Raw genomic sequence first — 72089 nt, forward strand, 5'->3', positions numbered from 1 at the left:
AACCCACACATCAAGCTAAAGTTTGGCGGTATTGAGAGTAACACGTTGCATGCTCTGGTGGATCGCTGCATCTAGATTGAGAAAGATCATGCTAAAGCTAGAGAGGAGTATAGGGAGATGAAGCATAAGCCTGAGGAGTCCTTCCATGGTCATGATCGCAAAAGGTTCCGCAGAGATGCACCATCCAGGGAATGCTCTCGCCACAACAGGGATGACAACCCTAGATTGAGTAGGTGTAGTGGAGGCTACACCACCAAATACTCCTACCCTGCTCAGGATCGTTACACCCAAGACCATTACACTCAGGACCGGTTCAACCATTCCCGCTCTGTAAATGAACGCCCAGTACAGAATCGCTCTACACCTAGCACTGGAAACTGGAAGGCACGCGCGCCAACCCCTACAGGTGGTGCACCTTTCACCTGCTTTGCTTGTGGCCAACCAGGTCATAAAACCGCTGAGTGCCCTCAGAACTCAGCCGCTCAGAAGTCTTAATTCAAGGGATCTGCTACCCGTGGACATCTCAACCATCTGGATGATGAGGAAGCACAAGCTGCCCCTAACGTGGTGTACAGTATGTGTTTAGTTAATGGCAATACTGCATCAGTTCTATTCGACTCTAGAGCAACTTGTTCATACATATCATCCAAGTTTGCGTGAGAACATAACCTGCCTGTAACCCCACGTGAAAAGCCTATCATTACCAGTTCCCCTTTAGGAGACCTAAAGTGCACCCACATCTGTAAGGGAGTGAGTCTTACCATTGAGGGTCTTATCTTTAAAGCCAACCTAACCCTATTACCTTCCACGAACCTAGATGTCATCTTAGGCATGGATTGGCTAACCATTCACTGAGGTATTATATCATGTTCACCTAGATACGTCCAAGTGACCCACCCATCAGGCCAAGTTATTAGATGTGAACCCCAGTCTAGAAAGTCCACCTCTATCCTATGTGCCCTTAAAGCTAGTTCAGAATCACAAAAAGAGGAGAAGACAGTTCATGATGTGCCTGTGGTCAGAGACTATCCTGATGTATTCCCTAAAGAATTACCGGGTATGCCACTAGACCGTGATGTAGAGTTCATCATTGATCTTTTGCCGGGAACAGGACCCATTGCCAAGAGACCCTATCGCATGTCAGTTGATGAACTGGCTAAGCTCAAGAAATAGCTAGATGAACTCATCTCGAAGGGATATATCAGACCCAGTGCTTCACCCTGGGGATCCCCTGTTCTATTTGTTAAGAAGAAGGATGGCTCGATAAGAATGTGCATTGATTACCGGAACTTGAACGCAGTCACCATCAAGAACAAGTACCCGTGCCAAGGATTGATGATCTGCTTGATCAGCTTTGAGGTGCCAAGTATTTCTCCAAGATTGATCTTAGATCTGGCTATCATCAGATGAAGATTCGAGAGAGTGACATCCCGAAGACAGCTTTCGTGACCAGGTATGGGCAGTATGAGTTCACTATGGTGTCCTTTGGACTCACGAATGCTCCCGCATACTTCATGAACATGATGAATAAGGTTTTCATGGATGATCTAGATAAGTTTGTGGTAGTATTCATTGATGACATCCTTGTTTATTCACCTACCACTGAAGAACACGAACATTATCTGAGAACTATGCTTGAGAAACTAGCCCAACATCAGCTCTACGCAAAGTTCAGTAAATGCGAGTTTTGGATACAGAAAGTTGCCTTCCTAGGCCATGTACTATTAGCTGAAGGTGTCGTAGTTGTCCCAGCCAAGATTGAGGCTGTGAAAGAAAGGGATCAACCCCGTAATGTGATAGAAATTAGAAGTTTCTTGGGATTGGCCGGATATTATCGTCGATTCATCAAGAACTTCTCCAAGATAGCTCGTCCAATGACCAACCTTCTAAAGAAGACTAAGGAGTTTGAATGGACGCCCGAGTGCGAACAGAGCTTCTAGGAATTGAAACAGAAGCTTACCACAACTCCTGTGCTAGCATTGCCTGATATCAGTAAAGATTTCATGGTCTATTGTGATGCATCCCGTCAAGGACTTGGTTGTGTATTAATGCAAGAAGGAAGAGTGATAGCATATGCGTCTCGATAGTTGAAAGAACACGAGAACCGTTACCCTACTCAAGATCTTGAGTTAGCGGCAGTTGTGCATGCCTTGAAGATCTAGAGACACTACTTGATAGGCAACAAGTGTGACATCTACACCGATCACAAGAGTTTGAAGTACTTTTTCACTCAAGAAGATTTGAATATGAGGCAACACCGATGGCTAGAGTTGAACAAGGATTATGACCTAGAAATTCACTATCACCCGGGAAAGGCTAATGTAGTCACAGATGCTCTCAGTCGTAAGAGTTATTGTCACACTTTGATCACTGAATCCGTACCACATGAGCTCAAGGAAGAGATTAATGATTTCCAACTTGAGATACTACTGCATGGCTTATTAAATGAGCTCCGCATACAGTATGATCTCACAGATCGTATTCGTCAAGCTTAGAAAAATTATGGAGAGATTGAATATCTCCGTGGTCTGATGAAATGAGGCTACAAGACCAACCACCATGAAGATGAACAAGGAACCATATGGTTCAAGGACAGAATCTGTGTACCTTCTGGTCTAGCACTACAGGAGGAAATTCTATTAGAAGCTCATGATTCTAAGTACTGTATTCACCCTGGAGGTTCAAAGATGTATCAAGACTTGAAGAAACACTTTTGGTGGAAAGGCATAAAGACAGACATTGTGGGACATGTGGCACGATATGACACCTGTAATAGAGTCAAGGCTGAATATCAAAGGCCTGCAAGATTGCTAAAGCCTCTTGACGTTCCTGAGTGGAAATGGGAGAGCATATCCATGGATTTCATAGTTGGATTGCCCCATTCACAGAAAGGCAATGATTCCATCTGGGTGATTGTTGATCACTTGACCAAGATTGCTCACTTTGTACCAGTTAAGACCAAGACCGATGCCGAAAAGGTAGCAGATCTATATGTTGAGCATATCCTCAGACTGATGGAGCTCCCTCTAGTATTGTATCTGATCGTGGTCCTCAGTTTGTGTCCCGATTCTAGGAAGCCCTACACAAGTCCATTGGAACCAAACTTGATTTCAGTACCACTTATCACCCACAGACAGATAGACAGACAGAACAAGTAAATCAGATCTTAGAAGACATGCTTCATGCTAGTGTACTAAATTATGGCTCTGATTGGGAGAAATGCCTACCCTATGCAGAGTTCTCTAACAATAATAGCTACCAAGCCAGTATCAAGATGTCACCATTTGAAGCTTTGTATGGCAGACCTTGTAAGACACCTTTAATGTGGTCCCAACCGGGAGAAAGATCATTCTTTGACTCCGCCAAGATTCAAGATGCCGAAGAAGGAGTTGCTCAAGTGAAGGAGAACTTGAGAATTGCCCAAAGTCGATACAAGAGCTATGCTGACAAAAGAAGAAGAGAACTTGAGTTCAATGTGGGAGACTTTGTCTATCTCAAGGTATCCCCGCTACGTGGAACTGTCAGATTCCATGTAAAAGGAAAGCTTACCCCTAGATTTGTTGGGCCATACAAGATCCGCAAAAGGATTGGAAAGCTCGCTTACAAACTTGAGCTACCTGAGGAATTGGCGGGTGTACATCCCGTATTCCATGTCTCACAGCTACGCAAGTGTTTGAGAGTGCCCGATGAAGTAGTTTCAACTGATACACTTGACATTCAAGATACTCTTGAGTATAAAGAGCATCCTATCAGAATTCTGGATAGAAATACCAAAGAGACCTGAAGCAGAACTATTCCTATGTGCAAGATCCAATGGAGCAACCACACTAAGAGAGAAGCAACATGGGAAAAAGAGTCTGACCTCTGGCTACGATATCATTACCTCTTTGAAGAGTACGTTACACTTTAATCTCGAGGACAAGATTCTGTTAAGGGGGTAGGACTATAACAACCCAAAAATCCACACACCAAAAATCACAACTACAAAATTTTTGTTTTAACCCCATGTGATGATGAGTGACATTTGTAGGAGCTAACCCTAGTTTTGCATTAGGTGCAACCCAACTAGGTTATATCATAAGCAGAGCATGATGCATTGTCACGAGTGTAATTGAAACTCCCATGAAATAGAATCTTGCATGCATCATAATTCAATATGTGATTTGGATTTTATTGATTTATGTGATGAGTAAATAAACCCTAAATAAATTGGCAACAAACAAAAGAGAAAGGAAAGAAGAGGGAGCAGCAGCAGCCCAGGCCTGCTCGGCCTTGCGAGCTAGCCTGATCGGCCCAACTCACGCCTCGCCTGCCCTTCCACACGCGTAGCCACTGACAAACCGAACCTGCCCGTCAACCATCATGCACCGCACGCCGCCGCATCAGGACAAGCTGACAAACCAGACCCCACGCGTCAGCCACCCAGCAATAGGATCATCTTCCTCCCCATGCTAACCTCTTCCTCAACCGAGGGCCGACCAGTGTGGTAGGTGCGGGCCAGGGGGTCACGCAAGAAGCATGACCCTGTTTCCCCTTGCGCCGCGCCTACGCTACCGCATGTGAACCGTTGGATGTGTCGCACGCATCACCACCGCCCAATCACCGTCTGCCATTGGAGCCCTTGGAGCTCGGCTATAAAAGCCAACACCCACGAGCCCTAACCCTCAGCCCATTCACCGCCACCGCTGGTGGCATAGCACCACACCGCGTCAAGCCGAGAGAGAGGGAAGAGGAAGAAGCAAGGAGGAGGAAGGAAGCCGCTGCGGAACCGGGCCTCGCCGGAGCCAGGAGCACCGCCCTGATCTGCTATGGCGATGTAGCTGTTTGGCACAGCACTGCATCGCCTCATCATGGCCTCGCCTTGCCACTGCACCGCCATCCTACCGCCACGAGCCCTATGGTGAGCCACATCGTTCGCCACTTGCCGTACTCGCCATGAACGCCACTGCATCCCAGCGCCTGGGAAACGTAGAGGCGGAGCATTCCCGCTCCTGGACATGCTGCACATGCACCACACATGCACTAGCCCAAGGCCTGACCACACCGACCCCTAGCAGCTCGGGAACACCGGCACAACCACACCTAGCCTCTTGGATGCCATGAATGGACCACGTCGTAGCACGGGCTCTTCCTCCGGCTTAGCCAACCAGTAGCATAGAAGGACCACCACGACCCTCTTGTTGAACCAAACGGAAATGCAAAGCAAAGGGAAGAAAGGGGGCGATGCCAAGCCCTCTGCTCGGGGATGCCAGCGCCGAGCACTCTGCTTATGCCATGCAAACGCATCGCACGCACGCACACGCTCACCATAGCCAGAGCACAACCATGGTGAGACCACCATGTCTTCTACATCGCGGTAAAGGCGACATTGACACCCTGACTAGCTCTGCCAGGATGGGAGACACACCGCGCTCATCTTAGCCGAGGAAGAAGCCCACTGGAGCTCAGCGTTGCCGCACCGCACCTCGTCGGAGCGCCACCGCCTCCGCTTTGCCCCACCACCATGGCCGGAGCCACTAGGAGCACCAGGAGCTCCTTCAACACACCTACCATGGTCGTAGAAGCACTGTGGAGCTCACACGCTCCTCCAACTAGGCTCTCGCTACCACTGCAGCCCTGACCATGCACGCCGATGAACCCACGCCGCTGTTCACCGTGGCCAGCCAACTGGAGTCACCCGACCACCACGTTAACTTCACTGGGACACCCACTATGGCATGGCCAAGCTTTTGCCCACCTTAATTGCACACCCACACCGCTGGAGGGGCTCGTCGATGAGCTCACCACTGGCGAGGGCATGACTAGGAAGAATATTAGGATTTTCCCCTCGCCGGCCACACATCCGTGCACTTGGTGCACGTGAATCGAACACTGCGAAGTAGTAAGTGGACCAAGTCCTTCATAGACCAGCTCTGTGGTCTATGGACCAACATAGGCGGGTTCACCATGAACCGCGCCTCACCTGTCAGACACCGTTTGACCCCGGACCCACCTATCAGCCGTAGTTTAGCTTGGATGGCGCCATGCTGATGTCATGCCGATGATGAGACCATGCCAGCGTTGGGGACTTCGGCAATCTCACCGACCACGTCAGCAAAGCTCTCCGACCACCTCGGCCAGCCTTCCGACCATGACGGTAATCTCACCGACCACCTCGGTGACCACTCCGACCACCTCCGCGATCTCATCGACCACGTCGGCGAAGCTCTCCGACCACCTCAGCCAGCCTTCCGACCACGACGGTGATCTCACCGACCACCTCGGTGACATCTTCGACCACCTAGGCAACCTTTCTAACCACTTCGACGACCTCTCCGACCACCACACCAGTTGTATCCCTACATGCCATGTGAACCAGTCACAGTGTGACATGTGTCAGCCATGAATTAATCAGCCTTAATTTAATCTTCGGAAATACATAACTAATTCATACGACCTCAGAAAAATACAAGACTAGGACCAAAATTCATCTAAAATCAAGCTCTATGCAATGAACCCATGTTTGAGTGCATTTGGCTCTTTTGAATTTTCATTGCTTCCTTGTGCTAATCTATAGACGTTGCTAACGCAACTATAATGCGATCGTTTGTAGACTCGGAGGAGAACCAGACAGACGAGGACCGAGAGTACCATGAGGAGTATGGAGACGACTGCACTGAAGGTGCCACATCCCACCCAACCTCGTAGCACCTATTACGCATTGCTAATATAGAATTGCTATTGCTTTACTTTATTGTTATGATCTCACTGTGATAGGACTTGCATGGTAGTATGCTTTCTTGATGGCCTTTACCTTGACGCAACCTTACCCCTGCTCACCCTACTATTAGACTAGTCGCACGCATGCTGCTATATATCATTACTTCTGCTACGCTCGTACTACATTGATGCATGGTGGAAACTAGCGTTATCTAAACTATGTGGAGAGTGCTGCATGTGTGACTTGGGTGTGTGGAGGGCGAGGGTTGTGTCAACCAAGTTGGAGTATACGACGAGCCTAGGGCAAGTCTTGCCATGTGGTGCTACCTGGGCACTTGGATATGGAATACCTGTGGCGGGTAAATGGTAATTGGAAGTGGCCTTGGGTGTGAACCTCGGAGAGGTGGAGCCCAAGGTAGAGGTGATGTGGTGGCACGGTAAATGGAAACCCTAATGAAGACATTCTGGCTTGGTCATCCCTAAGGACTTACTAGTACTCAGACTCACCGGGAATCCTTTACATCCCATTCGCCCTATATGGTGTGGGATGGTCGGACTACTTAGTAGATGATGCCACTACTACTAGGTGAACGTGTGCAAGGAGGTACGGGGTGCGCGGTTTCCACCACACCCTTCTGAGACTTCAGGAGGCCTTGTGGACCCAGCTCTTGACATCCGGAGGGCCCCGGCTCTGTCTACGACTCATAGTATCATCCATCCTAGACTAGACTTGGGATGTTCTAGGGCTGAGAGATAGGGTGGCATCGTTCTAGGCTAGCAAGTGACCGAAATTCTGCCTAGGAGATACATAGCTCTAAGGATGGCTAATCTTGTGGTATGTAAAACCTCTACAGAGTGTTTGGTTGATTGATCGATACATATGCTGACTTGTCGGCTATGGACCTTTCCTGGGTTTCGCTTAAACTAGATAGTGAGATGAGTCCTTCTCTTCTTCCCCTGGGAGAGAGTGTCGGTCATAGCCAAGGGCTACGGGCCTTGAGACAGTGCCAAGAGGGAGTTGGCCTGTCGACTGAGCGATGGTATGAAGGTGGTATGGTGATGGTGTGGAGATGATGGTATACCGATCCCAGGATCGAAACCTGGCTCTAGAAAGGGAATGGGGTGGAATGTGTGTGGGAATGGTGTTAAAACTTGACCAACTATTATAATATACATGATATGCTAAAACATAGGAAACCCCAGCCTTATAGGTTCCTTTTGATTATATTCAACTTGCATCCAATTTCCACAAAGCAAAGCTCATAGGGTGGGAGTGGCCAGTACAAATCGTACTGATAAATTTTGGCACACAGGTTCTGCTGAGGAGTATAGCTCCGAGGAGTTTGACGGTTGAGGGATTCGTTCCTACGCTCGAGTTTGGCGATCTTATCTTCAAGCTGTTCTGAATGAATGCTACTTTTGATTCCGCCAATGCGGTGATGTAATAAATTATGTAATTCTGCACTATTTGTACTCTGATATTATCATTGTATGGATGTGGTATTTGACTGGAAATTTGGGTAATATGATCTACAACGGTCTTATTACACTTCGACTCTGTGGATTTCCCTTCACGGAAATCAGGTCGCTTCAATGGCGGCCACACCACAAACACGGTTGGTGTGATCTCACAAGACTACAAGCCCCCCCTTGATGTACAACAATTGTGCACACAAGCACCGAGTGGTAAGAGGTGTGCAAACCTCACTAAACACTAGGCCTAAACCTAGAGCAAGCGCATAAGCGGTGGTGTCAGTGCAGAAAGTGACCAACAAGTAAATATTTGTAGTTTTACCGTATGTTATGATCGGAGGTGGCCTAGCACTCAATGACACAGGGTTTATATTGGTTTAGGCAATGTGCCATATGTCTAGTTTGAGTCGGTCGGTGACTTTATTCCTGAGCCTAGGTGCTCAAAGTTTGTAGTGGGGTTACAAATGAGAAGGAGAAAGATGGGGGTACAAGAGGTCTGGGCGGACTCCGGTCAGAAGGGCCGAGAGTGATGGGAGCCTCGCTATGAGCTAAGTGTTCAAGCATATGCTATGGTTGTGAACTAGTGAACTTGATCATTCTGAATGAATCTGAATCAACTCAATGAACCTCTTTGTTGGGAGAGAGCGCATCCCCTTTTATAGATGAAGGGGACGCCCTTACAAGTGAGAGGGAGAGAGTATGTATGCTTCTAAGCCTTGTTGCCCACGCCGGTGGGTATAGGATGATGGTAGGCGCCCACAACACTGTTGGATGTTAGATGCACATGGGAGGTTATGTTGTCTTCTTTGGGTATGGCAGACATCGGTGCCTACCACACTGTTGATACCTGGAGGTTTGTGAGGGGTTTCACCATGTTCGCCTGGTACGGTAAATGTCAGCGCCCACAACACTGTCGGTGCCCAGAGGCATGTGGGGGTGCCTTAACGTATGGGAGTTAATGGCGCCCACAATACTGTAGGGGAAAATGTCGGTGCCTACAACACTCTTGGGCTCTATTGTGCTAGGGAGGTTACAGAGTACTATTTCTATAGGTGTACAGGGTACAGACCCCGGTATTGTGGTTTGACTTGTGCACCCTGCCTTGCTTTCTCCGTTCGTTCCCTAGTCCTTACCGAGCGGGCGTCCCTGGTCGATTGGTTCTAGTCGGCTCTGATTGCGCTAGTCGGAGAAGAGTAGTGTGTAGGGGTTTGGCGCACCCTCGGTCGAAGACGCGGGTTGGAATCGGAAGTAGTGCTTTGGCTAGGCCTTTCGGTCGAAGTGGCCATCTGGAAATGGGCTAGAGACCGAAGCAAATGCTCCGGCCAGAGAGGTGGGCCGGAGTGAGAAACAGGCACCGTTCCTCCTCAGCCAGGCCTTCCGGTCGGTGAATAGATCACCCTTCTAGCCTATCATTTAGGTACCTAGGTCGGCCCACGAGTTGCACGTTATCTGCTTGGGTCGAGCCTTTGTTGGGAAGCCAGTCCGCAAGGGACCCTAGGTTTATGAACCCGACAGGTGGTCTAACTAACCTAAGCACTTCACAAAGCACTTACGCTAATCACCAAATGTATCACTAAGCACTATTCAAGTGGATATCACTAAAATGGTGTATCAACACCCTTGGAATGTTTCCTTAGCTCTCCACATCTCAAATGGCTGGTAGGGGGGTCTATTTTTAAGCCCCATAGAGAAAGTAGCCGTTGGGGGTGAAACCTAGCTTTCTGCTACTGACCGGACGATGCTGTCATCCTGACCGGACACGTCCGATCGTCCCGACCGTTGGAGCGCTCATGTTGATCGGACTCTGGGCCGAGTCTGGTCTCACTCTATCAGACATGTTCGGTCGTGCTGGCGCCGCTCTAGAACCTTTATGGACATGAACGGACGCTAATTCTTGGTGCATCCAGGCATCCTATCGTCGTATTCGGTCAAGCTAAAAACATTGCCATGATGAAGAACAGTGTCATCTGTGTGTCCAGTCACTGCTTCGCACAGCGTCCAGTCACTGCTACTGATGCCTGTTGTTGCCGAGCAACTGATCGGACACATCTGGTCCTCATAGGGTCGTGTTCGGTCAACTCTGTGGAGCTCATTTCTTCACGATCTTGCGTCTGGCTTGGTTCCTATCTTTGTGCTTGGACTTTGCTTGATATCTTGGGTCTTCTCTTATGCTTCTAGGGTCTTACTTATGGTGTTGATCGTGGGATCATTATGTCCCCTTCATCCAAGTCACGTCTTGCACCCTATTGAACTACAAAACAATTACTTGCAAATTCATTAGTCCAATTTGGTTGTGTTGGTCATCAAACACCAAAATCCAAAGTAAATGGGCCTAGGGTCCATTTTCCTTACAATCTCCCCCTTTTTGGTGATTGATGACAACACGACCAAAGCAAGCAAATAATAAAAATTTTGGAATTAAAAAACTATTTACTTGCTTGGATGCAATGCAAAGGGCAAGGTTATATGATGCTAAAAGATACCACATGTAAACATCTTTGGAAACTTATCTTGCCCTTGCAAATGTCCCCATGTGGCATTATGGATTTAAGCCTCCCCCTAACTCCATAATCCACTATCCTCCCTTTCTCGGACCATTACCACTTGTAAATTATTATGATCAGGCTTGCTTTTGGTCCTACAAATTCTCCCCCTTTGGAATCAAACACCGAAAAGGAAGACATTAGTAGCACAAGGGAGGGTCAAACTTTGTGATCCTTTGTATGTGGAGTGGAATAGGTCACAAAATTTGACTCTCACATTACATAAACTAAGCTCCCCCTAAATATATGCATACATATGATGGAGAATGTAGTTTATGCATAATTGGCAAATTAATGCTCAAGGGAGTTTAATCTATATAATGCATGGAGAAAGCATATAAATACCAAAGTGAAATCAACATGATGATATCGGTTTAGAAATACCACATGTGGGAACCAATTTGATTTATATCACTTACAATAGGTGGTGGATATTTGAAGTATGATGCTTAACTCCGGGGACTCCATTTTCCTTACAATGAGACTACTACACACATGATAAGCTTGAAAAGGTGTTAGTCTCAAAGCATCCAACTTGTAGAGTAACCTCCCCCACACAAGTATGGAATACTTGGAGGAGACATGCACGTTGATTTTAGAATCAAAAAATACCACTTGAAAGATGACATCACATGAATGTGAGGATCATTTTTGAAAGTGATATTCGGAAGAAATTATCTACAATTTGGACTTTGGCACATATTAGATGAACAATTGTAAAACAAGCTATGTGCTATGCTCCTAAACAATTTAAACCATGTAGGTTTGCCCCAAGGGTTAAGAGTGAAACCGAGCAAGCGTACCATATGATTTACCTAGTGTATGCATGACAAGATTTAAGCATGCAAATGCAAACCTAGGCATGAAAAGGAACTAGATGCTAATTGAGATTGCAAGAAATTAAATCTATTTACCTAACATGGGGAGGGGAATTTGGGTCCATAGTATTCACTAACCTACTTGGCAATTATCTTTACCATCATGATGCACCCCATGAAATGCAGCAAAACTATGCCAAGTCTCCAAATTCCCCATAGTCCATTGGACTTCTCACTTCCCTTTTGGGATCCAAACCTTCTTGGTGCTCTTCATGTTGGAAATAATCTCCTTTGGCACCCAAATGTGTTTGACCCCGTTGTTGGCTTGCTTATTCACCTTGATGGCCACCACCTTATCATTTTTCTTCTTCTTTAAGAGATAAGGTGTGGAGGCCTTCTTGTTCACCTTGTTGGTGTAGGTGTTGGAGAGCTTGCTTGTTCGCTTTTTGTTTTTCTCTTTCTTCTTAGCTCTTCCCCCATTCTTCACCTTGCACTCATAGGACTTGTGACCTTCCTTGTGGCATATGTAGCAAACCACGGTTTGTCCTTCATCAAGCTTCTTCACTCCCTTAATAGTGTTATCTTGATGAAGTTGGGCTTGCTCTATTTTTCCATGCACTTGAGTCAAGTCCTTGGCGAGGTGAGCCACTTCTTGCTTGAGTTGCTCATTCTTCATTGCAACCTCTTGTGTGCATGTATCTACAACAACTTTCTTAACACAAACTTGGTTGCACAAGGGTGAGTCTAAACATAAATCATTGCAAGAAGTAGAGGCATCCTTTTTAGTCATGTCAACAATTGAATTTTTTCTTTTAGGTGCCTTGGTAGCGGCTGTACCGACGGCTTCAAGATTTGTAACTTTATTAGTTAGCTCATCTCAATGTTTGCACATAGTTTCCATTTTAGCAAGCAAACTTTTATAAGCATCTTGTGAGCTAGCTAACTTTTCTTTTAATTTTTCATTTTTCTTTACAAGTTGCTCATCATTGATTGTGCATGCATTTGTTATTGCACTAGCCTCAAGTTACTCAATTTTAGTAGATAGTTCAATATTGAGATTAGCAAATGTCTCATATTGTTCAAGCAAGCTTTTATATGCTTCTTGTGAACTATCTAGCTTTTCTTGTAACATTTTTAGCTTCTTTTGTTGGCTAGTGCAAGCCTTAGCATATTTAAGATTTTCTTGTACAAGTTCATTAGGAGAAGGCACTTCATCATCACTATCACTCTCACTAGAGGATAAGCTTTTGTTACCTCGTGCCATAAGGCACACATGAGAAGAGCTTGATGATGAGTGCTTGTGGCCTCGCCTCTTGTGATGGTCTTCTTCTTCACTTGAAGAATTATCCCATGACCTTATTGATGTGAGGGCTTTGTCCTTGCACGCCTTCTTATTTGTCGTGGGTGTGGGCTTGTTTGGACAAACTATCACAAAGTGCCCCAACTCACCGCATCCATAGCATCATTTCTTTCTTTGCTCATTTATTTGATTGGTGAAGACGAGATCTTGAATTTGGATGGGCACACCCTTGACATTGAGCCTTTGGATCATCTTCACCACCTTGTTGATAAGTTTGATTGATTCTTCATCAAGGTCAGAGGTGGAGGAGGAAGATTGATCATCATCACTTGAATCATCATCATCATCCTCATCTTCTTCTTCATCTTCACTTGAGGAGCTTGAGCTTGAGCTTGTCTCAACTTGCTTGCCCTTCATCTTCTTTTTCTCACTACATGCGAGAGCTTTACCTTTGCTTGATGACGAGGCTTCTTCTTGACTCATCTTCCGTGACATTTCAAATGCCACTATCTTACCAATGACTATGGCCGAGGTCATGGTGCTCAAGTCCTCCATGTTGTGATGATGCTTGCATATTTCTTTTGTGGTAGCATGGAGATGATCTTCCTCATGATGTCCGCATCATCTAACTTCGTTAATCCTATTGAATGGATCTCATTGATAATTAGATTCAAACGAGAATACATATCACGAACAAGCTCATCATCATTCATTTTAATGGAATCATAATTTTGTTTAGCTAGAAATGTTTTTGCTCATGGACATTAGTTGTGCCATCATGGAGCTCTTGGAGTTTTAACCAAATTTCATGTGCCGTATTTAAAGTGAACACTTCATTAAACACATCGATGCTAAAACATTCAAACAAGCAATTTTTAGCTCTAGCATTGAAATGAATTTCTTTTTCTTCACTCTTTATGGGTTTATCGGGATTCTTAATGGGTTTCATCCCATCATGAGTGACTCTCCAAACACCCAAATCTACCGCCTCAAAGTGACAAGCCATTCTTGCTTTATAGTAGAGGAAGTTAGTGCCATCAAAGTGCAAAGGCCTAGAGGTATCCATCCCAACCACTCTAAATAGCATCGGCTCAACGGCGGTGAAGCCAAAGGTCCAAATTGAGCCAACCTTGCTCTAATACCAATTGTAAGGGACCGTGACGCCTAAGAGAGGGGGTGAATTAGACAACTTAAAAATCTAACTCTAATCTATGGCCTCTTTTTCTATTCTTAGCAAAACCTATGCAAAAGATAAACTATCTAAATGTGCAACTACGGTTTTGCTAGTGTGTTGCTATCTCTACCACAAAAGGAGTACTATGTAAATAGTGTAAATGCGGAAGCTAAAAAGTAAGGTAGAGATATGCAAACTCTCATCGACGACTCTGGTATTTTTACCGAGATATCGAGAAGCGCGCAAGCTTCCCCCAAGTCCTCGTTGGAGCCCCTTGCAAGGAATCCCATGCAAGGGCTAAGTTCCCGGTCGGGTACCTCCGTGGATAACTTTGGGCCTTCCCCAAGCGCAAGCGGGTCTCCGGTTAAGCCACTCATGGCAAAGCCTCTCCCAGACCACTTCTCGCCGTCTTCACTATCAAGCTTCTGGCCAAAACATCGCGGGCCTTGTTCCCTTCGATACACGGTGGCGGCCACACCACAAACACGGTTGGTGTGATCTCACAAGACTACAAGCCCCTCCGATGCACAACAATGGTGCGCGCAAGCACTAAGTGGTAAGAGGTGTGCAAACCTCACTAAACACTAGGCCTAAACCTAGAGCAAGCGCATAAGCGGTGGTCTAACTAACCTAAGCACTTCACAAAGCACCTACGCTAATCACCAAATGTATCACTAAGCACTATGCAAGTGGAGATCACTAAAATGGTGTATCAACACCCTTGGTATGTTTTCTCAGCTCTCCACATCTCAAATGGCCGGTTGGGGGTCTATTTATAAGCCCCATAGAGAAAGTAACCGTTGGGGGTGAAACCTAGCTTTCTGCTACTGACCGAATGCTGCTGTCGTCTTGACCGGACGCATCCAGTCCTCCCAACCGTTGGAGCACTCATGTTGATCGGACTCTGGGCCGAGTCTGGTCTCACTCGATTACACACGTTTGGTCGTGCTGGTGCCGCTCTAGAACCTTTCTGGACATGATCGGATGCTACTTCTTGGTGCGTTCGGTCACGCTGAAAACATTGCCGTGATGAAGAACAGTGTCATCTGTGTGTCCGGTCACTGCTTCGCTCAGCGTCCAGTCACTGCTGCTGATGCCTATTGTTGCCGAGCAACTGATTGGATGTGTCCGGTCCTCATAGGGCCACGTTCGATCACCTCTTTAGTGCTCGTTTCTTTGCGATCTTGCATCTGGCTTGGTTCCTATCTTTGTGCTTGGACTTTGCTTGAGATCTTGGGTCTTCTCTTATGCTTCTAGGGTCTTGGTTATGGTGTTGATCGTGGGATCATCATGTCGCCTTCGTCCAAGTCACATCTTGCACCCTGTTGAACTACAAAACAATTACTTGCAAATTCATTTGTCCAATTTGGTTGTGTTGGTCATCAAACATCAAAATCCAAAGTAAATGGGCCTAGGGTCCTTTTTCCTTAAACCTCCATGGCATGTATTGCTCACACATATGTACTTGTGGACTAATCACCTATGTATCTCACTCAAACACATATTAGTCCACCTAAGGTTGTCACTCAATTACCAAAACCAAACAAGGACCTTTCAATCTCTCCCTTTTTGGTAATTGATGACAACTCTACAAAGATATGGAAAAAGCACTTTTGGATTCATGTTGCTTGCCCAAGAAATTTTACAGTGTGTAAATGATTTTGGACAAGTACCACAAACCCGAATTGGTAGTATTAGCTCCCCCTACATATGTGCTAGAGTGTTTGGTTTGAAGCTTGCACATATGCATAGATTGGAATTATGGGAGAGTAGTTACTACCAATGATGCTTAAGGTGCAAAGAATTAACCTTTGAAGCGTGATACCAATGGAAGTTGCAATTTTAACACCATCCTTAGCATCATGAGTAGCTAGACAACAAAAACACTAGAAACCCCGTGAGATTAACATTATAAGCAAGTTACTAATACTACGTGTAGAAATGCAAGTCTAGCTACTATCCTATGCATGCTAGTTATGATGTCATCATTCAAGTTCTACAACTAGCATACACCATACAAGAATGCATCTCAAATTTAAAACTTATGCAATGCAAGCAAGTACATGAATATACACATATCAAATGCAATCAATCAAAAGTTCATGAGCTTGCTCCCCATACTTATGTGCTTCTCTTGTCCAAGAATTTTGATCCTTCTTAATTCCTCAATGTTGCTCCCACTTTGTCCATATCCATGTCCAAACCCAACTTTTCCTCAATGTTGCTCCCTCTTTGTCCATATCCATGTCCAAACCTAACTTCTCATGATATCTTTGTACTAATCTCTCCCCATTTGTCATCAATTCCCACAAAAGGTGTGCATCTCTTGATACAAAGGGTTGCTCTAGGGATAGATGGTTGACACTTGAATCTTGTATTTTTTATGGACATCACTTGTATAGCTCTTTAGACACCATGTATAGGATCTTGTGACCTTGATACCAATTGTAGTGGGGCTCCTCCCCCTACGTCCAAGCATGGGTCATCCACTTAATAAACTTGAGCTCTTGTATGTGAGGGAACTTTCTTTTCTTGATGATCACTTAAGGTTGAGAATCACTTGTGGAACCACCGTCTTGCATCATTGACACCATGTGTAGAAATGTGATACCATGTGTATGATTGATTTGTCAATAAAAACCATTTCTTGAACATTTGATATCTTCATGAGTACCACTTATAAGATATCACTTATGAGTTGATCTAGACACCACTTGTGAATTCTTGATGAAATATTTGACTCTAGATACCATTTGAAACAATCAAACTAGATATCCATTTGCATTATTGTCTTGTGCTTGTACTCTTATCATTATCATGAGCTTCTAATATTGACTTGAACTAAATTGATTTGCCTAACCTTCCAAGTCCGGTTTGAACCCTCTCTAAGCTTCTTCACACACATTAAGCGGTTATCTTATCGAGGTTGTATTGTCACTTGTTTGCAATCCGAAATAGATCAAGTACTTGGGTTCACTAGCTCATGAACAAACTCATATACTACCACTAGATCAATTAATCATTCAAGCAATAGTGGAAGGCTATGAATTTTAAACTTTCATTTGTCATGCATGATCCTATAAAGCATATACTATATGCACTAACCACATACTAGTAAGGGATAAAATGATCATGAACATTACAATGATACCTTTGCTATGTTGGAGAAGAGGATAGTCACATGGATTCTAATACATTTCTCCAATAGCAATGTGAAGTCCAATTCAATAGCTTGGTGAAGACCAATATTAGCATTTGAATTCTATTCTTCACCCATATGATTTGAGAACCACTAATTGATGAAATCCTAACATATGGGTATATTAAGCCTCAGGTCCAATGGTTCCCGACCAAAGAAGACCCCCTGACCGACCCCTTTAGGATCACCCGGGGGCTCGGCGTCTATGCCCATTGGGCACTCTCACGCACACCCTCTGGCAAAGAGACCTGGCCAAGCCTGACTTGGCCACGACCTCCGCCTAGGGCTCGAGGGCTTGCTCAAGCCTTAGGCACCTGATCTACGGCATGTCCAGGCCTGGTCCTTGGCTCTTGCTTGGCTAACCACACCAGCCAAGGACTGGGTGCAAGAAGACAAGCCTTAGGCTACCGATGCTTGGGGGCTCCCTTGTGCCGCTCCCTAGGCACAGCCCTGCCAGTTGCTCCCTCAATAGGGTCATGTCTAGGACATGACACAAGAAGACCAAGCTTTCATTTGGCCTCTAGGGGCTTGGGGGCTTATGGGCTTGCACGTCAGCCCCTGGAGCCAACCTCCATCTCCACCGAGAAGACTCCAAAAGGTCTACTTGGGGGAGGCCAGTCCAAGCTGACATAACCTGACATGCAGAGTGTCAGAACAGAGCAGCTAGATGATGCCCAAGGCTTCATTGGCTCTAAGACACCGCCATGGTCCATGGCGCACCGCTGCAAGACCTTCCTGGACTCTAGCACACTTAGACCATAGACTAGATCCCCGAAACTGCCATGTACCTGACCTATCTCGTTATATAAGGGATAGGGTCAGACCTAGGAGGGGGGAGGATCCTAGAATGATCACTAGACACTATCCCATTCTATCCGCCTCCACTCCACATAGGGAGGAAGGCAACCTAGAGATGGGCACTGAGACCTCCTCCTCTGCATCCCGTCGTCTTCCTCCTCTCCGACGAGGGAGAAGGCTCCACCGGTGGTGAGGCAACCTAAGGATTAGCACCAAGCTAACCCCCTATCAAATCTCTCTTTCCACTATTATAACCCCCCAATTTTGGGTGCTCTAGAGTATAAGGATCATCAGCTACTGGATGTAGGGACCAAATTGGCCCAAACTAGGATAAACCGTCGTATCTTCTCTGTGTGATTCTTGTGTTCCTGAGTCCACCCGAGCCATCGGAGACTCATACTCTGACACCGACTTGAACAACTATGCTTGCTGTGGTTTTGACCCCACGATAGCTGGCATGCTAGGTAGGGGGCAACGTCAAGTGTGATTTTGGCTCTACGGTGGTCGGAGCCACCCACCTTGTCACCAGAGCAAGCGACACCACCCCAGACGGCATTGTCTACTTCCTCGGTGAGTTCTCCAACATGGCCAGCGCCTTCACTCTAGGCTAGGTCCTCAACTTTGGGAGCCTAGCCTACATCGCTGATTGCTACGGCGAGCTTCATCTACTCCACAGGGCCATGATGGCGGGCAATGAGCCCCGGCATCGTCCCCTCTGCCAGGGTCCTTGAGAGCAGATCTCAAGGTACTAGCTCGACAGATCCGGCATAGCTTGGGCCTAGACCCCACCGTGTTGGACAGCCACTAGATGTTCTACATGCTAGCCAACATTCACCACAGGACCACCACTGGCGAGGTGCTCCCACTGTTGGATCGCTTTTGGTACTACCTCTCGGACCTCCCCTTCGGGGTCCAAAATGCGGCGGTATCTTTCTAGATGGAGCTGGAGCACCTCATCATCCATGAGGTGCCATGGAGCCCCATCCTCTCTGGTGCAGTGGGAGCCGACACCCCCTCTTTGTGCACCTTCCTCGTGACCCTCGAGGAAGTTGGTCTAGGGGGTCACTCTGATGATATCGGGCATGATGCGACGCCTCTCGAGCATCATCACGTCGATGCCAAGGCTCCCACTAGGGGAGTGCCTGGACTCATAGTGCTAGACCAAAGTCCTTACTACCATGCAGACCACCCTAGGGAGGGAGTGGGCTAACTACAAGTGTGGCGAGTGGACCTAGAAGCCACCATGCCAGAGTGCAAGCTCAAAAAGTGGAAGCTTGTGCGGTGACACTATGCATGGCCCCCCATGGGCGATGGCAATGACCACACTGATGCCCCTGAGGGCTCACGATGATAGACGGGGAAGACAAAGCAGTGCCAGCACTAAGGCCATCTGGCTCCTGTGGCACGTTCGGTGCACTCGGCGGCAGCAGCAGCTTGGTAGGACCCTCCGCCTAGGTGCCTGGTCCCACAAGAGGAACTAGCCCGGCCGAGGGGAGCTCTAGCCCTTCCCAACCATGGAAGACCTTCTCCAAGCTGATCCCCTGGGGGGCAATGTCTGATCCAAACCAGGATGCCCCTGCCTCTACCCTCTGTCGAGAATTTAGGGGAAGAGCAGAAAGCTATGTAATTCTCCCTCCTTATTGTCTGCATTTCACTTTCTTAGGCTAAATATTGGGTTCGCTTCCTGTTCACCGCTAATCCCCCTCCTTCCGATAAGCGCAAAGTGCTACATGCGCACCACTCGTCAAGCCAACTCGACCTCCTCGTTCTGGACCATTTGCATTCCTTGGCTCCCCGACCTAGCGCCAACACCTGTGCACCATTGAAAGGGGTCATGCACCCTGGCCACCCACGACATGACCAAGGATCTCAAGGGGAATGAGACCCCAAATACCGATCGAAGGAAGGTCAAAAGCGCCCAGGAAGCAGAAACATAGGGGCGGTAAAGAAACGGTGAACAAATAAACTTAATATTTACAAAAGCATTAAATTGTTCTGAGGACAGAACACACGCTCATTGATCTCTCTTTTGTCGTAGGAATAGGGAAGGTGCTGCCCATGATCGTCACCCTTCGTAGTCTAGTGAAGGGCCATGGAGGACCGCCTCTAGTGGGGCGATTACCAGGATGGCATCGACGGCTCCCTCTAGGTGGGTCATCAGCAGCGCCATGTTAGAATCCCTGGTGCCCTAGGGGAGTCCCTCTGCCACTTCGCCGACATCCACTAGGTTGAAGAAGCGGGAGTGCACCACAGCCAATGCCAAGGCTACACCCCTGTCGAATGCCATGCTCCACGGCCACACAGAAGTGGGCCGGTGTAGCACAGAGATGCTTGTTCACCTCCGCCACATTGTCGTGCACCCCCATGGGAACAGTGCGTGGCAAGCCCCTAGAGCCACAACACGGAGCTCCCATGACTCCGTGCCTAGGACTCGAGGTGGGCCCATAGCCTGCCTGCCTCCTCCTAGGCCCCGCAAAGCTGCTCCGTTAAGCGGGGAACCCCCATCCTTGACTCTACATTGACAAGAACGAGGGGCATCAAGACCGGGCACCGGGAGCAGGGCCCACAGTCCGGCACCGGTGGTAAGCAAGAGGGAAAGGAATGACCCATACCTTCAAGCTCCATCCTTAGATGGGCTGCCTCTGTCAGCGCTGCATTATGGATGTTCTCTACCATCATCACCACCAATCGATCCCCTTCGACCTCCCTCTAGGCATCCTCGGTGGCCTCGAGGGCGTCCTCCCGCTCTTTTCGCAGCCCCTTGACTACCGCCGTGGGGAGTGTGATTGAGGCACCACACAAAAGCGCCCCTAGAGAAGGAGCGCGTTGCTCTAATCCAACCTCCTGATTACCGCCTCAGTGACCTCCGATAGCCCCTACTCCACCATGGGTGCGCGAAGGTAGGGCGATGGCGAGCAAGTGCACGAGAGCAGGAAGAAGCAAGGGTCATGGGAAGAGGAAAGATTTTGCCAGAAGCAAAAGGTAACTCCCCTCTCTCTACCTTTCCGTCTCCAGTTTTGTACTCCGTGAATCGCGGCTGCCGCGCTCCCACGATCCCACATGGGATTGTGTGATGCAGTAGCGGTTACCGGACCTGAGGCAAAGGTGAACCACAGCCTCCGTGTCGGCCCAACCCTGTTGAACCAAGCCACGCACGCCGCCCACTCCACACATGTCTCCTCATGGGACTTGGGGGATCTGGCTCCCCCTAGGGCCCATCGGCTATCATCGATGGCTTAGATCTGCATGCACCAAGTGCAGTGGCACCTCCTTCACTAGATCTGCTCCACGTGGCCCCAATGTCCCATCTTCCAAACGAGACAGGACAGCGTGGGGGTGCGCACCATAACTCCTCCACTAGGCACGATGGCCCAGACTCCATCAACCACCAGCGCAAGACGTCAGCGGATGGGACATGCCTAGAAGCCACCCTTTTCGCTGGCAAGGAGGCCCCATAATGGCCTCAGGGGCTATCTCGGCTCCCCAAAAGGAGCAGCCCGACCTTTCGATCGACAGGCGCTCGGGTGGCGCATCCCCAAAAAAACTAACCAGCTCCCTAGAGTTGGGTCAAGAGCCATTGAGCAATGGGCCCAATGAGGGTCCCTGTCCAAGGCTTGGCGCGCCCCTTGCTCCTCAATCTATGGCCGCTAGAGGTCAACCCTAGAAGGCTAGTTCAAGAGGATCGGGGCCTACTACCGCAGCCCTCAGAAGGGCATGGTGCTTTGGATGATCAGATGGCCCTAAGCTAGAGCCCAGCGCTCTTGATCACCCAACCCACGACATGCTCTGATTAGAAAGGGGGCGCCCCTAGGCCTAAGGTCGGTGACTCCTAGACGATTTCATCGTGCCCTCGCTCGAGTCAGAGACCCATGTGACATAGACTCATGAAGGGATCAGCTCCATCTTCGCTCAGCCCCGACAGCCGAGCAACACCCAACACATTAGAGAAGAAGGCCCCAAGCAAGGTGCAACACCCTTGTCAGTAGAAGACATCCCCGCTAAGGAGGATTTGGTCACCATAAGATCGAATTTAGCCCTTCGTCGCCATCATGCCAAGTGAGGCCATAAAGGGATCGGGGGCTCCTGATGAGATCCTAACATATCGGTATGTTAAGCCTCGGGGCTAATGGTTCCCGACTAAAGAAGATCCCCTGACAGCCCCCTTCAGGATTGCCCAGTGGCTTGGGGGCTATGCCCATCGGGCACGCTCATGCGTGCTCTCCAGCAAAGAGACCCGGCCAAGCCTGACTTGCCCACGACCTCCACCTGGGGCTTAGGGGCTTGCCTGAGCTTCAGGCATCCAATCTATAGGATGTCTAGGCCCGGCCCTTGGCTCTTGCATGGCTAACCATGCCAGCCAAGGCCCGAGCGCAACAAGACAAGCCTCAGGCTACTGATGCTTGGTGGCTCCCTAGCGCCACTCCCTAGGCATGGCCCGGCCAACTACTCCCCTGATAGGGTCACATCCGGAGTGTGACACAAGAAGGCAAAGCTTTCCTTTGGCCACTAGGGGCTCAAGGGCTTCTAGGCCCGTGTGTCAGCCCCTGAAGCCGACCTCCATCTCCATCGAAAAACTCTAGAAGGTCCACTTGGGGAAGGCCGGTCCAAGCCGACATAGCCTGACACATAGAGTGTCAAAACAGAGCAGCTAGATGATGCCCAAGGCTTCTTTGGCTCCAAGACACTGCCACAGTCCATGGTGCACCGCTGCAAGACCTTCCTAGACTCCAGCGCATGTAGACCATAGACTAGTTCCCCCAAACCGCCATGCACCCGACCTATCTCGTTATATAAGGGATAGGTTAGACCTAGGAGGGGGGAGGATCCCAGATCGATCACTAGACACTCCATCCCATTCCATCCGCCTCTGCACTGCATAGGGAGCAGGCAACCCAGAGAGGGGCACTGAGAGCTCCTCCTCCACATCCCGTCAACTTCCTCCTCTTTGACAAGGGAAAAGGCTCCATCGGCGGCAAGGCAACCTTGGGATTAGCAACGAGCTAACCCCCTACCAAATCTCTCTTTACACTCTATTGTAACTCCTCAATTTTGGGTGCTCTTGAGTATAAGGATCATCAGCTGCTGGATGTAGGGACCGAATTGGCCCGAACCAGGATAAACCATTGTGTCTTCTCTGTGTGATTCTTGTGTTTCGGAGTGCACCCGAGCCACTAGAGACCTGTACTCTGACACCGACTCGAACAACTATGCTTGTCGCAGTTTTGACCCCACAACACTAATGATCAAGTGTACTATCTTGATGTTGTGGTTGGCTTGCATCTTCATTTAACCATTGCTTGAATGAGAGCACCATATGTGAGAATACTACTTGAATTTCTATGACTTGCTCTCTTTTGGGTGTTGCTTGCTCTCTAGATCAACCCTTTTGATTACTTCAACTAAGCATCTCAAACGTCCCTTAGATCACCACTTTCATTTTAGCCTTCCAAGCACCATGCTTGGTTTACCTACAAAAGGTGGCAAGTCCCTATACTAGGAAGAAGTGACCTCTCTCCAAAGAACCATTCTTGACACTCACTTTAAATAGCTTTGTTTGATTGATCCATAGGATGGACTTAATTTGATATATAACCTTGAATCCTTCTTTAAGTCCTTTTGTTTCTACCAAAAGGTTTCCAATTATCACTAGAACTTAAACTCCATCTTCATCTTGAGCTTGGTCTTGATCTTCAATTTGAGCACCAAATGTGTGCCAAGTACACTCCACAATCAAATGGCCTTGTATTCTTTGCTTGTCTTGCTTCTAGCTAATTTCAAAACCAAACTTAGGTGCCTTAGTCACTTATAAACATGTTTCCAACTTGAGGACCTTTCAATCAAAGTGACTCTTGATTAATCTAATAATTATCACTTTTCTAGCAGATTCTGTACCCTTTAAACAGATATCTATATTTCTCAATGTACAGATCCCAATGCCACAAAATTTGGTAGAGATGTGCCTCACTAAGTCTTCTAGTAGATGTAAAAATTTGGGCTTTATTTGACTTCTCAATTGCTACCATATTTCACATCTTTTTGCACTGCTATATGCTAAAAACTGCTGCACTATAGCTGACAAGATCCACTCCAAATCCAAAGCAATTCTTATCCAATTGTGATGAAATTTCTATAGAAACTTATACCATAAGTTTAGAGCATGCATACCAAATTTCATGCCAATCCAAATATATTTGATCACTCAAATTCAGACTTGATCTCAGCTAGCTCAGATTTACAATAAATGACAGATTTCTATATATTAAGCTATTTTTCACCAAATTGAACCAAACTTGAAATCAACTTATTTGAATACTTTAACAAGATATATATTCATTCAATACACTTACTAAAAGTCATCTTATGAATTTATCCAACTCAAATCAATCCAAACTTGATTACTAATCATTTAATCCATTCAAACATCTCATAGCAAGCAACATATGTATATATATCCAATTCAACCAACTCATGTGCATCCAAATGAAATGATCAACAAGAGATATACCTTGGTTAGATCATAACCATCCAATTATCAAGATTTAACTCAAATAATTGCAAGCCATCAAATAATCCAATAAATCCCCAACAACTTGAATATTGCACTTGTATGTTGTAGCACATTTGGACTTCACTAACTTGTCATAGCATTGGGATAGTGATCATCACTTTGCAACACTTGGCTCACTTATATGGTCAACAATATGAATATCACTTGAACTAAGTCTCCAATACCGATGGTACCTACAATCAAACATCCACTTTTTGATGGTACCTAAACAAGTTTGGGTCCTCTCAAGTTAGGTGCAATATACTTAGGTATAGCCTTAGTATGAGTAGCGGGATGTTTTGTAATAGCTACCAATGAGGTACCATCACCATCCTTTCTAAGCATAATATTATCATCAATTGAAATTGGCTTAGAATTATTACCTATGGGACATGAATTAGCCAGGGGTCCCCTTTCCTGGCATGAGTAGCACTCTCTTTGTTTGAGCCTTCTCTTCCTTGCTCATGTGGTGCTTCCCATTGTCTTGTCTCTCATGAGTTGCTTGAGCCTTCTTCTCAAGCTTGGTAGGACACTTCGAGGCAAAGTTTTTCATATCTCCACACTTGAAGCACTTGATGTGAGCATACACCTTCTTCTCTTCTTGGTTCTTACTCATCATCTTGGCATCTTGAATAAGCATCGGATGCCTTGCCTTTCCACCCCTTCTTGTTTTCTTCATCTTTCTCTTCAAGTCACCACCATCTCCATGGTTGATCTTGATTTGCTCTTGGGGTGTCTTCTCTTACTCAACTTGTGGCTTTGGTTGAGGCTCTTCTTGTTGCTTCACCAATTGATTGGTTGGGCACATTGAGGTGAGATGTCCCCAAGTGTGGCACTTGAAGCATTTGACATGCTTTAGCCTCTCCTCTTCCTTCTTCAACTTGAGCTTCTCTTCATTGGGGCAACCATTTGCAAGATGACCCACTTCATGACATTTGATGCACATGAAATGAGATAGCCTCTTTTGTTCTTGCTTCTTCATCTTTCTTGCCCTTTCTCTTTCACCCTTGGTCATCTTCTTGATGAAGCCAACTCCACCCTTGTCACCATAGCTTCTTTGATTTGTCAACATATGCTAGAAGGTGACCTTTGAGTTGTAGCACCTCTCTAACTTATTGCTCAAGTTCTTCACTTTATTTTTGAGCTCATTGTTCTCCTTCAAAAGGTTAGTCTCACAAGACAAGGAAGTAGAACAAGCATCTAAATTTGAAGAACATGGCATTTCTAATAAATCATCACAAGAGGTGGATACATGCTTCTTCCCTACATCACAAGAGTTAGTCACATGTTGCAATTGATCACTTGACTCATGTGATGATCTCTCATTCTTTTAAGTTTCTTTGTAAATACTTTAATGAGAGAAGCATGTTGTTCTAATAATTCTTCATGAGATGCAAGTAGATTCTCATGAGTCAATTTTAGTTCACCATGTGAAGATTTAAGAACATCAAGTAAGTGCTTATGTTCTTCACATGAGTTCTTTAGAAATGAGTTTTTATTTTCCAATTTCAATGTTTTAGCATTCTCATTTTCTAAAGACATGGTCATGCTAGTAAGTCTACTAACAAGCTCATCATATGAATCAACATGATCAACCATATTAGCATTAGATACATTGGTGTCACATTGTGACATGAAGCAATGTGGTGTGGTGCATAGGCTTGTAATAGCATCACAATCATGGCCCGAGCATGAACCATCATCACCATCAAGTGTGCATGAGGTAGGATCATCATGCGCATTACTTGAGGCATCACCATCAATCTTGTCAAGTGAACTTGTAGTGGATCGATCAGCATCATCATCGCTTGACCATGAAGTGGAGCAATCTTCCACAATCACCAAATTGTGGTCATGCTCGACACACTCATGCACCTCCTCCTTGGGCTCCTCCTTCTTGAACATTCCATCATCCCATGTGGAGGAATCACCGAAGGTGTACTTGATTGATTCCCATATCTCACGAGCGGTTCCCACATAGTTTATCCTTTTCATCAAATCAAAGTTCAAAGCATATATTAGATAACAACAAGCATGTGCATCAAGTTCAAAGATAACTCTTTGAGCTTTGGTTAGATTTCTATGGTCCAAAACATGAGTGAGACCACTAGCGACAATCCACCAAAACTTAGGTCCATTTGCACAAAAATGATCAAGCATGTGATTTTTCCAATGTGCAAAGTTTGTGCCATCAAAAATGTGTGTGTCACAATCATCTAGCCCACTAGACGCCATCCTCTCAGGTTGGTGAAGACCACAAAAGAGAGACCTCGCTCTGATACCACATGTAAGGTCGAGATGGCGAACTAAAGGGGGATGAATAGTCCTTTCTAAAACTAAATGTGCCGACTAACCAAAACAAATGCGGAATTAAAACTATCGGTCTAGCCAAGACTACACCCCTCTATCTAAGTTCACAAGCACCTTATAAAGATCCTAATTAGACAACAAAGGTGTCAGGGTAGTTAGAGCTCACCTAATCAATTCTAGTAGCAAGGTCAGACAAACCTATGCAACTAGTACTGAAGCAACCAGGGGAGCTTCTACATAATCTAGTAAGAAAAAGCACAAAGCTCAATGCTCAATAACAAGGCTACACAAGATAAATTAGAGAGATTAAATTACTTAGCTACACAAACTAAGCAATATGACTAACAAGGTTACTCAAACCAAATTAGTCACGCAAGGGAGCTACTTCTATGCTACACAAGCTAGAAGGTAACTAGCAAACTATACAAGTCAACTAATCACAAGAGCAACTACACAAGCACAATATATATGAAAGTAAATACAAGCTTGTGTATGGGGAATGCAAACAAATGGGATGACAAGGTAGACACGGTGATTTTTATCTTGAGGTTCACGTGCTTGCTAACACGCTAGTCCCCGTAGAGACAAGCTCAAAGGTTGCTGTCGGTCCTCTTGGTAGTGGTGACCCGCAAGTCACACTCTCGCAAGTTGAGTGATTACCACAAGCTCTAGCACTTGACATGGTCGGACCACTTATCTCCCTTCACGTCTCGCTCTACTAGAGTTGCTCTTCGTGGCTCTCACGGGGTGAACACAATCCCCCACACAATCACTTCTCTGGAGCACCACACAATCTTCTTTGCATGCTTCGATGGAGACCACCACCAAGCCATCTAGGTGGTGGCAACCTCCAAGAGTAACAAGCACCACCGACTTGTAACACGATCACCTAGTACCACTCGATGCAACCTCATGATGCAATCGCACTAGAATCGCTCACTCACTCGATCGAATGATCACTATCAAGCACAAGTGAGTTGGAGGGCTCCCAAGCACTCCCCAAGCATGGACACTTAGTCCCAAGGGTGCTCAACTAGCCAAATGCCTGAGTTCCACCTCTATTTATAGCCCCCAAGCCAAATAGAGCATTTGGAGCAAAGCTGCTGGTTTCTGTGAGGGCACCGGACACGGCGGTGCCAGGCACCAGATAGGGTGCGGTGCCCCAACGGTCAGATTCCAACGGCTATTTCAACAAGTCGTTGTAGACCTAGCACCAGACAGGCAGGGGCGGTGCACCGCCTAGGGGTGGCGGTGCCCCCGACGGTGCCTGTGCCTGTTTACCTCCCTCTCTAGATTAATAGGGCAGTGCACCGAACATAGGGCAGCGGTGCCCATGGCGGTGACCCCCTTAGCTCAACACCAAAAATGCTAGCCTAGGGAAAAACATGGCGGTGGCACCGGATAGCACCCGATGGTGCACCGTCATGCACAGGGCGGTGCACACCGCCACTGACGGTGCCAGCGCCCAACACCCCCTTCTCGGCCACTGCCAAAAGGTCACTGAACACAAGAGGGCTGTGCCACCGCCAAGGCTAGATGGTGCCACTCTAACTCCTCCTTCTCGGCCTTGTCCAGCTGGGCACCGCCATAGGGGTGGCGGTGCCCCCAGGGCAGCACCCCGAGCCTGGTTTTGCCTCCTTTTCTTCACCTTTGCAAATATGCTAACACCACCAAGTGAACAACACCTTGTGCATGTGTGTTAGCTTTTCACAAATATTTTTCCAAAGGATTAGCACTCTTTTCACCACGCCACTCGATCCTAACATGTATGCAAAGTGGGATCGCTCAAGTGGCACTAGATGACCGCTATGCAAACAAATTTGCCCCTCTTAATTGTACGACCATCTATCCTAAACCCGGTCATAAACTTCTTTACACACCTATAACTGGTGAAATAAAATGCCCTACAAATATACCTTTGCCTTGTGCATTCCATTCCATCTCCATCAATGTTGATGCAACACATGCACCAACCATATCACAAATGATATGATTCACTTTATGTCATCATGTGACCTTGTTGGTTCATCGATCTTGACCTCACTTGCTTTTCACCGTTGCCTTCGTCCTTCGGTGCCAAGTCTTACTCAAGCTTCACTACCACATGGTCCATCGCTCCAAAGCCTCCAACTTGCCCTTCACGCTTGCAACCGGTCTATCAAGCCAAGTCTTGTCTTGATCTTCTCCACCTTGATCACATGACTCCATGTCATGTCTCATATGCAATGAGCTCCTTCATCACCACATGTGTAAGCTTTGCAACAAGTCCAAGCCATTTCACCTCCATGGCAAGTATTGCTCACACACATGTACTTTTGAACTAATCACCTGTGTATCTCACTCAAACACATATTAGTCTACATAAGGTTGTCACCCAATTACCAAAACCAAATAAGGACCTTTCAACCCAAGCATCCGGACGACTCGCCTTGCACGCATAGTCTACCCTATCTGCCTCGATTCGACCCACCCCCATCCGCCTGATAGTTCGCCCCGCCCCACATGCGCACCCTGACCGTCGGCCCCTGACTCGCCATGCCCTATTCCTTGGCGCCCGTGTCGTGCCACTATCACCCCGTGCACCCCCTGACTCTCCTAACAACATGAAACACGTGAATGCAACATATGCCCAAAATAGATAAAACATCTATAACATACACTTGCAACATATGTGTGAAACATATGCAACATCCAGGTAAAACACTTGCAACTTGCAACATGAAAACACTTGCTGCAACATAAAGACTGAAACATATGAAACATTTGAAACATACTATTGTAACATATGTGTGAAACATATGCAGTATTTAGATCAAAACGCTTGCAACATACGTCTGAAATAGATTAAACATTTTGAACAAACACTTGCATCATGCCTCTGAACACTTATAACATGTGCAACATCTTCGATCTACTTTTTTGCAATATCCTTATGGAACAATTGCAACATGCCTCTGAAACATTTGAAACATACATTTGCAATATAAGGGAGGGGAGGCCTGGGCCGATCGATTTCGGTCGTCGGGGTGTGAGCTGGCAGCAAGCGGCGGCACGTGAGCACCATTGGCATCCAGCCGCGCTCGTGGGTAAGGATGAAAACGGTCGAACTCGGTCGAAAAACTCCTCAACCGTTTTCTACTTTTACATTTGAAATACGAAAGTGAAAGCGAAAGCGGACAAGCCAGACACGAAAACGAACACGAACTTACGGAATATCTAGAATTTCGAAAACGAACCAATTCGAGCGGAATTATGTCGAACACGGTCGGTATGCGAAAATTCAATACGAAATACCGACCCACAGTGCATAGCATTAAACAAGTGCACGACCAAATACATAACAAGTTCACAACTAACAAGTGCATGATCTAGTTCAAGTGCATAGCATTAAACAAGTGCACGACCAAATACATAATAAGAGAGATGAGGCTGGGCGCCGTCTATAAGAGAGGGCAGCTAGCCACCGGTAGAAAGAACACGACTGCGTGGTGAGCAGCCTGTAATTGGGCTGTATGACCTATGCAGTTGGCCAAATTTGGTTTAAACTGAATTTTGAATTCGGAATATTTCAAATTAAAAGTAGAAAAGTAGAAAACGGTCGAAAAATGTGTAAACCGTTTTCTACTTTTACATTCGAAATACGAAACATCTCAAATGCGAAAGCGAAAACGGTAAAGTCGGACAAGAAAATGCGGATTCGGTCGGATTAAATATAGAAAACGATGCGGTTCGGTTCGGGATATTTCCGTTCCGTTTTCATCCTTACTCGTGGGTGCTCTTGCCTCGGTCGAGTATGACCCGAGGCGACACGGCATGTGCGCCCGGCGGCCATCGGTAGGGACGACTGCGACGAGGCATCCCGACGGCATTGGGGGTTGGGGAAGAGGCTAGGGAGGCACTCTGTAGTCAGCGGACACGAGATAGAGAGCGAGAGATGGGGAGAGCAGAGGTAGCACGCAGGATAGGGTGCGGAGAGGGATGGCTACGGCGAGCGGGCCACGTGACACCGAGTCGAATCCTCGCGGGCCGACACATGACAGGTCGGACGAGCAACGACAAACGGGAGGGAGAAAGTGTCGCGAGCGAGGCACGCGTCGCAGGCCGGAGCGAGCGGCACGAGCGGAAGCGGCGAGGCGGAGTGTGCCGCGTGGCGTCCGGACGGATGGACGCCCATGTGGAAGCATTATCGTTTACCTATTAGCCCTCCTGTTTGGATGCACTAGAGCTAATTTTAACTAATTTTTAGCTAACTAGTGATTAGCCCTTATTATATCAAACAAGTCTTTAATCACGTTGGAAATATGAGAATGAGCTTCGATTCAACGTACGTGAATAAGGAAAATGTCTTCGTTCGCAATCCTAATCAAATAGATTTCTCCGGTTTCAATTCCTTGTGTCGGCAAACAACAATGCGGCTAGCTGTACATGGACCATGGATAGGTGATGGTGTTGGCGTCCGTTTCGGTTTTTGCCCTCCACGTACTTTCCTTTCTAAATACTTCTATGTTTGTATTTTTCCATAAACATAAATATCATAATAAATGATAAATATAATAATTACCATGGATAGGTGATGGTGTTGGCGTCCGTTTCGGTTTTTGCCCGCCACGTACATCACTTTCCTTTCTAAATACTTCTATGTTTGTATTTTTCCATAAACATAAATATCATAATAAATGATAAATATAATAATTACCATGGATAGGTGATGGTATTGGCGTCCGTTTCGATTTTTGCCCTCCACATACATCACTTTCCGTTTCTGAATACTTCTATTTTTTATTTTTTCATAATTATAATTTTAAATATCATAATAAATGATAAATATAATAATTATGGATCTTTGAGACCATGACTCGTTTCTTAAGAAGCAGAGGTTTTCACCGTCAAGTTTTTGCCGTAATTTTGATTAGAAATAAAATATGATTTATTATAACTTGGTTCAGTCCCACTAAACAATTTAAATTAAATGGAAGCTGACTTAAGCAATTTGTTGTGTTTAGTCTATTATCTATATCTATCGATACCTAACATTAAAGAGGCAAAATTTATGCCTAAATTTTTGTTTTGCCTACACATTCATCTCTAACCATCCGTAATCCGAAATCAACTGGATTTCCTCCGGCCCCCCAAATCTATACCAAGGATTTTCCAAATGGGCAAACAAGGTGCAAAGGACAAGCCGAGACTAAATCAAAACCACCGCATCAATCCAAATCCAAATCAAAATCAGACTCACTCCAACAACTTATAAAATCAAATCAATAAATTTGTTGTTTCTTCTGCCGACGACCACAACAATCACCAAAACTCAACAAAAAATCAATTCCTTCTTCATCCGCACACGAATCGACCCAAGAGGAAATCATAGAAAGAATTAAATCGAGAAAATCAGAGAAATAATCGAGAAGGACATTAGATGGGGTTGCGCCTCCAGGCCGCCGCCGCTGCCTCCGCGCTGCCGTCCAGGGTGCCCGCGTCGTCGACTCACTCCCCCCACGGCTAGGTGCGCCGTCCAGAGCACATGTCGTTTTCAATAAAAGTTTCATTATTTTCTCCCGTTGCAACGGGGCTTCTCGCAAACAGTGCCACCTCCCACCCAAACCTTCTCCCCCTTCCCTCGCCGCCGGCGGCGGCGGCGGCATGGCGAAGGGCGGCCTCTTCGGCGGCGGCGACTTCAACCTCCGCTCCCACCCCCGCCCCCAGGCGGCCGAGGGCGATGCAGCAGCGGCTGGAGATCGAGGGCTACCACGTGGAGGGCATCTCGGTCGCCGGGCACGAGACCTGCGTCATGTTCCCCTCCCTCAACCTCGCCTTCGACATCGGCCGGTGCCCGCCGTTCGCCGTGTCGCAGGACTTCCTCTTCGTCTCCCACGCGCACATGGACCACATCGGGGGCCTCCCAATGTACGTCGCCACGCGGGGCCGCAGGCGGATGCGCCCGCCCACCGTCTTCGTCCCCGCCTGCCTCGCGGACCTCGTGCGGAGGCTCTTCGACGTGCACCGCGCCATGGACCAGTCCGACCTCGACCACAAGCTCGTGCCGCTCGAGGTCGGGGAGGAGTACCAGCTCCCCAAGGACCTCAGGGTCAGGGCGTTCAGGACCTACCACGTCGTACCCAGCCAGGTGAGGGCCAATGGAATTTCAAACTCTGTCGATTCTGTGTGCCCTTGAATGAATTGTGGGAATTACTTCTTATGATGCTTTCATGGATTTTGAATCGTGTGATGTGTGTGTAGGGGTATGTGATATACAAGGTGAAGCAGAAGCTCAAGGAGGAGTATGCTGGCCTCCCTGGGAAAGAGCTCAGTAATCTCAAAAAGTCGGGGGTTGAGGTCTGTCTGCCCGGTTAGATGTTGAAATCAAACTTGAGTAGAATCCAGTATAGAATTATTGATGTGTTATGCACTTTTCAAACAATTCATGGTGCACAGATTACGAATGTAGAGTCAACACCTGAGATTGCTTTCTCTGGAGATACAATGTCGGATTTCATCCTTGATCCTGATAATGCAGATGTGTTGAAGGCAAAGATTCTTGTGGTCGAGGTATGCCTTCTTGTCGGTCATCACTTCCTATGTGTACTTTACAATGTGTCGCCTGTAAATTTCAGAGTACTTTTATTGATGACTCCAAATCAACTGAGGATGCAAGAGAAAGAGGGCACATTCACTTGTCTGAGGTTATTCCATACTCTGTTCATTTTCAGTTACTAAAATTCCACTTTGTATTTACCCTTAACTTTATGTTGACAATGTGTGCAGATAGCAAGTCTGTCTGACAAGCTTAAAAACAAAGCTATTCTACTGAATCACTTTTCAAATCGTTATACTGCTGAGGTGAGCTAATATATAAGGGTTCAGTTATCTCTACCGAAATGCTTGGCCAGTTGCATAATGTTTGCATGTCAATCAAGTCCACTTACTATTACACTAAACTTTGTTGTTACATCCGAGTCCATTTTGACTACTTTTAGTTGGCAACGCATAGTTATAATTCTTAGTTTCCACCCGTTTTAGTTTTTAATGGAAAAAGCTTTAGAACACAAGCATGTCTTTCCTACTCTGAAGTTACACTTATTATGAAGGACAATGTGTCAAGCTCTTTTCTACTCTGAAGTTATACCTACAATGAAGCACAATATGCCAGTTTGTTTGCTTCCTCTGAGAAAATTTCTTATATTTCTGCATTCTTTGCAGCTAAACCACCTTGATTCTTTGCACCGTTTACTTATGACTGCTCTGTTTGCAGGACATTGATGCAGCAATAAACAGATTGCCACCATCTTTCCGAAGCAGAGTCTATGCATTGAAGGAAGGCTTCTAATTCTAGAGAAAAACATGGAGCCAGAGTTCAGCAATGAAAACTTTTGGGCCAGGTGTTTTGGATAATTACACTATGAAAGTATGAATCCTTTTGGTCTGTGCTCTTACCGTTCATCTGGCAAATTTATGAGGGGTTTGTTTCGTCGGTGTCGGGTATTAGTATTAGGGATACCTAGAAGAAGGAAGCCGATGGCCGCGAACACTAACTCGCCCGGATGGTCAAGAGCGTAATTTGGTCTCGCTCGACCCCGAAGGTACGGGCTCCGTCCCGTCCGACTCCGAGGGTGCGGACTCCGTGTCGCCCAACCCTGAGGGCGCGGGCTCCGTCACGCCCGACCCCTTGGGCGCGGACTTCGCCTCGCCAGACCCCTCGAAGGGGGATTCCGCCTCACCCGATGGGGGTCCGTACCGCTTCCAACTACTACGGGTGTAAGAGTACGAACCAGAAGGGGAGTAGGCGTGTCTTAACGTGACCCATGGCCATGACAGACCATGCCTAAGGACTCACGTCACCAACAGTGTCGGGCATGCCGGTGCTATGCTACCTAATCCCCGTACGACTTCCGACGGGGTATCTGCTAACCATGTCGCCCGCTGGAACGGAATGGAGCGCCCTGATCGGCTGACGACGCCCACGTATAGCGCCAGTGATGAACAGGGTCACGACGTGGAGCCATCCCCATCTACAAGACCGGCGGGACCTGCGTAAAGGAGATGAAGGGTGCCGCGACCCCGGAGGCCTTCTTCCTCGCTTTTTTCTCTCTCTTTCTCTCGTGTAACCTGCGCCTTCCCCTTCAACTATAAAGAGGGAAGCAGGACGCCCCGCGAAAGGCAACGACTCAACGCTGATAGGAACTAAGTTCAACTAGACTCAACTCCATCAGAGATTTGGGACCTTCTCCCTCTCTTGTCTATTTGTAACCTCTACTACAAACAAGTGCCAGTAACATGAGCACCCTCAAACTAGACGTAGGGACACTCCGCCCAAATCAGTATAAACCTTTGTGTCCTCCGAGCATACCATCTGGGCCAAATGCGCAAACAAAAATTTATTAGTCGACGGTTCGAAACACCGACAGTTGGCGCGCTAGGTTGGGGCCTTTTGCGTGTCTCGTCGTCCACAACAGGCCATGGATGGCTAGCCACGGCATGAGTTAGGTCCCGGGCGCGCACGTGCTCTTCGGGAGCCTGGATTTCTTCATCACCGCGGAGGGAGAGCTGGCGCGGGCTCCCGCCCTGGTCAAACTTCTTCACTCTACCGGCCTCGACGGAACCGTCGAGGCCCTCGAGGAGCTGCGGCTACATGCCCTAGAGGCCCGTGCCCCCGGGAGCGACCAACTCCTCGGCCTCGATTACGAGAGGCTGGAGCGCCAGCTCAATGCCTTCCTAGGACACCGACCGTCCCTGGAGGACCTGTGCTGCCTCACCTTCTCGTTCGCCAACGTCATGACGCAACCTGCCGGAGGGGAACCGCTCCCCTCGAAATACCTCACTCGGAGTGCCCCGACAACGCTCCCGTTCGGTCTGCGCAACGCCGCAAGGACCATTGGTCACCTCACGGCGCAGCGCATGCACCCATCCCCCACGGACGACGAATTTGTGGGTATGACGGACTATGTCATGAAATCTTTCCACGACCTTCTCGCGAGAGATTTAGAGATGATCTTCGACTCTAACTCCAGTAGGGAAGCCATCACCCCTCGCGAGAATGCTTCATGGCAGGCACCCCCTAGGGGCGCATCGAAAGCGTCCATGAGGGAGGGGCTACTCCTACAAATGACCCCAACAACGATGTCGAGGGAGATGCAGGGGCCCCGCATCGCCTGCGGGTAGAGCAGCTGAGGGCACGGCACAAGGAGATCGAGGATGCACAACTCCAGTTGGAGTAGGAGCGTGTGGAGCTCGAGCGCCCGCGGAGACGGTGGTCATGCGCACGCCACCCCCTAGGAGCGCCGCGGAAGGATGGCGGCAAACGACGTCGTGTGCGGGGCCGAGCCTTCAACGTCGGGGACCTAGTGCTCCGCCTCGTCCAAAGCAAAAAGAACCGCCACAAGCTCTCTCCACCATGGGAGGGACCGTACATCGTCGTGGAGGTGCTCCGGCCGGGCACCTACAAGCTCAAGTCCATCGATGGCAAAGTCTTCACCAAATGCTTGGAACATCGAGCAGCTACGTCGCTTTAACCCCTAATCTATGCGCGTACGTATGAAAATTAAGAATGATATTTCTGAAACGCAAAAACGCTTTCTCTTATCGGTTTCGCTATCGTTTCCTCGATCTTTAGTGACAACTGACCCCAGCAACGGCAAGGGGGCGGTCCTCACTCGGGGGTTGATAAGAATATATCTACTCAGAAACATTCTTTGCGCTCGACCCCTCCTTACGTTAAGATCTAGAAGCAAGAGTCACGGAAACAAACGTTGAGTAAAACTGGTCGGACCGCAAGAAACCTACGTCCCAGCGGCTATGGCGTTTTTGCTCACCAGCATGATCAGAGTTTTTTTGCTCGCACCTTGAGCTTTACAACCTTAACATTAGAAGGGGTCGGATCGCATCAACCTTTTTATACATAAAAAAAGAGAAGGGTCAAAGTCCGTTCGGCCAAAACAAAAATTAAAAACTTGTCTATTTATTACAAATTCACCGCACGGCTCATCCAACTAACTAACCCCTCGGGGGGATGACTTCGTCCTCGATCTTTACAGCTAGATCCTGCGCTAGGGGGCCACTGTCTCCTCGATCTCCTCCAGCTCGGCCTCGGAGTAACTGAGTGTGAAGCCCTGACTCATTGTCACCAGATCGATGTTTTCGTAGTGAGAATTAGCGATTGCAAATGACTGATGAATGCCAAAGCGAAGCGCGTTCCTCACGGTCTTGTGCGCCTGATCCGTAATTTGGACGGCACGGACCGCGAGCGAGCTCGTCTCTTGCTCTGGGGCCAGCTTGAGGTCGTCGTAGACTAGCTGGATAGCGACACGCAGGGTATCATGCTCATCGCTCTCCTTCAGGAGGGAGGCCTTCACCTCGTCGAGCTCCTTCTCTAGGCCACGGCTCTTCATCACCTCTGCCCAAGCTTGTCGTCGAGACCTATCCAAGTCACATACCGATCGTGTCAAAAGGCCTACCACGGATTCTAGGGAGAAAGACAACAAGGGAAACCGGAGGCTTACCGTCCACGTCCGCCCGAAGCTTGCGCACCTCATCGCGCTACTAGGTCACCTCGGCCTCCAGGCACCGGACCTCTTCCTGGCGCTGACCGACCTCCATGGCGAGCCTAGCGGACACAACCTTGGCCGCAATCTTCAGGTCCCTCTCCCCTTCAAGCTCACCCTCAAGGAGGTTGATCCGCTGCTGGGCGTCAGCGCCCTCCGTGCGGAGCCCCTCTACGGCCTGGAGCAAATTGTCCTGCTTCTTCCGTAGCCGCTCAGACTCCACAGCGTCCGCGCGCGTCCTCTCGATCAGGGCCATGAGCTTCTCGGCCTCGCGAGCATCCTTCTCCCTGACTCGGAGGTCGGCCAACTCCCGGGCGGTGGCAAGCTTAGCCACCTCCTAACAGGCGACGGCAAGCTGTGCGGCCAGCCCATCACTCCGCCGCATCTCTTCGACGAGGTGGTCCCAAACGTCCTTCTCGCGATGAAGGAATTGGGACTTCTCTCGGCTGCGGACCATAAGGGACTACAAAGAGGACAAGTCTTAGAGGCATGAAAAGGGAAAATGAGAGTCGAAAACACGGCCACATCATACTTGGCCAACCGGGGCGACGACATCGCGCAACGAGCTCAGCACGATGGTCAGGGCACGAACTATGGTCCCAACATCCATGTGGACGCTCTCCCATTCCCTCTCCTCCGCGGCGTCATCAAGGGCAAAAAGCGTCGCCCTTAGGTCCCGCCGGTCTGCCCACCGGATCTGGGATCCTCCCCATGCGTGTGGGTCGCCGCCCACCCGGATCAAAGACCAGGATGTCTCCACGTCGATCCCAAACGGCGCCGACCCCTCTTGTGGTAGTAACTCCAGAGCGGTCCCTCTAGCGGTAGAGGGGGCAGGTGACGTAGACGCGAAGGCCTGCCCCGTCGCCACATCCGCTAAGGACGCCTCGGGTGCACCCTCTCCCGTCTACCCTACCGCAGACGCGGCCACCTGCACGGACAATGGCTTCGGTTGCGTCGTCTTCGCCTGTGACATCGTGGCCGCACCCGGCCGCGCCACGTACGGACGCCTCGGGTGCGTCCTCCTCCATCCGCCCCGCCGCAGAGGTGGCCACCTGCGTGGATGACGGCTCCGGCTGTGCCATTTCTGCCTGTGATGTCGCGGCCACCTACGCGGATGACGGCCCCGGCTGGGTCGTTTCCACCTATGACGTTGTGACCACACCCGGCCATGCCACATTCGCCATGGGCACCTTGGACACGCCCTCCTCCATCTGCTCCCTCGTGGACACAGCCACCGGCTACGCCCCTCTAGTCGACGCCACGGTCGCCCCGGCGCCACTCTCGCTCGCCTCCGGTGTAACGCCAGTCGGCTCCTAGCGCGTCAGCTGGAGGGCGAGGCTCTTCTTCGGCGTAAGCCTTAGGAGTCCCGCGTCCTCCAACGCTACGAAGGACATGACAATCAGTTTATGGCAAAAATTTGTTAGAGCGAAGGAGCGAAGAAATTCTTAACTCACCTCGACGCCACCAGACAGTGACGTTTTGGGGTCGGTCCACCCGACCTCGGCAGCACCTCATCGGCACATTGCCGTTTTGAACCTTCCCTCTGCTTGGAAGGCCCGAACGGAGCGGAGCGGCCGGATCCTGCCGACTACGGGGGTGCCCCGGAAGGCCCGGATGGAGCAGAGCGGCTTGATTCCGCCTGCTCCAAGGGCGCGCCCTCCTCCTCCTGCCCCCGAGGCATGCCACGGGAAGGGCCCTGCCTGCGGCAAAGACAAGTCCTCATCCCCACCTCCTAGCTCGTCGCGTTGGACGTGCGATCCGGAACCATTGCCTCCCTCTCCTTCTTCTTCCTCCTCCGAACCTTGCCGCCGCCTTCCTCGATCCAGCTTCGCTCGCTGCTTTGCCTTCTCCTCATCCTTCTTCTTCTTCTTCCTCTTCTCGTATGTGGCCCGGTTCACCACCCTCACGGCGCGTGCTCTGGCAACGGCACGACGGAGGCCCGAAAGCCCAACCCCACTGGCAGCTCGACGAAGCCCGCATCTGACTGCATCGCGGTATGTCCTGGGATCGGGAACACGGCGTCGGACTCCTCCATTGCCTCCTTGATGCGCTATGCCACCTCGTTGTCGTGGAGCAGCCCTTGGGCGAGCACCGTCCCGTCGAGCTGTGCGCCGAGCGTCATCCCGTACAACGAGAGGGTGCGCGCCATCAGCGGCGCCACCCTCCTCGCATGATACGCCCCAATGACACCGGCCCCGCGGAGGCCATGGTTCTTCAGGAGTGCGATGGCGTCTAGGAGGTCGCGGAGCCTCTTCTTTTCCTTCTCAGGAGGTCCCCACTCCCACACCAGCGGCACCTCTTCGATTAGGCGTCCGGTGAAGTCCGACAAGGGGGCGGCGGTGTCGTTCTTCACGTAGAACCAAAGTGTATGCCATCCCTTGTTGGACCTCGATAGCGGATAGGTCATGTACTCGGTGGACCGGTGGCCCCGGAGGTGGAAGACTGCGCATCCCATCGGCACCGACAGGTCCCCACTTCTCTCCCTTTTCTTGTGCAGTGAGATGGAGAAGAAGTACCTCCACAGCTCGAAGTGGGGCTCGATCCCCAGATACCATTCGCACAGCGCGATGAAGGCCACGATGTGTTGGATCCTATTGGGATTCAGGTGCTGCAACTTGATCTGGTAGTGTGCAGCAGTCCCCGGAGGAATGGGTGGGGACGAATCGCGAATCCACGCTCGTGGAAGGGCGCGAAGGACATGACGTAGCCGTCGGCCGGCGCCTCCTCACGACCATGCACGAGACACTCCAATGCCTCGGTTCTCCCATGAAGAAGACCGCGCTTGACGAGGCCCTCCATGCGCGCGTGGGTGACGTCGGAGCGATACCATGACTCCATGGGAAGCAAGGGCGGAGGAACGAGAACTTCGCTGGTGGTGGAAGAGCGAGAGCAAGAGATCCGAGCGCTTGCGGTGGACAAGCGGAGAGGATGAGGCTGCTGTTAGGCGTATCAAAGACGAAGACAAAAAACCCCTAGTTATAGGGGAAGGTGGAGCGATAGGCAAACCGTTCGCCTCGATCGACGTGCCTGCCGCGCCTCGTCACTTCGCCTCTCTGAAAGTTGTGCGCATGGCACCCCTGGCTGCCCCCTCGAAGGGCGCGCCGAGCGATGGTTCGCCCCTCAATGGGCCGAAAGCCACCACAGGTAAGGAGGGATACGGAGCTAAAAACGCTCCCATGGCCCATTAAGGCCTAGGAGTTCGAAGGTTGGCCCATCGACGGGTTCACAACCGCTCCGCGGCAACTTTAGAGCGAGGGGTGGTTAAGGATGGGCCCGCTAGCGGCCAGCACCTGGGCGCACGAGCGCACGGGCATCCCAACCCACGTTCGAGTCTTGGTCGGTGCACAGTCCATGGTTTTTCCTCGAAGAAAGGCAACGAGCCCTTGGGACTGGTTCAACGGACCCGAGAACTATATGGACTGGCTGTCAGGAAACTGGAGTTGGTCATAAGATGTCCCATGCCAGACCCCCGCGAACAAGAAGCCAGGGCCCCACTCGGACTAGCCCGTTAACAGCTCATCGAGCACCATGATTCATCCATCGAGAAAAATATCGCATGGCTCAACCCCTCCATTTTATCAAAAAACGCTTGAGGGAGCACGACCACAAGACGAGCTGACCCCTCGACCGGACCCTTCCTACGCACGGGGGCTCGAGGGAAGTTGCACTCACAAGGAGTCCGAATACGCGGTCGCATGACAATGGCGGATCGATCGGATCCTAGGGAGGGATCGGAATCAAGAGAGATCTTTTCCGACCCCCCCCCCCCCCCCGAATCCCGTAGTTGCATGCTCCCGAAGAGTCCGAACGCGACGGAAAGGAATCGTGACCCTACCAAGACATCCCGCGGCCTGCAAAGGGAGATCAAGACCCTCAGAATCCTTACGGCTAAAAAAGCCTTCGAAGGAGTATCCTACTCCTCCGCAGGCTCGGGGGCTACTCTCGGGTATCAGTATTAGAGATACCAGGAAGAAGGAAGCTGATGGCCGCGAACGCTAACTCGCCCGGATGGTCAAGAGCGTATTTTGGTCTCGCCCGACCCCGAAGGTACGGGCTCCGTCTTGTCCGACCCCGAGGGTGCGGGCTCCATGTCGCCCGACCCCGAGGGCGCGGGCTCCGTCACGCCCGACCCCGAGGGTGCGGGCTTCGTCTCGGCCGACCCTTCGAGCGTGGACTTCGCCTCGCCAGACCCCTCGAAGGGGGATTCCGCCTCGCCCGACGGGGGTCTGTACCGCCTCCAACCACTACGGGTCTAAAAGTACGAACCCAATGTCAAACTTCTGACACCAGAAGGGGAGTAGACGCATCTTGACGTGACCCACAGCCACGACGGGCCATACCTGAGGACTCACGTCATCGACAGTGTCGGGCGTGCCGGCGCTATGCTACCTAATCCCCGTACGACTTCCAACGGGGGTATCGGCTAACCATGCCGCCTGCCGGAACGGAATGGAGCACCACGACCGGCTGACGACGCCCACATATAGCGCCAGTGATGAACAGGGTCACGACGTGGAGCCGTCCTTGTCATCATCTACAGGACCAGCGGGACTCGAGTAAAGGAGATGAAGGGCGCCACGACCCCGGAGGCCTTCTTCCTCCTCGCTTTTCTCTCTCTCTTTCTCTCATGTAACATGCGCCTTCCCCTTCAACTATAAAAGGGGAAGCAGGACGCCCCGCGAAAGGCAACGGCTCAACGCTGAAAGGAACTGAGTTCAACTAGACTCAACTCCATTTGATCCTTCCATCATAGACTTGGGACCTTCTCCCTCTCTCGTCCGTTTGTAACCTCTACTACAAACAAGTGCCGGTAACACGAGCAGCCTCAATCTGGACGTAGGGATATTCCGCCCGAACCAGTATAAACCCTTGTGTCCTCCGAGCACACTATCCGGACCAGACGCGTAAACACAAATTTACTAGTCGCCGACAGTCTGGTACTCAAATCAATACTTCACTCATGAGATTGAATTTAAACGAATGAAATGTGAAAAAGACACCCTCAGAACTCTTGCAAAACAATACAACATATTAATATTATGTTATTTTCGACCAATCGCAAACAGAGGCGGTTCATGTTATACAACCTGTATATGTATACAGATATACACCTGTGGGATAAAAGCAATCCCTTCCTCTGGAAATGACCAAACTGTACTGTAACAATTCCACAAAACAAAACTTCAAGGCAAACGTAGATTAGCAAAACGACGACCTGGCTACCCTCCATCCTACGTGGATGTCCTTTGTTTTCTTCCATGAGGATACCCCCCTCGTTGCAAGAAACACAGAGCGACAAGCTTTCAGTACTCCATCGTTCTCCGGACATGGCCGGCCATGCTGGCGGCCTCAAGCTAGAAGAAGCCTGACGGGGCCAGCTATCAGCACGGCTTTCCTGAGCAGCAGGACAATGTGCCGGAGAAGCGGGTGAGCCTTGTGACGTAGGTGCCTGGCTTGGGCTTGACCCACTCGTTGCCGTTGATCTTCCTGGGCACCGCGCCGCCGGACGGCTCGAAGATGGCGCCGTTCATGAACAGGTCGTCCTCCGTGTGCCACACCCAGTTCTTCCACTCGCCCTCTTCCGCGTAGTGCTTGGTGATCTGCAATGCATCGGTGCTTGGTGTGTGCTCAAAGAAGAAACGAAAACAAACCAAACGAAACGAATTGCATTGTTACCCACGCACCACTTTGGCGGCGATGTTGGGTGGTGCAATGTATCGGTTGCCCTGGCTGATGATGGTGGGCGCTTTGCCGCCGCCAATGGCATACATGAGCCAGTGCGTGTAGTCGTTGTTGACGACGTGGAAGAACCCCCATCGGCACCTGGGCATCCGCTGCACGAGCCCCCTGCCGAAGTGGTTGAAGGCGACGGTGATCTGCATCATCTGGTCCTGCGGGTACGAGTCGCTGGCGCCGAACAGCATCACGTCGTTGTGGTTGGTGAAGTGGCAGTTGGAGATGGTGATCCCCGTGGAGCTCTGCACCACGTCGATGAGCCCGTCCTCGCAGTTGGACATGGAGATGTGGTCGATCCACACGTTGGTGGCCTGGAAGAGCGAGATGCCGTCGCCGTCGGCCTTGGTCCGGGACCCGACGTGCGTCGGGGAGTCGCGCATCAGCCCGCCCATGGAGTGCACCACGTCGTGCACGTGCAGGTTGTGGATGATCACGTTCCGAGACAGCTGCACCGTGATCCCGGCTCCGTTGGCGATGTGCACCTGCGCGCCGCGCCCGTCGATGGTCTTGTCGCTGCTCACCAGCAGCTCCTGCGAGAGCTGGATGATCATGGACCTGGCGAAGATGATCCACAGCGGGCCAGGCTGGATGACGCCCCACCGGAGCGTGCCGGGGCGCGGGTTCACCACGTCGCCGTCGCTGGGGTCGGTCACGATGTAGATCGGACCGCCGAGGCCGCCGGTGGTCGCGTGCCCGAACCCCCTGGCGCACCGTGCCAGACGGAATCGGTCCGTCGCCCAGTCGTTGCGGCAGCGCCAGCACTTGTCGATCGGGTTCGTCGCCCGGCACGGGCCCGTCGACTTCTTGTGCTTCCGAGGCATCTCCCGCATCGCACGCCGCGGGCTGCTAGCTCTGCAACCATGCATATGCATGCATGCGTGTACACATTGCATGAAATGACACGGCCGGACGAACAATAAGGGATGGATGCTAGGAAAGGATGAAGGCCGGGGTGCATGCATGCCTGTGCACGGCGACGTTGAAGCTGTTGGTGACGTTGTACGGGTCGGACCTGTACGTCTCCCTCACCGACGCCTCGGCCAGCTCCTTGCGCTTCTGCCAATGCCCGTCAAAGTCGCCAATGTTGGCGCTTGACACGGCGGCGGACGCCAGGAACGCCGCGGCGACGAGAAGGGAGCCGGGCCGGCTCCACCGGAGCTTCGTCTCCATTATTGTATGGGCTTTATTTCACCTTTATTATTGGTACAAATGCATCTGTGTTCTTGGAAGAGCTAGCAGGGTTCTTCTTTTGTGGTGAAATTGGTGCTTCGAGCGAGAAAGGAAGAACCCAATTTTTCGCGTGGATGGGAGAAGAGGGTATTATAAGGAGGGAGACAGGGTATTATTGGAAACAAGGTCAGGCGAGGCAAGAGGCGAGCCACACACCCAAGTAAGAAATGCTATAGTAGGGATTTCTGTGTGTTTGGCGTAAGGTTGATTATTCTGTGTGTTTGGCGTAAGGTTGATTAAGCCTGGGCACGAAAAACCGAGAACCGAGAACCGAACCGAATTAACCGGAAACGAAAACGAAGTAACCAAAACCGAAATATTCGGTCCCAGGTTCGGTTCCAGGTTCCCAGGAACCGAAATTATTACGGTTAATTCGGTTCCAGCACTCGGTTAACCGAATTGATCTGAAATAACCGAACTAAGCTATTGGACCTATTGTTTTTTTTTACTGCAGGCTTGAATATTGCTCTATGCTTGAATATTTGAGAGAACAATAACATATATGTGTTGTACTGTTGTTTTATGCTGCATTGTTGTTTAAATTGTCCCTTTTGACTGCATGAAAATCAGGCAAAATGCTGCCGAAATTTGCAATTGAATGTGTTGTTCCATCGGTTAGAACCGAAACCGAAATTCCTCGGTTCCGCATTTTCAAAGTAACCGATTGATCCCTTCTTCTCATGTAACCGAATTAGCTGAAGAGCCGAAAAAACGAACCGATCGGTTTCGGTTAACCGAACGCCCAGTTGATGATAGAGAGGAGTTTTCTCGCTTGTACACGTGTAGAACCGCCAAGAGAAGGCACGTACGCCACTATTTTCTATTCTGGTCATATCCAAAGAGAGGGGATGCATGTGACACTGCAGTAGTTTTGCTTGGAACTCGATCGAAAGCATGTAAACTAGCTAGCAACATGACCCAAGCAAATTGATTAGCAAGCTACAATCGATTTGCATTGAAAGTGTTAAATTCGCCTCAGTAAACTTGCATAGATATAACACATATCGATCCACCAATTTTTTTTGCGGTGTCCATTTCTCACAATGAAGGATAGAACAGGTGACCGTGAGGCACTAAAAATACGATTTTATGAGATAACCCATTTAATTTACAGATAAAATATCGTCTAAAAATGAGAACCACTTTTAGAGGTGGATCCATTTAGAGACCCACCTATATTAATTGAGGCAAGCTCGTCTCGACCCGCTACAGACCTCGGACAATATAAAAGAGGGTGAGAGAAACCCTACCCACCTCTCACTCCCTCTTCACCCCGTGAACCGCTGCATCTCTCTCTCTCTCTCTCTCTCTCTCTCTCTCTCTCTCTCTCTCTCTCTCCTCACCACTCCGTGAGCCACTATCGCCCGCGTCGTGAATGATGGCCTCAACTTCGCCACCCTAGCTCCCCCTCCCCTCAATCCCGGACGCCACCACCCAGGCTGATCTAGATGACCAGGATCTTGAGTGCTCCAATCCAAGCAAGACACCTACTATCGCCTCCCCCAACATCAAGCATCTCTCTGTCACCAAGATGGCTAGCCAACCAAAAGTGTCCCATGTTTCATAGAGAAGAGACCGGGTTATTCACACTTAATTTGATGGTTAAAGACAAATTGAAAGCCAAACGGTGGTAATTAAGACCGAGTGAAAATAGGGATGTCTCCTACGTTACCCCATAATATATGGAAGTATCGACATAATTTCATTCAATCTGAATGCTATATGAACAACATATAAGCCTTCTACGTTACCCATGTAGCCATTCGATCTGAATGTTATATGAACAACATAAGCCAAATGACAAAACATGAAGATCTAGGAGGTAGAAGATGATAACATGAGGGATTCGATGCAGACAACCACTACTACAGAAAAACTTATGCGAGGCGTTTGGGAATGGGCCTCGGAGGCGGGCGGGAATTTCAACCGCCTCGGTTAATGCCTGGGATTAACCGAGGCGAGCATTTTATTAACCGAGGCGGTCACAATCAACAGCCTCGCAAAATCGATTTACAGAGGCGGTTCCTAAAATCTATTAACTAAGGCGGGCCTTATAAGTGGTCCGCCTCCAAAAATACCCCCATTTTCGCCTTGGTTAATAGTGGCCGAGCCCACTAGCAAAGAGAGAAGCCCAACCAGCCCAAAATCATGCCTGACTATATATACAGTGACTTAGGGTTTCACCTCTCACTTCCCTCTTCCTCACCTCTCTGAATCGCGACTTCGCAAGTCTGATATCACGCACAGCGCCCGACTCCTCCCCCTCCCTTCACGGCGGCGCCCTCCCCTCCCCTTCCTCACCTACAGTGCCCCACCTCTCTCCCCTTCCCTCCCCTCCCCTCCCTGTGCTCCTCCCCTTCCCTCCCTTCTCCGTTAAGGGCGCTGCGGCCTGGGGGAGCTAAAACGAACTGAGATTTCCAAGATAGAAATCTCAATCCCTACACAGATGTGATAGTCCCAGGAATAAAAGTTATCACGTGCAATCTCTATTTCAGCTGATTTCATTTCCATACAAAGCATTGCAAATCATTTAATACAAATTCGAAGTATACTTAGATAATAACCTATTACAAACTACGAGATTGAATCCACATGGATCAATCCACAAGCAAGGAAAACAATGTCGATCTATCAGAGTGTAACAACGAAGCTTGGCGAAGTCCACATCTAGAGGCATCCTTGAGCACGGTCGTGACCTTATACCATTCCCAACAATCCTGCAAGTCCATCATTCTGCACGCCGTCAGATGCGTGCAGGCCATGGTCAGCACCTATGAGCTTTAAGTGGCCTATTTCAAAGGGATCTGGCGATCCTATTATTTTGGGTTGTGGGTTGCATCCTAAAATGCAATAAATAATAATAATAGTAGTAATGTCCACCAAAACATCTCCAAGCCCTTAGTCCACCAAGGAGTCAAGTTCCCACTCTCATTCTGATAGATTGAGTCCACCCGAGGAGTCAGATTCCTACTCTAGCACATCACCTCAAGTCATCTCACCCATCATCCCTCTTCTTCCACAGTCACACCTCCGCCTCGCTCTCTAGGCGACAAGGACAACTCCCTCTCGTCCTTGCCTCAACCACCTCAAGCCGGACCTTAGGTCAACCAAGGGTAGAGAAGAAATCTCACACTAATTGGGGTAACAGAACACAAGATATTGTCCATATCCGAGGACGTGGCTATACGTATAGATTATAAACTCTGCAGAGTGTGTACAACATGGAAATCCCACACGAAGTGCCCTTAGTACGGTAGCTAGTCGACTAAGGAGCACAACACCCAAACTCGAACCCACCGTAATGGCACCATCCTGCCTCTCTCAGGCCTGGGAAAAACACCGGGTCGCCATCGGGTACCTGAAGCTATGAATCCGAACCAACCAGGCCAATGGTGGCCGAGTCTCGGGATGGTGTGAGCCCCATGCTCACCCTCCCTAACACTATCCGCTAACTCCTACAGTAATGGTTCCATCCTAAGCAAAGTCACAAGCCTAGGACCCCTCCCATGGAGCGTGTGGTGTGCACGTAAAAGTCATGTGAAGCATGATCACACCAACATATCAGTCCTTATATGGCTAGAGCAACCATCTCCTCCAATGGGTCACAAAAGACACGTGCCCTCGATGGCACAATCACCACACCACCTCCGTATCTACAAGTTGTACCCGCCATAGGTACCTTTAGGGAGCCCCAAGTACTCCCCTAGCATGTCACATCAGTCACTCTAGCTGTGGGGGTACGACCCCGGATACCCACGACAGACTACATGGGCCACGCCCCTAGGGGTGGTCTAGCCCACAAGATGAAGCCTTGCGGAGCACGGTGCTGCTCGGCGCGCCCCGCAAGACACCGAGAAGATATCTTGAAGATACTACGAGATCTGTTAGGATACATTTGATCCCATGATTCCTGTAATCTATTATTACTTTCCGGTTATCTCCTAGATCTAACCGACTTGTAACCCTACCCCCAAGACTATATAAGGCGGGCAGGGACCCCCTCAAAACACAGGCAATATCATACAAAGCCAATACAATCCAATAGACCATAGGAGCAGGGTATTACGTCACACAAACGGCCCGAACCTGTCTAACTCTTGTGTCTCTATTGCCTTCTTGTTCTCGATTACACGCATCTCTACCGATCAATCCACCTTTGTGGGATACCCCTCGGAGGATTGTCGATGATACTCTATCGACAGTTGGAGCGTCAGGTAGGGGTGTGCGTGTTGTTTCCATGTCGAACAAGATGGTACGTTTTGTAGGCTCTTCGTCCTTCCCAAAGCCCAGCTAGATCTTCACGGTCGGATCGATCTCCTAGGTCATCAACGCTAACGGAGACAGAGAGCTCATCGAGCCAGTGCAGATCGATTCTACGCTGACCACCCCAACACCTGCGACTGCAGATCTAATCTCAGAACCGCCTCTGAGGTCATCTTCATCGACAATTCACTGCCCGCTCCCCCGCTACCCGAGTAAGCAGATCAACAATGATGATCTGATCGTATCCATCAATTAGGTTGGCCAGAAGCTCACCGATTGCCTCTCCATCACAGAATCGGCTCTGACCACTCTGGTTCAGCGCCGACCACCCTCCAATTCAGATCTATCGGAGGCTGATCAGGAGACTCCAGGGGTTATGGCCCTACCCTTTGGGCTCACCAGTGTCACTACCACCTATCAAGGTGCCCTAAGGGGCAAATTCGCTGACCAGGTGAGAGACATCTATCCTCTCACCGACCAGATCGTAAGGGAGGCCACGCCCACTCCAATGCAACCTTGACGACAAATTTGTCCATGTTGACAGCCCCAGCGTCTACAAGACCCCAAGCACCAACTTGGCCATGGCCGCCAATGAGCTCGCCGACTTGAACAAACGCCAGAGGTCGCCAAGGTCATCGCAATGCTCAAAGTTGCACACTGTCAGGTCAACGAGATCCACCAGGATTAGAGACCTTCCTACTCGACGAGCTCGATTCATCGATCCGTCACGCCAAGATCCAATCACCGCCCTAGCCAAAGTCATTTTGTTGACCAGCACCACGATGATGGACAACCCCTCCAGTGGGGAGCTAGGGGGAATCGCATAGACTACCCTCGCCAACACGACCAAGAAGTCGACCAAGACATCCGAGTGCACATCAACAATCTCCGAGACGTGCGACATCATATTGACAGGCACCGTTTCTCATGACATGAAGAAGTACGCCGGTGTCAAGAATACGAGCAAGAGTTCGGTAATCCAGACTCAGCCCTCCAGCCACTCAACATTGGCAATGCCACAGATCACGATGGTGATGATCCCGAAGGGCCCCGAGCATTCACAACGGCACTCCGAACACTCTAGTGGCCCCATGGTTTCAAAATCATCGGGGTCAAGCCCTATGAGGGATGGATGAACCCCACACAGTGGCTACAAGCTTATGCCACTACTATGCGCGCCATTGGGGGAGATACCAGTGTCATGGCGAACTATCTTCTAGTCATGCTCACGCTAACTGCGATGAATTGGTTCACAAGCCTCGCCCTAGACTCCATCGGATCCTAGGAAGAGCTGAAGAAAGTCTTCACCGACAACTACATGGCTACGTGTACTCGATCGGGCACCAAGCATGATCTGAATCGCATCTACCAGAAACCGTCCGAGCTCCTCCGTAGCTATATCAGACATTTTTCCGAGATGAAGAATTCTATTCCCAACATCATGGAAGCAGAAGTCATCACCGCCTTTGTCAGAGGACTCCATCACCGTGACCTCCGCTCTAAATTCAATCGCAAGCCGCCAAAGGGGATTGACGAGATGACCATGACCGCCGACCAGTATGTTGATGCCAAAGAGGTAGAAGTATGCTTCAATAAGGATGCAGGCACTCACCGCCCAACTCGTCGCAGCGACGAGCGCCCCGACGACCAATGCCACAGTGACCACCGCTACGATGACTGCGGCCACCGTTAGGATAACGCCCGTGATTGGCCAAAAGGGTCCAGATCTGGTCAACATCGCCGCCGCCGTTGACGAACCTCGTGCCAAGCGCAACTACAACAAGCAGTACAAGAAGATCCTCAAGGGCCTGTGCCCTCTCCACAAGAACAGCAAGCACAAGATGAAGGACTGCCTCGGCTTGGCTAAGGAGTTCTAGGCTAAAAAGTCGGATGACGACAATAACAATGGAGCAAGAGGCCACCGACCACCTAAGGACAACAACAATGCCTTCTAGGATCATGACAAAGTGGTTGCCACCATTTTCGAGGGCCTTGCCGCCACTGAAAGTAGAAGAGATTAGAAGCTCACCGCCCGCGGGTGCTCACCGTCAACGTAGAAGACGCCATCGCCAACCCTAGCTACCATCCCTGGTCCAAGGTTCCCATCACCTTCAGCATGGCCGACCAGTAGGCGGACATCCCTTACATAGGGCATTTCCCCCTTGTTCTTGATGCAACCGTCAGGAAAGTGCTTTTCAGGAAAGTACTTGTCGACGACAGAAGTGCTCTGAACCTCCTCTTCGATGGAGCCCTAAAGGAGCTGGGCCTTAGTATAGGAGACCTCACACCCTCTGATTCCTCCTTCTAGGGTGTGGTACCTAGTAGGGCATCCAAGCTGCTTGGAGAGATCACCCTCCTAGTACAGTTCAGCACGGCTAGCAACTACCACGTCAAGCACATCAACTTCTACGTCGCCGACTTCAACACCGCCTACCATGCCATACTTGGTCGGCCGGCTCTGGCCAAGTTCATGGCCATACCGCACTACGCCTATCTACTGTTGAAGATGCCTTCGCTTGAAGAGTGCTGGCCCTGCGGGCCAACCTCTCCATCGCCTACACCTACAAGACAGAGAGTCTCGCCCTCACTGAAGCCACCGACCTCTCCATCCAGATGGCTAGCATGGTCACTAATGCCAAGATGGTGCCCATCGACAACCTGGAGATCCCAGCACTAGAGCCCCTCATGCCTCTACCAAGTCCAAGGAAACAAAGGAGGTCGGCCTCGGCCTCGATGACCCCTCCAAGACCATCAAGATTGGGGCTCACCTTGACCCCAAATAGGAAAGCACGCTCGTCTCCTTCCTACGTGCCAACGCTGATGTGTTTGCTTGGAAACCTGCAGATATGCTAGGGGTATCACAGGAGAAGATCGAGCACTCCTTGAATGTCTCGCCAACCGCCAAACCGATCAAGCAAAAACTCCGATGATTCGTGCCAGACAAGAAGGAGGCTATTAGGGTAGAAATAAAATGGCTCCTAGTTGTCGGATTTATTAAAGAAGTGTATCATCCTGAGTGGTTAGCAAACCCTATTCTTGTTCAAAAAAGAATAAAGAATGGAGAATATGTGTTGATTACACTGATCTCAACAAATACTGCCCTAAAGACCCCTTAGGTCTGCCTTGGATAGATGAGGTTGTAGACTCCACCCCCGGCTATGAACTACTCTCCTTCCTCGACTGTTACTCTAGCTATCACCAGATATCCCTCAAGGAGGAGGACCAGATCAAGACGTCGTTCATCACGCCTTTTGATGCATATTGCTATACCACCATGTCCTTTGGACTCAAGAACGCCGGGGCAACCTACCAAAGAGCCATCTAGATGTGCCTAGATCAACAAATAGGCCACAATGTCGAAGCATACATTGACGATGTGGTCATCAAGTCCAAAACCATCGATAATCTTATCGCCGACCTCGAAGAAACGTTCGCCAACCTGAAAAGATATAGATGGAAGTTGAACCCTTCAAAGTGCATCTTTGGAGTTCCATCTGACATACTCCTAGGCTACATCATCAGCGCCCGTGGCATCGAACCCAACCCCAACAAGGTCTCCGCCATCACCAACATGAAATGGTCAACCTGCGTAAAGGATATACAGAAGCTTACAGGGTGCATGGCTGCTCTCAGTGGCTTTATATCGCACCTCGACAAAAAGGGTCTACCATTTTACAAACTCATCAAGGCCTTCGAGTGCTTCTCCTGGTCGGAGGAGGCAGATACAGCTTTTGAGCAGCTCAAGTTATTTCTAACGAAGCCTTCGATCATGACGGCACCTTGACCAGATGAAACCCTACTGATCTACATCACTACCACTTCTTGCATCATTAGCACAGCTATCGTCATCGAGCGTGAGGAAGCCAAACATGCCTATAAGGTGCAATGTCTGGTCTACTTCATCAGCGAGGTTCTTAATGAGTCCAAAACTCATTACCCTCAGGTTCAGAAACTGCTATACGCCATTCTGATCACGTCGCTCAAGCTCCACCATTACTTCGAGTACTACAAGATCGTCGTGTTCACCGAGTTCCCCCTAGGGGACATCCTCCATAACAAAGAGGCCAATGGCCACATCATCAAGTGGGCTATCGAGCTTGGCACTTACTCCATCGAATTCAGAAGTAGGCCTACCATCAAGTCACAGGCGCTCGCTGACTTCATTGTTGAGTGGACTGAGATCCAAGAGCCCATCCCCGCTACTCGCCCCGAGCACTGGGTAATGTACTTCGATGGTGCCCTCAACATCAATGGTGCTGGTGCTAGCATTTTATTCATAATGTCGACCAAGGACAAGCTCCGATACGTTCTCCGAATTCATTTTCCAGCATCTAACAACGCCGCTGAATATGAAGCATATCTCCATGGACTCCATATAGCCATTGAGCTTGGCGTCAAATGCCTCATGGTATATGGAGACTCCGCGCTGGTCATCAACCAGCCCAACAAAGATTGGTCCTATTTCAGTGAGAAGACAGACGCATATTGCGCCAAAATCAGGAAACTCGAGGGGAAGTTCTACGGTATCGAGTACCACCACGTGGTACAAGATGAAAATCAGCTCGCCGACCACCTATCTAAGATAGGCTCTTCTTGCACCGTGATTCTACCTGGGGTCTTCATTCAAGACCTCTTTACGCCATCTATTAAGGAAAAGAAAGAAGTTCAAGAAATCCTCCTCGCCGAGCAGCTGGTACTTACAGTACCTTCACCGGCCGCTGATTGGAGGGAGCAGTTCATCAAGTACCTCACCAGCACCGATGTATCTGTCGACAAGACTGAAACTGAATGCCTAATCCATCATAGCAAGCATTACGTGCTGGTAGATAGAAACTTGATGAGGAAAAGTGTCAAGGAAGGGATACTGCTGAAATGCATCACCCAAGAAGAGGGAGTGAAACTACTTCTTGAAATTCACTCTGGTTCCTATGGCAATCACACGGCCTCAAGAAACCTAGTCAGCAAAGCTTTTCGAGCTAGTTTTTATTGGCCCACGGCCATCACCAATGCAGAAGACCTCGTTCAACATTATGAAGGATGTCAATTTTTTGCCAAACAAATACACGTGCCAACGTAGGAATTGCAGACCATCCTAGCTTCTTGGACTTTCGCATGCTAGGGACTGGACATGATCGGGCCTTTCAAGCCAGCGCCAGGTGGTTTTCAGTACGTGTACGTCACCATTGACAACTTCTCTAAGTGGATTGAATACAAACCGCTTGTTTCGGCTACTGCAAAGAAGGCAGTCGAGCTCTTCGAAGATATCATCCACAGATTCCGTCTCGTGAATAGCAATATCACTGACCTCGGAACTACATTCACTGGTCATCATTTTTGGGACTTCTATGAAGACCGATGCATCTCCATCAAATACGTCTCTGTTGCCCATCCTAGAGCCAATGGCTAGGTCGAACGGGCGAACGGCATGATCCTCGATGCCCTCAAAAAGAGGCTATGTCAGAAAGAGGAAAAGCACCCAGGCAAATAGCTCAAAGAGCTCCCAGTTGTGGTCTAGGGACTACGCACTCAAGCTAGTCATAGCACCAGTGTGTCTCCATACTTTTTGGTCTTTGGCTCAGAAGCCATACTTCTAGCGGACATTGCCTTCCAAGCACCTAGGGTGGAAAATTATAACGAAGAGCAAGCCGCAACTGTTTGGACAGAGGATGTCGATAGGGCCGAAGAAGAACGCCTGATCACTTGCATCCGCACAGCCAAATACCTAGAAGGCTTGCAAAGATACTACAATCATAACATCAACGGTCGTTCATTTACTATCGGCGACCTCATTCTCCGCAGAAAATAGAAAATAGAAGGGATGCACAAGCTCTCCTCCCCTTGGGAAGGGCCTTACATGGTCAAAGAGGTTACCCGACCAGGGTCTTACTTGCTATGCGGCCTGGATGGAATCGATATCCCCAATTCATGGCACATCGAGCATCTTATATGTTTCTATCCTTGAAACACTACAGATATGTACTCTTCACTCCATAATGAATGAAGTTTTTGTCGCCATAATTTGTCTCTATTTTTTCTCCACTATGGTTTAATCTCCATTTGCGGTCGCCAGCTCTTAGCTACTCCTTAACAAACTTCGACAATTATACATGATCTCCATAAATACTCTGCCACGTTTCTCCATATTAAAATATCTCTAAGATATTTCACCAACCATCGAGCAGAACATGTTTCGCTCTGTGTTCTTTGGAGAAAACCCAGTCTCTGATCTTTCCCTACATGTGCTACGGGCTCCGCGCTCTTCGTTATGGGTGGTCGACTATGGTTCCTCAGTCACGTCTGTCCCTCCTACATGTGCACGGGCACCGCGCTCGATGTTATGGAATACGGGCTAGCCAAGGCCAAGAGCCCAATAACGAACTAACTGCTCAAACGCTACTTATACCATGTATAATTGTGTTAGGGTTAACACTACATCTATTTTTCACCGAAATACTGGCAAACTACATAAACATGCACACCTCACTTTACAACATTTATACACATACATAAATGTTTGTCTACGCCCTCGCGCATTTAACTATCATCTCCAGCTGTTACATACAAGTCCTCTCCACTCAGGTTACTGGGTTTGGTTGTCACCATCTGTCTCGCCGAACAGGTCGACGTCCCCATCTAGCTTCTTTGCCACGTCCTCCACCTCGTCCTTTAGCTGCTCCTGTCTCGTCGCACTTGTCCCTCTGGTGAATCTGGCCCCTATCGCTTGGAGGTTGATCATAGGGTAGTGGGACCAAACCACTGCTAGGCTATGCATCACGATGGAGACAGTGGCATCGCGGTTGAAGCTTTTAAAGTTCTCCCACACCGCCTTACACTTGTTGATGATGGTGTCCGGATGAGGTGGGTTGTTGTTGGACTGAGGAGCTACCTCCATGCTGATGCAGTCAAGCACCGGTCTGACTCCGGCCACCATGGCATCGAGCTTTCTCCTTTGGGTTTGCACCTCCAACTCTAGCACATCGAACTACGCCCTGGTCCTTTAGCAGTATTCTATAGGGACCAAAAGGATCCATCAAACAAAGAAATCACTTCAGCAATAACTCCGACCACAAACTACTAACCTTTTAGCTCCTCGGCCAGTTTCTCCACTTGCCCACATGCCTTCCCCTTCTCTTCCTGGAGCTAACTAATGACCGGATGCAACTGGCCGAGCTCTGCATCTTGCTCTACAAAAGTGACGACCATCAGCAAAATTAAAGTTGTTCGGCAATATAGAACAAGTTCACCGATCCACGGTACCTTTCTTCTGCTCAGAGATGCTTTCTTAGCTGCTCGAAGCTATGCTCTAGCTGCTCGGAGTTGCGCCTCAACTGCTCAGACACAGTGGCCAGCTGCTCGGATAAAGCCAACTTCTGGTACTCCAGGTCCCTCGCGTTTGATTCGGCAAGATCTCATTCGCTCTGGGCCCTCTGGATGTTTTTCTCCATGAGCTTCATAACCTCCTTTAGCTTCGCGTTCTCCTCAGCAAGGGGCTCCAAGCTCTTGATCAGATGTCGCCGTTGTTCAGTGATTCATGCTATGCCCTGCAACAGCATCAAGATTATAAAGAACCCTATTCTCCAACGCCAAAGATGGACATTGCTAATGCAATACAAACCTTGATCTGCTTCATGGTTGTGGAAAGGGTCGACTCTAGCTTCCTCACCTCCCTGGTGGTGTCCTCCTCTTCCACGACCACCACTTCATCCCCCCGCTTATGGAGGATCTGGACGGCTTGAGGTCGTGATTCCTCATGCTTAATATCCTCCACATCATCCTCTTCCTCCGCAGCTGGTGGTGCCACCTGGGGGCTCGGTGGCCGCACAGCGCGTCCGACCACACCCTCCGACGTCTTAGGGAGTGCTGCCTACTCCTCTAACACCACCGGCCTCTCTACCCCAGACTCTGGCATGATGACAATAGCTCAAGCCTCTGCCTCCGAAGACCTAGTGGCTCTCGTCGTTGCTCCTGGTGTCACCGCTGACTCATCCACCATCATCGCCAGCAGTTCTCCGCCGTCAACTCCACCACCAATGGTGGTCAACTCCTTCGTAGACTGCCGAGTGCCTGGGGACTCTAGGACAGAGCATGTCGGCATGGTCTCCATGCCGAGAATAGCCCCCGGCTGCTCGCCAGTCTAGCCAAAAGGATTTGAATCCTCTACGCGCCTCAATCTGCATCAGATCAGCTCATCAATCACCACAACTAAAAAGATTGGACAGCACAAGATTCCAAGGCAAGGATACTTACACGGCGGCTTCCTGGTAGACAGTTCTGAACCGGTGTTGCCTCCTCGAGCACCCAAGCATGGCTCTGGGGTCTACCCGTGTGCCCTAGGCCAGAGGTCTTGCGGCCCCCACCGTCGACCTCTCCTCTGCCTATTGCTTGGGGACTCCCTCCCCTCCCCTCGAATGGACCTCCGCGCGCATGTTGCGCGGTGGCACCTTAGTGCTCGGAGGAGGAGCTACTGGAGCCCCGGCGTCATCCGAGCACTCAGACACCGCTGCACTCCACGTCCAAGTGGTTTGATCGCCACCAAGTGAGATGCCACCTAGCTTGTGGGGAGCTACACCCATTGTCTTCCTCCTCTTGTAGGCTAGCTCATCTGTTGCTGCCCTTTTCCCTCAAACCTTCTCCAACACCCAAGGGGGACTCACCTTCTAACCAGTGCCTTCGCCTTCAGACTCCGACGAGGTGCTGATGGCGCCTTCCTCTGGCTGAGTGGTTGGCCGAGCATCCACTGCCTTTGGCCAATCACTCCTCGGCACGCTCAAGAAGTATGCCGCTCGTTCCTACAAATGGATCTTTCCACAACTAAATTAGTTCATTGCTCAGCACCGGTACAGGATAAAAAGCACTAGGAACAATAGTTGAGATTTTTACCTAAGGAGGTGGGTTCATGCAGTTGAAGTCTCTCGTCTACCCTAGCACGCTGAACAGTGCATTTGGAGCAAATAGTTTGGTTGCTCGGCGTACCACAGTCTCCTTCGATAGCCTCTCTGTCCTCTCCCGGGTGCCATCAGTGTCCCCCTTGAAGTCAAAACCCACGTGGGTCCTCTCCTTGCAGGGCTTGACATGGCGCACTATGAAGCGTGCCGCCACCAGTACGCCATTCATCTTTATTCCCTTTATCAGGCCGAGGAGCTCCTTCACCTAATCCATATCAGCACTGCTCGGCTTCTCCGACTAGCTCCTCTGGTTCTCTAGAATGTGGTCGATGTCGCAGTGGATGACAGGATGATTCTGCTTCATGTAGAACCACCTGGCATTCCACCCCTTCAGTGAGGTGTTCAGTGGCACAGTGATGTACTCACCCACCATCTCATCGTGGAGTTGCAGATACACGCCGCCGACCACTCTGGAACCACCGCCGCCCTTCTTCTTCAGCCAGAATAGGTGTCGGAAGAGGTTGAAGTGGGGAAGAATTCCAAGATAAGCCTCGTAGAAATGGATAAAAATGGAGATGTGCAGGATGGTGTTGGGATGCAGATTGCACAAACTCACTCCCCAGAACTCCAACAGATCCCGCAAGAAAGGATGAACAGGAAATCCTAATCCATGCTAGAAATAATCTTCAAATACTATGACTTCATCAGTATGCAGCATCGGGTAGGGCTCACCATCGACCGAACACCATTCGACGGTGACACAGTCAGGAAGAACACCCGCCTCCACCATCCTGTTGAGTTCCATCTCCCCCATGAGCGATGGTACCCATTCATTATCATGGCTTGCTCTGGCGGTCGCCTTCTTCGGGTTACCAACTCCCCTCTTTGGCGCCATCTCTTAGATTTGGATTGGGACTGGCGGCGAAAGCGCGTGTGGATGTGAATCAGGAAGCATGAGGGCTGAGGAGGAAGACAAAGTGGTGAAGTGGCAAAGGTGGGAGTGTGGAGTGTGGCGGCATAGTTATAAAGCCCCCTCCCCACTTTTCGCATTCAAGGGTTTTTGGGAAACCACTCCACAATTTGCGCCTCTCTGAATTCTTCAAAGCGGCGTGGTGGGCCGTTACTTGGGCTTTCGCGCAACTGCAGCCCATATCACCCATTTTTTGCCGCAACTTGTTACTAAACACCGAATATTCACCGACTTCTCCATAATACCATTAAGGCTTAGTAACTCCTACTATATAGCCATTACTCTAGATTTTTCTCCATGATTTGATTTCTCCAAGATTTCTACTTGTGGCTTGGGGACTACGTCATCACTCTAACTTGGTTCCTCACCACACTAGGGACTTTCTAATGGTTACTGTTGTTTTTTACCCTGGCACCACGTGACCACGTCACCTACTATCAGGCTCGGGGACTAAGTGGGCACACTTCACCTTGTGGTGAATGTGCTTTTCTCATTTTAGGGCTCCACCCGGGGACTAGCTACCTACTCGACTAGTCTTCTACCTTTCTTCTACTTTGGACCCTGGCACCACATGACTGTGTCACCTACTGTCAGGCTTGGGGACTAAATGGGCACACTTCACCTTGCGGTGAGTGTGTTTGCTTTGATCTGGAAGACTCCGCGCTTCCTAAAGTTGAAGAAGACCTTCTCCCTTTCTTGTGGTCGGACTCTAAGTGGGCACACTTGGTCCACCACGAGGAAATTTTTGATTTTGAACTTGAGCTCCTTACATCCTCATGGCAAGCCTTACTTGGGATACACTGCTCGGCGATGGTTCACAACTACTTGGTGACTAAGTATGGTGGTCGGACCATGAGTCTGACTGCTTGGCCTTGTTCACACCTACTCGGACAAGCTCAAGATGATGTTGCACACCGGATAAAAGGCACTCAGGGACTAGCTGTGGGGGGGTAAGACCCTGGATACCCATGGTAGACTACATGGGCCACGCCCCTAGGGGTGGTCCAGCCCACAAGACGAAGCCTTGTGGAGCACGGCGCTGCTCGACGCGCCCCGCAAGACACCAGGAAGATATCCTGAAGATACTATGAGATCTGTTAGGATATGTTCGATCCCATGATTCCTGTAATATGTTATTACTTTCTGGTTATCTCCTAGATCTAACCGACTTGTAACCTTGCCCCAGACTATATAAGGTGGGTAGGGACCCCCTCAAAACACAGGCAATATCATATGAAGACAATACAATCCAACAGACCACAGGAGTAGGGTATTACGTCATGCTAAAGGCCCGAACCTGTCTAATTCTTGTGTCTCTGTTGCCTTCTTGTTCTCGATTACACGCATCTCTACCGATCAATCTACCTTCATGGGATACCCCTCGGAGGACTGCCGACGATACTCTATTGACACTAGTTGAAGTTCACCCTCATACCTCAACTCTATCACCTCACTTGCAAGGAAAGTAGAATCACTCATCCCAAGTATCACTACACAAAGCATCGCTCGAAAGCCTCCACACACATCCACCATCCAACATCCATCAAGTCTCGATAATCAAAGTAGTGAGATATATGCAAGCAAGCAAGGTATAGCATAAGCATGCACGAATATAAATAGGAGCGGGTATGCCAGGGTATATGGGTCTCAATCAAGGCAGGGGCTCAATCAATGCAATCAAGTAGCAAGCAAGCAACAAAATAAAAAGCGCTAGCACAACTACTACAATGTCTAAATAGATTACTAAGAGAATGGTGCAACCATGACACCTGCGTTATCAGGATGGTAAGCTTCACTTTGTCGATGTAGTCGCTCTTCATACGGTCCATCTCGTCCTTCAAGAGTTTCTCAGATCTGAAGCTATACAAAACGTACAATGCGGAAATAAATATGAGCGACTACTAGCAATAAGATCCAATAACCAACAACAAAACCTAACTTCACTAAACTCAAAAATAGCACTAGGAGGTAGGCTAGGATTTTAGAAAAATTATGAAACTGGTTTCATAATTTTTGGAGTTGGGATGAATTTGATATGAATTTTTGAAGGTGGATAGGTATTCTGAAAACATATAAAAGGAGAAAGTCAAGGATTGGCTGCAATTGCTGCCCACCAGGCCAGCCCGAGGCCTGGCACCAGTGGTGGGCTGGACGGCCACTTGGGCCCGATCCAAAGGCTGAGAAAGGGAAGGGCTTCGGCTGGGCTTGTAAACCAAGGAAGGAAGGAAGGAAGGGGGTAGTGGCTCCACCGGCTAGGTGTTCGACGGACGGGCAGCACACCGGCAGCTGCTGCAGAAGTCTGTCTAGGTGATGATAGAGGCAATGGATTAGCGGTGGAAGGAAAGGAATACAGGCTGGTCATGGGCTCAATGAGAGGGTCCACGGCCACCGCATGCGAGACTATGGCGGACACATGTGTAGTAGCGCCGGTGGGGCGTTCGTGTGAGCTGAGGGCGTGTGCCAGACCGTGGTTAGGGTGGCCGGTAGTGGCGGTGCTATGCAATGGCCCATGTAGTGCTGTGGGTGGGCAGCGAGGCTGTGATGGTCATGAGTGACATGGTGCTGCCATGCTATGCGAGCCAATAGGCGTCATGTCGAGGTGGCTTGCCTCTGTTTGGTCGCATGTACGTGTTGAGTGCGCGCGCGAGACGTGGCTGTGGGCGCCAGGCTACGGCGGTTCCCCAGACCCCAAGAAGAATGCGTCAGGGCAGTGGATAGGGTAACGCCTGGGGATGCATGTGTGGGGCCTCAGGAAGACAGAAAGGAGGTGCCTTGGTTACGGACGACATGGCCCATGGTGGATCATGGCTGCGTGCATCCGTGGCAAGCACGAGGCAGTGCCGCACTTGCGCGCTCACGTGCTAGTGTGCAGGTGGTGTTCCGTGTGTCCCCAAGGCATTAGCTACTCAGCTTGGGAAGGGAACGGAGTGTTCGTGTTGGTACAGTAAGTGGGTGCCGGTGGAGAGCTCACCGTGGCCCCATGGCCGGCTTCGGCTGCGACCTGGAGAGACGGCGGCTGGTGTGTGAGCAGCGCAGCCGCGTGGAGTGCTAGGCCACGATGTGCGTTGGTGTGCAGGTGTGCATGTGCTGGATGTGTGTCTGTGTAGCATGTGGCCGTGGTTGCGGGCGAGCGCAAGGTGTGTATGTAGGAACAATGGTGACGCTCCTACAGGTTCTCGGCGAAAGGCCCAAGGGCTTGCCTTGTGCTCATGGTGTGAAGCCGTGATCATGCGTGAATGGGCACAAAACACCCAACGACGCTCTAGGAGGTCAGGCCCATGAGGGGACAGAGGCACAGAGCCAGCGGCGATGGCCGGGACAGGCAGGCTAAGGCAATGTACAAAGGTGGGGGCTTGAGTCGGGGGTGCTCACCGGAGGGCTCTTTGGTGGCAGAACATGTGATGCAGGGAGGGTTCGAGGCCGGCAGAACGCATTCACGCCAGTGTGCTATCCTAACGAGTGAGGACCTAAACAATGCCTAGAAGGGGGTGAATAGACGTATAAAAAAAATTCTACACAAAACTTAAAGTCACTTGTCAGCAACTATCTGAAGTCCCAACAGTTTGGGTTGGAACTCTCGACGTTAAAGTCACTTGTCAGCAACTATCTGAAGTCCCAACAGTTTGGGTTGGAACTCTCGACGTCCTTAGAAGTTCCAGCGCAAATTATTCAGATCTACATCAGAAGTTTCGATGTAGATCTTGGGACTTCCGACTTATAAAGAAAACATTGTTCACAGCAAGGTCAAAGTCACTATGAGCATGTCAACGTCAAAACTCCTGATGTATGTTGGGACTTTTGACGAGAGCGATAAGTGTTCTAGCCAAGGTCCAGATGTCAGGACTCCCGACCTGAGTCAGGACTTCCGATAGCCACAGACACTGCATAGGCAAAGTGACTGGGCATCGGGACTTCCGACCTGAGTCGGGACTTCCGACACCAAAAGTCTCGAAAAGATATTCTACGTGCTCATGAAGTGATAGAGTGTCTCTCTTTTGATTTTATTTTTATGCTTGAGCACTCTACTTCCTCAGACCAACTAAGTTTGTATCCCTCTTTATAGTGCGGCGGATCCTAAACTCAAAACAAAATACAAAATCTTTGGAGAGCGCTTTGAGTTCATCTGCATTTACAACTTCAAGAATTGAGGGATACCATTTCATGTTTATCAACTCTTTGAGTCTTTCATGGGACTAATAGGTGCGACATATTTTATTAAGATCACATTAGTCCCTAATTTGGATGTCATCAATACACCCAAACCCACATAGGGGGCAAATGCACTTTCAACCTCCCCTTTTTGGTAATTGATGACAACCAACTTAGACTTTTATAAGAATGAAAGAATTTAAAGTTTTTGAACCCCAAAATTTATGAAGAGCTCCCCCTTGATGTATCCATGAAATTAAATTTCAATGAGAATCATCTATACACGATTTGCATACAACAAAACAAAAGCTCCCCCTAAATTTTGCAATCCGTGGGGTGCAACAAGTGTATGTGAACAAATATATATCTGTGAAAAAGAGATGCAATATGACATGTTATATTCACACAAGTAAAAGAGAATGTGATGGCCAAGAATTCAAAGTAGAAACTTGAAGCAATACATGGCCATCCAAATAAAACATTCATCATCACAAGTAGAGACAAGCACAAGCTAATAGATAGATAAACAACCATTACTTGTCCTACAATCATCCATCACAAACACATATATAGTTGTCCATCACATACTAGCCACCACACGACATAGTTCAGACAAGCTAAAAGTTTTAAAGTCTCAAAACTAAGTGACCAACTAACTTATTACATGATATATCAAAGCCTAACACTCCCCCTTTGTCAACAAGTGCCAAAAGGGTAGGCTGCGTGAAAGAAACAACTACTCATCCTCGTAGTCCTCATCATCATCATGGTCACCATCATCACCACCATCATCATCGTCGTCGTCATCATCATCTTCCTCGATGTAATCCTCATCCTCTGTAGTGGCCTTGCTCTTGCCATGAGGGCGAGAAGCAGCATCATCCTCATACACCGCACACGCCTCATCATAAAGAGCCAAAGGATCACAGGGAGGCACAAACGGTGGTGGAGGAGAAGACTCAATACTAGCCTGCTACTCCAAACGATAGAGCCTCTCTTGCATGTCATGCTTATGTTGAGCACTAACACAACACTGTCCAAACATGTAGGTCATGAGGAACTTGAACTTGTTGGGCTTCATACTAGAGGAGGAAGAAGAGAGTGGCTCGGCACTAGAAGCACGAGAAGCAGCAGGTGGTGAAGCACCATGGTGAGAGCAAGAACCCGAAGGACCTTTGCCTTTGCCTTAGGCTATGTCAGCTTTCTTCTTGAGGACCCTTCTAGTTGTGATAGAAGTCTTGTTGGAGATCTTGGGTGGGGAACCGAAGGCCTGATACTTGCTCAATCACATGCATGATGTAGGGGGCATAGGGATGGTGCCTCACAGGATCCTCACTAGCATCATGTATCTTGTTCCAAATGTATCGGCTGATGGAGAACTGCTCAAAATCATCACTAGAGCGTTGAAGGACCTTCTGAGAGTCATCACGAAGGAAAGTGGAGTCACCATGCTTCGGATACAAAATCTATCGTAGGATGTTGTTCAGAACATAGTAGTAGGGCTTCAGATACATGGTCTATCCATCAGCTGGATATCCATCAAGGTACATGTGCTAATACTCCTCCAAAGCCACATCCTCATACTCAGTAAGCTCGGGTGCAGTGCGGTCGGTGTGACCCAAACCAAGAAGGTGAGAGAAGGTAATGAAATCCACCTTGTAGTGATTGCCTTCTGTGGTCCAATGGATAATGTCAATGGCATCGCTAGGGTCTTTTTCATGGTGATAGGAAGCATAAAACTGACAGATGATCTCATTGTTCCAATGCTTTCGAAATGCCATCAGGTAGGATAGCCCCATTGAGCGAATATCACGAACCATCTGCTCCATCTCAGGTTCCTTGATTAGACCAAGGGATTAAGCATCAATAACCTTCATCTGAAGGACCGGTGGCTCCCTCTTCTTCAGAAACTTGTTGTAGAGAATGGACTCATAGTAATCAAAGTGAAAAGGATGCCAAAAACGGTACTCAAGGCGAAGATCCTTCTCTTCTTCAGCATACAAATTTCTGCCTCTCATGGACCTGATGTCTCAGACCCTGTGATGGTAGTCAACTGGCAGAGGAGGTGTGAAACCATCAGCAAGATCAGGAGCAAGCTGGGGCTCCTGAATGATCAGCAGAGGACCATCAAAAATAATAAGCTTATTGAAAAAACTAGGGCCTTAAGACGGTGTACTCATAACCTCAGCGATGATAGTGTGGCCTGCTTGCTTGAGAGCTTCTTCTTCAACATCCACTATTGGATCATCTCTAGTAAAGGCACACGCTAGAGGAGGTGGAGGAACAGCAACTGAGCCTTGAGCACCATGACCACGTGCACACTTGGCTTGGGCACGGAACTACCAGCACCATCATGGGGATAAGCCACCTTGGTGCAGCCAGATGGCTTGGGTGCAGCAGCACGGTCTTGATTGTGCTTAGACCACTTCTCCTTGCGGCACGAGGGACTGCCACCGTCCATGGCTATGAGAGATACGAAGTGGAACTAAGAAACAAGACAACAAGAGATGAACTAATATCAAGAAGTGAAGAAACATGAATGGAGTGGTGACCATGGGGTCGGGAGTCCCGACCGGAGTCATGAGTTTCAATAGCTGGGAGTTCCGACTATCAGGCTTATATAAGCGACGGGTCCAAATATGTCCATGTGAAGAAACTCCAATGGCCTTTTGGTAGTTACAATATTCTTGATGGGATGTTTAGCTCCAACTTGTTTTCCCACTTGGCATGCGCTACAAATCCTTTCTCAAAAGAAACATTTGTTAGTCCAAGGATGTGTTCGCCTTTTTGAAGTTTGGCCAAGCTCCTTATCCTAACATGGGCAAGTCGGCAATGCCATAACCAACCCATGCTAGATTTTGCCATTAAACAAGTCTCAGGATTTACTCTATTTGATGTAAAATAAACTAGATAGAGTTTTCCTTTTAAATAACCCATAAATGCAATAGAGGAATCCTCCCGTCTATAGACTTCCACACCCTTATCTATAAAAAAACAATTGTAGCCCATCTCACAAAGTTGTGAAATAGACAACAAATTGTATCTCAATGAATTCACAAGTAAAATATTTGAAATGGAATTATCATTTGAGATAGCAATTTTACCCAAACCAAGAATTTATCATTTTCCATTGTCACCAAACATAATGTTTCCACTTTGGTCATGACTAGGTTGAAATGATGTGAACATGTCCTTCTTTACGGTCATATGATTGGTGCAACCACTATCCACCACCCAACTTGTTCCACCGGAAGAATATTCCTACAAAGACAAATCAAGCTTTTGTTTTAGGTACCCAAACAGATTTGGGTCCTAGGGGGTTAGTCACATAAAACTTGGACACCCAAACACTCCTCATAATCACCTTCCTATTTTGGACACCAACATACTTCACCACGATCTTGCCATCCTTGCCCCCAACAACACATGTAATCACTAGTGTAGCACCATGGAAGTGGTGCCTGTGTCTTGGAGGCCTCGGATTGCTTTGTCTTGATTGTCTTGTTACTTGTAGGTTGAATCTTGGGAATGTAGACCTTGTTGTTGGCCTTGCATATAAGCTCATCAAGAGCAACGCCCTTGTTGAACTTCACACATGGCACACCATTGATCATGTTTCTTCCATTGGCCTTTCCATCATACCTATTGTAGCCAATGCCTTCCTTGATTGATGGGTGCCTTGATGACTTGTATATAGTCTTGTTGGATTGCTCTTGACACTTGCACCCATTCTTCAAGACCATCTTCAACCTATGAATCTCCTTGTCTTTCTTCTCTAGCTCAACAAGGTTAGTTGCATATGCATTTACATTAATTTTATAGCATCTTTTACAACCATTACACTGGAGACATTAGAGTCTTCGGTTGCCTTAGAAGAAGTTGAAGTGCTAGCCCAAAGAGTACTATAGTTTAGCTCAAGATTTTGGTATTTTTCTTCTAAGCTTGTGAGGCTTTCTTAAGCTATACTCTTCTCATTCTTGAGGCTAGCTACTAGATCATTAACTGAGTAATGTTCCTTAGTCAATTTCCTAATTCAGTCATTGGCTAAAGATAATTAAATGGTTAATTTTTCAACCTTCATCTTTTCCTCGATGATAGATGCTTCAAGTGCAAGGTTCTTGTCTCTCTCGAGTGATTATATCTCCTTGCATCTCCAAGCATCTATCCCTCTTCTCTAATTTCTTCATTAGCATTTTTATTTTAGTGTAGGCCTTTTTACCAAATTTCTTTATCATGGTTGCTTCTGTTCTTCTATGTTCTCATCACAACTATCATACTCATCACTAGAGGGATCAGATGAGACATGTACCTTCTCCCCCTTAGCCATGAGGCAAGTTGGAGTGTAGTAGTCATTGTCGATGAGATTGGAGAAGAGCCTTGGTGATGAAGATAAGTTAGGAAAGAGTTTTGGTGGTGAAGTTGAGTCAGGGAAGATCATGGTCGGTGACGAAGAGTGGTGGATGGCGATGTTTGTGGCTCCCTTCTTCTTCTTATCATCATCACTTGAGTCACTATCATTTGACTCCCACTCTTCACCAATATGAGCTTCACCTCTCTTCTTGCCTTTGTTCTTCTTGTCTTCATCCATGTCGTGCTTGTGCTTCTTCTTCTCATTAGGACAATTGGCTATGAAGTGACCGGTTTGACCACAACCATAGCAAAACCTCTTCTTGTTCCTTCTCTTCTCATCACCATAAGTCTTCCGGTTGCTCTTCTTCTTTATGAACTTTCTAAAGTTTCTAATGATGAGTGCAACTTCTTCATCGGACTCTTCTTCTCTTGACTAGAAGATTTGCCTTCATGAGCTTGAGTTGCCTTTAGGGCTACATTCTTGTTGTATCCCATTGCATTAGGATTTTGATTGTGAGCATTCATTACATCTTCATCTAGACACTCATGATGCTTGAGCTTTGAAAGAACTTCTTGGGGTGTCATCTCATCATAACCGACAGTAGCATGTTGTTCTTGGCTCTATAGGTTCTCAACATCTTTCTAGCAACCTTGTTGTCATTGTAACACCCTAGGTGTTAGGCTTGCATAATTTGACCTGCATTGCATGAGCATAATCATCAAGCATTCATATATAAGCTTTCACATATGAAACATACAACTAAAACATGTGAAACATGCCTTGTTATTTCATGTTTCCTTATGTGTATGCTTATGATCATGTGTGAATAAGTGTAAGTGGTTGATGTTGGTCACTAAAGCACCTTAGCTACACTTAGGATGACTAATGGAACAATGTTCATGTAGATCACTTTATCTAATTGAGCTCCTAAGTGATGATATGCTTGTTGACCTGGGAAGTAGTATATGTAACCAATCTATGAAATGCTTGTGTGACTTTAGGAATAACTTCAACATGTTTAGAATGTCACTATGAACAACTTTGGTATTCATGACTAGGGCTAGTTTGGTCTCTAAGTCATAGTTCTAGTGTAAGCCATCATTTGAAAGTAGTATGTTTGACCTAGGTTGAACTATGTCATAGAGCATTTCCATGGATGTGTACACTAAAGCAAAGTTGTAGTATTTGAGTAGAGCAGCAACTTTTATTTTTGGGTCATAGGCTAGTTCAGCTCCTAACATGCTTCAATTTGGCTCACAAGAATCAGTGTTTCACTGTTTTTAGCACTTAGGAAATTTTGCTAAGTCATTTGAACTGACAGTGTCGATGTAGCCGACTTTGTGATGGTCTAACTCCCTAACCGTTGAGAATTAGACTTTGATTTCTAAAACAAATTTGTAGCTGGTACATAGATCTACAAATCCTGTTTTAACATTTTTCACTAATTCGCCACCGTTTAGGATTTAGAAGGGATTGAAATCACGTCTTTAGGCCAGATTTCAGACGCTGATGAACGCCGCGTCGCGCCGTGTCATGGCCGACCGCGGGCAGAGACAGGCCGCCACATGGCCACTGCTGGCCAACATCAGGCCCTCGCCGTAGCGTGCTGGCGCTAGTTATCTATGAAGCCGAGTGCCTCCTCTCGCACTCACGCGCTCACTCTCTCCCTCTCCACTGCCTTCTCTCGCGCTCGTCGTGGAGAATCGAGTGTCGTCGAGCAACCGAGCAGCTCCACCATCACCTGGCGCCTGCTCCACCATGCCATTACCACCTCTAGCTAGCCAACAGTTGTGCCGCATTCCCCTCTACCTCCTCGATGTGGTTGCAGCGCTAGACGAGCTATGGTGAGGGCTAAATCGTTGTTCTCGTCCTCACCGGAGAGCTTGGCTTCCATGGCCGCCTCCATGGCGAGCTCGACGCTGCTCAACTCCGTCGCGCGTTCCTTCACCTTTGTTGCGTTAGGGCATGGTTAGGGTGTAGTCTAGCCGGTAGCATGACATTACTATGATTGGTTGCCTCACCGGTGCAGAACAGGATGACCAGCGCCGTCGCGCTCTCACCGCCGCGCCACCGCGCACGCAGGCAGATCTCATCGGAGCACCTCGCCTAGCCTAGGTTGTCGCAATAGGGTCACATCGTCACCCCAGAACTTATGCGCTCCTTGCCTGGCCTTGCCATGGCTAGAGATGGCTGGCGTACTACAGCGCAGTGCCGCCGTGGCGCCATGGCCGGCGATGAGGTGGCTCCTGTACGTCTGCACCTCCACTACCTATGTCAGTCGGTGCGGGTTGGTGTGTAGATCACGATGGTGTGGTTAGTTTCACCGGAGTGCTCACCGTCGGTGAGATAGCACCGGTCAAACCACCATGCTCTACTTTGGCTCACTGACAGGTGGACCCCACTGACCCGTGGGTCCCCTCTGTCAGCGACTGCTATGTCGGGTTTTTGTTATTTCTTTTATAGATTTTTGTACCAACTTTGAAAAATCAAAAGTTGAGTTGTAGATGTCCATTTTTGATGAGCCAAATTCTGTTGTGTTCCTTATGAAGTGTAGTATTTTACAAAAATATGAGATGTACAGTTTCTAGTATTTTTATTGGTGAATAAAATATAGCTGGATAAGTGCTTTTTTAATGTTTACAATTTTGTAAAATGTGTAACTTGAGCTAGGAATGTGATAAAATTGTGATTCCAATTTTGCTGGACTTGTATTGACATGCTCTAGCTAGGAAAAATATTAAGCTTACAGTAAACTTGATGGAAATATGATCTTTCTATTTATCTATTAACAAATGGTGTTTTCTAAAGAAAATTATAGGGATAAAAATATGTAACATTTTGCCCTGCAATTTTTTTACAGTATTATGGCACTATTATGAAGCTAAGAAAAATATAGAATATATTGTTTGATACTTTTCTGTAGGGTTAACTATTTTCACTAAAATAGACCTTGCTTGCTTCTCATTTTTGTATAGAATGTTATACATGTCCAAATGATATGAAATTTTTGCAGTAATCTATTGTAAGCACTAGGAAGCTATTGTAATTTTATGAGAATTTATTGTGTACATTTTATATATGTTTGTTATTTCCCCTAATTATCTAATTAGATTAATAAAGGCATTTAAATAAATAGATTGTGCTTGACCATGATGTTTTCTATGGTGATTGTGATATATATGAACTATTTATGTTAATAGTAAGGCTTAGAATCAATTGGTTGTATGCAACTAATTAATTATCGCTTTATAATTCAAATAAAGGGCTGCATGTATAGTTTCGGTAGAATGGATGATTCCATGATGATAATGGCATTTTCTATAAAACTTGTTAATAACAAAGTTGTAGATAAATTACCAATCTACCTCGTGTTAAATTTTTATGGTCATAGGCCTTAGGGTTTAAGAGTTTTGGCTATTAGAAATTTGCTATCCTAATCATTTACTCTCAGGACAGATTTGATTTACTGAATTGTTTGACCTAGATAACTGTTGAATCACATCAAGGGTATTAAAAGAAAGTTGTAAACAATTTTATAAGCTTTCCAGAATGTCCACAACCATATAATTTTGATGTATATAACTCTAGTTATGGTTAAACCGAGTAGATGCTATTTTATAGTTTGGTAAATAAATTACAGAAGTATTTGCTTAAGTAATAGAGAAGAGATATGCACCTACTCAGTAGAATAGGATGCACTTGTTATTACTTTAATACCATGCTGTTGAAAATACTTACGAGAATGCATTCATCATGTTTTATCAGATTATACGTGTCATCATACATGCATTCACGATATCTTATTCCATGATCATGCATATAGGATCGACCGAGGAGATAACGTTGCTGGAATTCAACGAAGAAGAGGAAGGGGATCAGCAGGAGACTCCTCAAGCCGTAGCTCTAGGAGAAGAGGAGCAGACTCTAGAAGAGCTCCCTAAGTGCCTTGATCACCGACCCACCTCCTTTCTCAAAGGCATGCCCCGGAGCATTCTAAGTCTCCTAGTGTTTTACAAAATACTACTTGAGTCCTTTATGTTTGATGCATTAGGTTATAAGAGTTGATTGGAAACACTTGATACATGGAACTACCTTGTCCAGATATATACACCTATAACCCTGTGTAGGTCCAGGATCAAATATATGCTTAGCCATGCTGAGACCGGTAGAAGTCAGGTGATTTCCTATCACCTATGAGATATAAGTGGATACCGAAGCACGGTTAGCTATATTTGCTATCGTGGAAAAGAACCATGGGGTAATATAAATGGAGGCCAAGCAGAGTCAATGTGTAGGTTGACTCATGTGATTCTGTCTATGCCGATTAAGGACCGTACTGTTGTTGGCACTTTTAACAAGATTGAACGCATGTGTATCACTTAGCTGGCCAGATAACTTGTTCCGGCCGTGAAGCCAAGTAGCTCAACTCAAGCTAGGCCCCGCTCTGTTAGAGTGCGCACTCTGGATGTTAGTAAGGATGTGCGAGGAGCTAGACATGAGCCCAAGGGCAGGCCGGGCCCGAATGTTCTGGCAGCTGGTTGTCCCTAATTGTGCGGCGCTAGGCAAACCCACGAAATGTGGACTTGAGTTGTACCAAAGGTGACCTAAGGTGATCGTTGATCTGGTCTGTCTAGGTTTGTGTTAGGAATAAATTTCTAGCTGGTTGAAATCAATTCAAATCGCCGTCTCTCCTGGATAGTGAGAAACTTGGCTAGCCCCAACATCATAGTAATTATATTATGGAATGTGATGGTTCGGATAAACATGGAATTACTATACCGGCTATGGTTACTATTGTATGCTCTTAAATGATATACCACATGCTTGGCACAAGATAGTTGCTAATATAGAGATGAATAGCTATAATTAACTTGATGACCAAAGTATAATTGTATAACTGAGTTAATCATTTTTTATGCAAAATGTTGTCAAGCTACCTCTACTTATAAAGCCTTGCATAATCCTTGGAGTCAATTTATTTCTGGTTTATGATGGGTAAGTCTAGCTGAGTACCTTCTCGTACTCAGGGTTCTATTCCCATTGTTGCAGATGGTACCATCTATCACGGCTATTGCAAGAACTGCTTCTATCCCACCATGGATGAGG

General features: G+C 48.5%; 2 protein-coding genes across 2 annotated transcripts; one reads left to right on the top strand and one right to left on the bottom strand.

The window, feature by feature from the left end:
- The first annotated feature begins 32264 nt into the window (after positions 1–32264).
- LOC136462980 (tRNase Z TRZ1-like) lies at positions 32265–34316 on the top strand. The gene is made up of 6 exons (XM_066462035.1): positions 32265–32988; positions 33102–33197; positions 33297–33410; positions 33476–33544; positions 33627–33701; positions 34114–34316. The coding sequence occupies exons 1-6, from the start codon at positions 32386–32388 to the stop codon at positions 34186–34188; spliced, it is 1032 nt and encodes a 343-aa protein (XP_066318132.1). The 5' UTR covers positions 32265–32385; the 3' UTR covers positions 34189–34316.
- An 8118-nt stretch (positions 34317–42434) lies between these two features.
- LOC136462981 (pectate lyase-like) lies at positions 42435–44419 on the bottom strand. Its single transcript, XM_066462036.1, has 3 exons — positions 44100–44419; positions 43084–43987; positions 42435–42999 (listed from the first exon to the last, which is right to left on the bottom strand). The coding sequence occupies exons 1-3, from the start codon at positions 44303–44305 to the stop codon at positions 42781–42783; spliced, it is 1329 nt and encodes a 442-aa protein (XP_066318133.1). The 5' UTR covers positions 44306–44419; the 3' UTR covers positions 42435–42780.
- Between the last annotated feature and the right edge of the window lie 27670 nt (positions 44420–72089).

The sequence above is a fragment of the Miscanthus floridulus genome, chromosome 7 (genome assembly GCF_019320115.1).
Source record: "Miscanthus floridulus cultivar M001 chromosome 7, ASM1932011v1, whole genome shotgun sequence".
In the NCBI taxonomy this organism is placed as follows: Eukaryota; Viridiplantae; Streptophyta; class Magnoliopsida; order Poales; family Poaceae; genus Miscanthus; species Miscanthus floridulus.

Coding starts and splice junctions, on each gene's coding strand:
- LOC136462980 (XM_066462035.1), top strand. CDS start 32,386: ATGTCGTTTTCAATAAAAGTTTCATTATTTTCTCCCGTTGCAACGGGG. Junction 33,198..33,296: donor TCAAAAAGTCGGGGGTTGAG/GTCTGTCTGCCC, acceptor CATGGTGCACAG/ATTACGAATGTAGAGTCAAC. Junction 33,545..33,626: donor GGCACATTCACTTGTCTGAG/GTTATTCCATAC, acceptor CAATGTGTGCAG/ATAGCAAGTCTGTCTGACAA.
- LOC136462981 (XM_066462036.1), bottom strand. CDS start 44,305: ATGGAGACGAAGCTCCGGTGGAGCCGGCCCGGCTCCCTTCTCGTCGCC. Junction 43,988..44,099: donor TTCAACGTCGCCGTGCACAG/GCATGCATGCAC, acceptor GCATGGTTGCAG/AGCTAGCAGCCCGCGGCGTG. Junction 43,000..43,083: donor CCAACATCGCCGCCAAAGTG/GTGCGTGGGTAA, acceptor GATGCATTGCAG/ATCACCAAGCACTACGCGGA.